Source organism: Phalangium opilio, unplaced genomic scaffold (assembly GCF_054372755.1).
Source record: "Phalangium opilio isolate 3A_F unplaced genomic scaffold, DU_Popi_V2 ptg000032l_1, whole genome shotgun sequence".
Taxonomy (NCBI): Eukaryota; Metazoa; Arthropoda; class Arachnida; order Opiliones; family Phalangiidae; genus Phalangium; species Phalangium opilio.
In genome coordinates, this window is record NW_028324159.1 from 6,207,160 (window position 1) to 6,279,248 (window position 72,089).

Below are 72,089 nucleotides of genomic sequence, written 5' to 3' on the forward strand. Positions count from 1 at the left end.
TGTGAGATTCTTTTCCAAATAAAGGCATCGATTCGGGTCTTCTGCTCCACTATCGCCGAGAAGGAAAAGTTCTTTGCGGCCTGGAACGGATCCGTAGAAACGATACCTTTCGGGAATAACAATACTCTTTAAGTCCGGTGGTGCATTCGGAGCCACGATGGTTGAATGTGGTGCTCGTTGAATACATTTTCTCGATGCTTCATAGCTAGGAATTCTGCCTTGAATTGCCTGACCGATTCCGGCGACAACGAAATTGTGTATCTGACTGGGCTTTTCCATCGTCTCTATGGCTCGTTTCTTCATCATCAACTTTAGCTTTGAGACTTCCACAGCAGCAGCGTCACTTCCATGCGTATGATGTCCCAGTCGACTTACGATAATATTATTTCCCTCAGTGTGAAGTCGAGCTTTACATCCGTATCCCCTCTTGCTGCATCGCCAACACTTAGTCCTTTGATCCTTGCTCAGCATATGAAACGTAAACATGTTTCCTTCGTCGACTAGCTTTTCTCCTCCTCTTAACAGATTGCTTTCCATAATATCAATGTACATAAATATTCGAGATTTCTCATTTTATACCATTTTATCAACGTTTTTTTCGATAATAGAAAAAATAATAAAATCTCCAGTAGATACATTTATAAACCTAGTACCGTCTTTAGGCCAAAAAACGACGTAAAAGTCATATTTTCTGACCTATTGACGGTACTCAGTCTATCGGTTCTCTAGTAAAAATAATACGCTACAACCAAAGAATATGAACTTTAGAACCGAGTGTGTTAGCTTACTAGATAACTGTTAATATGTAAATATTTTGAAAAAGGTGGCAGCTAATTAATAGGAAAATATTTTGGAAAAGGTGGCAGCTAATTAATAGGACAATATTTTGGAAAAGGTGGCAGCTAATTAATAGGACAATATTTTGGAAAAGGTGGCAGCTAATTAATAGGACAATATTTTGGAAAAGGTGGCAGCTAATTAATATGACAATATTTTGGAAAAGGTGGGAAATAATATTGGGACCATTGTTTGGAAAAGGTGGGAAATAATATTGGGACCATTGTTTTGGAAAAGGTGGCAACTAATTATTGGGACCATTGTTTTGGAAAAGGTGGCAACTAATTATTGGGACCATTGTTTTGGAAAAGGTGGCAACTAATTATTGGGACCATTGTTTTGGAAAAGGTGAGTAGTATAGGGCCCCACTTCGTACCACGATAGAGGTATAAATTAGGAGCGTGGGAACTAAAATTAGCATATTTCAATGGTTTGAACTGTTCGCCGCCGCCGCCGCCGCCGCGGTGAATCTTTGCGAGTTCCTTCCCCCCTGAGACTCACCCCGCGGGGTTCCCCGCGCGCGCCGCGAGTTCCTTCCCCCATTTTAACTCCGCGTGCGGCGCTAGTTTCGTAGTATTCAATTCCAGGAAAAATTCTATTGTTAAATTCTTACTATCTACGTAGGTGATTAATGCTTTTGGCATATATTCTATAGACCCATACTTATAGAGAGTATCATAGACTTATGGTGATAACTTATAGTGTTTTTATACAGTTGTATTGTTATAGTGAAATCAATTCTAAATAAAAGGAATAGGGTAATAGAATTTAAGCTTAGCAATAACAATGGAATCAAAATTAAGCCGAGTATATTACGATTCTGAAAACCCTCTTAGTTACGGAAGCGCAAATAAATTGAAACAAGGAGTAAAAAGTATTTCAAAGAAAAAAATTGAGACTTGGCTTCAGTCTCAACCTACATACACTATTCATAAACCAAGGAGAATAAACTTCCCTCGAAATCAAACTTATGCTACAACAGCTGATGAAGTATTTCAATGCGATCTAATTGATCTACGACGTATCAAAAAGCATAACAAAGGGTTTCAATACATTTTGACTATAATAGACGTATTCTCAAAATATGCCTGGAGTTTTCATTTAAAGAATAAAACTAGTAGAGAAGTTTTAAGTGCATTTCAGAAAGCGATCAAAGAGAGAAAGCCTTTGCGTATTAATGTTGACCAAGGCAGTTAATTTCTATCAAAATTGTTTAAAAATATTTGAAGAAAGAGGTATTCAACTCTATACAAGTGTTGGAAGGATAAAGTGCGGTGTTATTGAAAGATTTAACAGAACGTTAAAGGATAAAATATTCAAACTATTTACAAGAACCAAAAAATATAATTACACTGTAAGAAATAGTGGTGTAAGTCTACACCTTTTTAACTCTTTTTGATGGTGCTAAATTCAACACCATTTCCAGTGTTGGTTTACAAACCAAAGGGTGTTAAATCACACACTCTAAGAAAATGCATAACACTTTAAAGAGTGTCGCAGAACGCCTTTCAGAATGTCGCATAACGCCTTTCAGAATGTCGCGTAACGCCTTTCAGAATGTCGCGTAACACCTTTAAGAGTGTCGCGTAACACCTTTAAGACTGTCGCGTAACACCTTTAAGACTGTCGCGTAACACCATTCAGAGTGTCGCGTAACACCATTCAGAGTGTCGCGTAACACCTTTCAGAGTGTCGCGTAACACCTTTCAGAGTGTCGCGTAACGACTTTAAGAGTGTCCCGTAACGACTTTAAGAGTGTCCCGTAACGACTTTAAGAGGGTCGCGTTACGACTTTAAGAGTGTCGCGTAACACCATTCAGAGTGTCGCGTAACACCATTCAGAGTGTCGCGTAACACCATTCAGAGTGTCGCGTAACACCATTCAGAGTGTCGCGTAACACCATTCAGAGTGTCGCGTAACACCATTCAGTGTCGCATAACACCTTTTAGAGTGTCGCATAACACCTTTTAGAGTGTCGCATAACACCTTTTAGAGTGTCGCATAACACCTTTTAGAGTGTCGCATAACACCTTTCAGAGTGTCGCTTAACACCTTTCAGAGTGTCGCTTAACACCTTTCAGAGTGTCGCTTAACACCTTTCAGAGTGTCGCATAACACCTTTAAGACTTTCGCTTAACACCTCTCAGAGTGTTGCATAACACCTTTAAGAGTGTCGCATAACACCTTTAATAGTCTCACTTAACACCTCTCGGAGTGTTGCATAACACATTTAAAAGTGTCGCTTAACCAGGGTTGGCAAAAATCCGGATAATTTGAATAAAATCCAGACCAGTGGTTTTTATTGGATTAAACCGGATTTTATTGGATTTATCCGGATTTTTTAAAAACACGAGTTATTTTAGGTTTTTTTGAAGGCAAAGTACTTCTGTTTAGGTCTTATTTTAGTTTTGGGGCACTCCCCGACCCCTAGCCCCGATTCCAATATAGTCTGCTAGTTTAACTGATAAAATGTTTTCACGAAATGGATCCCTTACAAGGGGACTTTCCTTATAAATTCCGGGTTTGGCTTGGCAAAGGCTAGTGGGCGGGATTTATACATGCACGTATAAATGCCGGTTCACGGGTAGTTGAGCGGTTTTCAAAAGAGCGTTTTGGAATAAAGCGGTTCCCAAAACAGCGGTTTGCAAAACCGCGTGGAAGCAAAATCTCGGTTGCTGTTTCCGCGTTTCTCAATACAGCGCAATTTCCCAAAACAGCGGTTGCTGTTTCCGCCCAAACTGTGATTGATAGGGAGGGAAATCTCTATTATATTAAGTATACAGGGTGGCTTCGGTATTAGTGGCCAATAGCTTCTATGGGATAGTATTATTCCACTGAAAATAGTATGTTTCCTACCATATTGTGTTGCAGGATTGATAACGTGAATAATAGATATGTAATGCAATAGACTGCTGTAATCGAAATAATGTTAAACGTATTGCCCACAGTTTAAAGGGAGGGTGAAGTAGAAAATCAAGTGATTTTTTATCGATTTTTCTACTAATTATAAGACCAGTCTGCATAGTCAAACATCCAGGAAATACTTCCGAATGATTTTAAAATTCGAATTAGGTTCAGATTTTAAGGATAATTTTAAAGAAGGCCCTCCGGCCAATCGCGTAACGTCCTGCCTAACTGGACAGTAACCGGTAACATAACTATTAGTTTTATCATTCATAATAAATAATCTTTAGTTGTCGCTACATATATTTTTGCCTTGTCTCTGGTTGTATTTTAATTATTTATATGGCACAAAATTGATTTTTCCCCATTCGTAATTAAGCCGGATATTTTAGGTGGATTTTTTTAAGTGGATTAATCCGGATTAAACCAGGTGGTTTAAACCGGACTGGATAGGTAGTTGCCAACCCTGCGCTTAACACCTTTCAGAGTGTCGCATAATACATTTAAGAGTGTCGCTTAACACCCTTTAGAGTGGGAATTTTTTAGTAGGATAGTAGTAGTAAAAATACTATATTGACGGAGAAAATACTATGGATAGCTACATTTTGACCACTCATGAGGCATAATTGAAATATCGAATACTCGAATGGTTTTGCTGTTTAATTACTGTTTGAGCATTTGCTATTCCGCAGAATTATTAGCATTTAGTGATATATTCATAGCAAGGTTTCACCTTGAGAGAACTTATTCCCCTATAAGGAGGAAATTTCTCACGTTCAGAACTATAACCTTTTAAGTAAGGCTATTTCTGGGATGAAGTGTTTAACGTCTGCATGTAAATATGACCATTTGATCAACTTAAAATGCAGTGTAAAACTGCATGAAAAATCGGTAAACATTCCCGTATTAAACCTTCTGAAAAAAGGCAGAAAGTTTCCGATTTCTACAAGTGCAATGGAAATTTAATTGGTTTTTGAGGCCATAATATTCAGGCAGTAGATTTAGACGTTCTTGTTAAATTTAATAATCTCTTTTCACTAAGAGTTTTTCAAGCACAAGAAACGCGTTTAACCTAATTTCAACAACAACATTATTTACTAAAACAAAACCCTTTTTGTACTCTAATTTTTCTATAAATAAAACATGTCAGAAAAGCAAGTGCCCCACATGTTGGCCTGTCAACACTAGACTAGAGGTCTAAAAATGGTCTCTACATGGTTTAAACTTAAACATCATACCAGTAAAAGTTTAAGTTTAGGTGTATTATGGTTTATTTTTTACAGAGCAAACGTCTCTATCCCGTTTATCAGTCCCTTTAGAGATTCAGCGTTCATGGCGCTACTATTGATAATACTTCAATCCTAATTTTTTTAAGAATATAAATACTAGCGTTGTGGTTTTAAAACCTAGAACCATCAGAGACCATTTGATTATTGCCATAAGAGAAGCAAACACCGCAGGACAGGGCTGCCATCGGAGGTAGTTTCCCTCACACCAAGAAGCACCGTTAGAGGCAGTGGTAGTTGGCCAGCCTTCCACGTGTAATGACCGGGGTTCGTCTGGTGAATTTAGTCTATATTTATTCAAAACCAAGGAAATGAATATAAAAAAGTCATCAAAAGCTAAACTAAATATAGATGGCGCAACAAAGAAGGTTAATTTAATGTTAAGTGTACACGGCACCCACACTCTTCCTAAAAGGCCCAAAATGCAGGGCTTCCTTTGAATAAAAAAATTTAGAAAACCCTAATAATAACAAAATTTATTCTGATCTAAATTGCTTGCGTCTGCTGATATAAATTTGAAATTCAAACAAAACTTTCATTAAAAATCCATTAATATCTCAAGAATTTACTGTAAATTGTTTATTTACCCCGATTTAATTATCAGTTTATCCTTTTAAGCATCATTTTGCAATAATATCAAAGGATATGTTATTGATTATGGCTTATTTCACCTTGCTTTTATATTTAGATAAGCTAGAAAATCGTTAATCAAGGTATTCCCTTGCTACTCCGTCATTATCGGAGAGCGTCTTTTGACGCTGTTTCCTACTTTGGGAAGGGCGAACTAGGTGCGGGAGGTCGGTCAAATGGTACATCCCAAGGTTGGTTTCCATTGTAAATTCTGTTCAATGAGAGGGAAAAAACATGACCATCTGAAGAAATATTTTCATTATTGGTAACTCTTTAACGTTAATTAACCAGAAACCTAACCTTGTAACTTCGCCAATATTATTAATTCAGGCCTGAGCGCGCTCCTATTTCGAGAATTTTTTTGGGTACCTTTTAATTCGCCCAATGCCTACGCAAGGGGTGCGCTTTAGAACCTAAATTTCCCACGAAATTTGAAACCCAGTAAAACTTGGCGTGAATATTCATATAGTAGACGATGGTCATTCCCTTTTTAAAGGGATGAGGGATGAGATTAGATAATAGAACATCAAGAATTATTAGAATATTAGGGAATCGTTGTAACTTCTAAATATAAAATAAGGAATTTAAGAATGAAAAAACCTTTCTATTCGTTTAATTTTTCTAGTAAGTTTTATTTCATCTCATTAAGTGTGTCGCTTAACACTATTAAGAGTGTCGCTTAACACTATTAAGAGTGTCGCTTAACACTATTAAGAGTGTCGCTTAACACTATTAAGAGTGTCGCTTAACACTATTAAGAGTGTCGCTTAACACTATTAAGAGTGTCGCTTAACACTATTAAGAGTGTCGCTTAACACTATTAAGAGTGTCGCTTAACACTATTAAGAGTGTCGCTTAACACTATTAAGAGTGTCGCTTAACACTATTAAGAGTGTCGCTTAACACTTTTAAGAGTGTCGCTTAACACTCTTAAGAGTGTCGCTTAACACTATTAGCAGTGTCGCCTAACACTATTAGCAGTGTCGCCTAACACTATTTTGCGACTTATTTCTAAGAATTCCAAATGAGAAAGTTAACAGTAAGTTGTATTTCTCAAAGATATTTTTTTCTCGAGGGGTAAGACACTTATTATTACGCCTATTTTCCATGATTTTTAGTGAAACCCGCTGGCTAAATAAAAGAACTGTACCGAGGGATCCGACATATGGCGTTTTAGTTTACGGGATCAAAGGTTTACTGACTGACGGAATATTTTTCTATCCAAGTTTATCCCTAAAAAATAGCAAAAAAACCCCAGCTAAGGGTTTCACATCTGCTTGCCTACAAATCATTCTCTGTTCATGCCTAGATTTTTAACGGTTTGAAATGTTTTCTGCTCATATTTATAAGCCTTGAATTTTGAGTATTCCTAGTTTAATTAAGATTGAGTAAATTAAAGTGAGTTAGTGATAGTTCTTTGGAAAGGAAACCAACAGAAACGACAGCAACGGATTGGAACAAGTGTTTCATTTGCCAAGAAATTAGAAATGAGAAATTAACTTGCCCTTCAAATTTCAAAGAGAGATTCCGTTTCGCTAGCTACAAAATTATAGCAAAAAAACTGGCCGGGATTCCTAAAAATGGATGACAACAAAAGAGGGCTTTTTGAATTTTTTAGTAAGAAGTTATCCCAAACAACCTTTCGGGGAGTTGTTATAGCTACAAAAGCTCAAGACAATCTTAGTTCATCGAATTTAGTCACTTTCGAAGGACTTTATCCGTGTTCACACGAAGAAGCTGATTCCAGACTAATGTTGCACGCTTCTCATGGCGTTAACCAGGGACACAGAAAAATATTAATAAGAACTGTAGATACCGACGTTGTTGTCCTTAGCCTTAGATTTTTACATGCCATTAATTGCGAGAAGCTATTTGTCGCATTTGGAACTGGTAACTCTTTCCGCTACTTGAATGTGACGCAGATGGCTTGTAAGCTTGGCTACGACAAATGCCTGGCCTTGCCAACTTTTCACTCACCAACTGGATGTGATACGACATCCAGCTTTTTCAGTAAAGGGATACGAACTGCTTGGGCTACCTGGAATGCTTTCGGCGTGGTAACTCCCGCTTTAAAAGCTTTATCTACACCACTCACCGTGGAACTCGTTAAAGAATTGCTTCGCACCATAGAACGCTTTATTATTCTAATGTATGACCGATGCAGCTCAGATAAAGACGTAAACTCTGCCAGACTATCCCTTTTCACTCAGAAAAACCGGCAAAGGATGCCTTGCTGCAACACTTATTCAGAGTCGCTTATCAAGCTGGTCATGTTTGGGGTCAATCTCTGAAGAATAATCCCCATTTTCCAGATCCTGGTAATTTTGGATGGTGCAAGACTGAATCAACAACCATCTGGCAACCACTTTGGATGACTAAACCACCGGCCGGTGTGGCTTGTAGAGAAATTATTAAGTGTGGTTGTGTGAAAGGTTGCCGAGGACAGTGTCACTGCAAAAAAGCCCAACTACTATGCACAGCTCTCTGTAAATGTGGAGGGTTTAACAGTGACATTTAAAAATTAAAATTTCTAACGCGATTAAAATTGAACTTCAGTTTTTTTATCTTTCTTTGAAAATGAAAATCCAACTTGATAATGTTGAAAATAACTAGCTTAAATATTATTTAAGTAATCGGTTTTTTCGCCACCTAATATATTTCAAATGGTTATTGAGGGTTTTGAAAAAAAAAATATTGCTACATTTTTGTAAATTCATAAGCAAATACGCGACAAAAATACTTTATACAGTTTATACCTAACCCCCGAATGAATGAACGCACCTTCCTCGTCTCTCTTGAATCGGCTTCTTAGGGACCGTTCATTAGAGATTTTCGAAGGTCGGGCGTGTTAAAATGTTTGTCACACTTCTTACGTCACATTTTTTAATGCCTCCAATCTTTATTCGTTTTAGAATATCTTTATGCGCTTGTAAACCAATTTTCATGCTTTTAACCCAACCAGACTAAATTTGTTTTTAAAAAGGCACCCTCCCCCTCTCCCTTAATCATTGAGGTTAACAGCTGATGTAAAACGCGTCAAAGAGGGACTATCACGTGATTGTAAAGCGGTTCCTCACATCAGGTAATTGGTTGTGAGCCGCCCCGCACCGGCGTTTCCCCCAGTCCCCACATCAGAGTCTGAAGCCCCCGCTGGGTTTGATAGCACAAGCGATCGTACCAGTTGCAAAGGAGCTGTGATTGGCCCAATTGTATCACCTGCCGGATAAGGCTCAATAACACAGAAATAGGAAAATGCATTAACACTGTTTTCTCCGGGGGGCTGTGACGTCAATAACAACTTTCCCAAATAAAAATTCAATGGTCCGCTGACCTTTTTACAGACCCTTAAAACAGTAAAAGGTCAAAAAGAGAATGAAGAGTAGTAGCTTTATAACTTGAAAATTCTCTTAAATTCCTCTTAGTCCCTTATGCTCCCCTTTTCTCACTAATCATGAATCACTAAAAGTAAAATATAAACGGAGGAGTAAGTTTTGTTTCTCGCGAGATTTAGCCTAGGCCACGGAAAAACTTTAACATTTTTACAGTTGTTTCTTGCTGATGACAATAGCTCAGACATAACTATTATTAAATTTATCATATACCAACTTCAAAGCTGATGGTTATGGGTTTAGGCAAAGTAGTCTAATAATTTAACAAAACAACAAATAGTGCGGGCAGCGTCCCGCAGTCGCTCATCAATGGGTTGCTTAATTGTAACTTAAAGAAGCCAAAAAACATTAAATTTGACAAGCTCTGCATTGGAACTGCTACACGTAAAATGTTCTGAGATCCCATTCACAGCCAAGATTTGAATATAATTTAGTACAGTTCCTTTATATAATGTATACCTTCACTTGGCTATAATATTGGTAATATTATTATTATTATTACTATTATTATTATTACTATTATTATTATTATTATTATTATTATTATTATTATTATTATAATTATCTATTTTTTGCTGTGCTATAGCCAAGTGAGTATTTTTTTATATAAAGTGTATAAAATTTAAAAATATTTATTTGAAACTTGGTCGTACGTGGGATCTCTGAACCTTTATGGTGTAGCAGTTCCAAAGCAAAGCTTCGCATATTTTTGCACGTTAGTGTTTTTGTTAGGATCTCTCTTCTTTTCATAGGTATAGTTTTTAAAGTGATTTCAGTATTTTTAAATTTTTCCTTTATATATTAAATACTAATTAAACCCCAAATTTTAGGTTTCTACCTCTTTCTAGAAGTACCTCAGATTTTCAATGATCGGTCAGTGAAAATTTGACATGAGTTGGTTTTTAAAATATACATAGATAACTGTAGCAACCGAGCTGTGGCTCATTTCGTGGCTGATGACATCATTGGTGGTATTGAAACATGTATTGTAAGTCAAAGTAAATGGTGCGGTACAGTTTTTGGATGACTAGGTTTACAATATGATTAAAAACTTCTTTCCAATGGAATTATAGGTTAATGGCCAGTTTCTCTATGTAAAATTGAGATGCTATCCTTCAAACGCTCAAGCAGTTATCAAGTTGTAGTAGTTATGGATGAGTTGGATGGAAATATTTGAGGGGGTGGTTGTGAATGTGCTGTAGGGTAAGTAAACATTGTGCATGGATTGCACCAAAAACAAGAAAATTTCAATAAGCCTAAATTGCTCACTGGGGAAATTTCTAACAAACCTGACAATGATGGAGAACATTCCGTAGTTGATAATAGCATCAGTTATAACGAGTTTGACCCTCGACATCCTGATGATAGAACGCCAGACGAGCAAGCACGCTTGAAGTTAGCTGCGATGGCTCTGGCAGCCATTTTTCCCAAAAAAGAGCAACACATTTATGGTAATTTAACAATGATGCTCATGAAAGAGAAGAAACTACCACCGTTGCTAACATTACTTTACAGACCTCGTAAGGAATTTAAAAATTCGTGCCTATTTATGGAAGAAAAAATTTAATTTAATTCCTTCTTTTTCAATGTAGGTTCGGTTCCCATAGAAATTGACGACTCATCAATGTATTTGTTTGTGAAAAGCCAAACTCCATCGAGGGAAACAGTAGAGTACATTGAGAAGGCTACTATTAGTCAGTCTTCGAGTCAGCTGTGGAAAGATCTTAGAAGAGGAAGAATAACTTGTTCTATCTTTGGAAGTATTTTAGCCTGCAAATAAAAGAAGTTTCCAACGTCTCTAGTTGACAACGTTTTAAACCCATCTTAATTGGACAGGTTATAAAGTTTAGTTTAGAAATAAAAAAATCCCATTAAAATCAGTAATTTTTGATATTATTTTGAAGCTATACAAAATTGCCTCCAGCGATTTTAAGAGGGAGAAGATTAGAATCAGTGGCTCGGAAATGCTATGAAGATAAATTTCATGTTTTCATTGAAGCTAGTGGGCTGTCCTTAATGGAAGAGTATTCTTTCATCGGAGCTAGCGGTGACGGAATAGTTAGTGGCAGGAATGAAAAAATGATAGGAGTCCTGGAAATAAAATGCGCTAGTGCTATTAAAGGAACCGACATAACAAAGATGTCAATACAAGATATGGTGGATAATTTCCCAACTTTTTTTCTTAAATCAATGAATGGAGAAATTAAGCTGGATAAACAAGTTGGAAAAACCAAAATATTACCTCTCAAACTTATTTACCTAGATATGGAATTATTTCTCTTTTTTTGAAGTAAAAATTTACGAATTATTGAAGTAGTATTCCAAGCATTGCGAATATACAGTAAAGCAGACGAAATTTTACATCCAATAAGGATAAATCTTGGACACATGGAAATCAGTCAATGGGGAAAAGAACAGGAAATGAAGTGTATAATTTTGGAGAGATATAACCTTTATGTGTTTGTAAAGGCCCAATTGTCTACGCTTCAGCTGTTTACTTTATATACTCATAGCAACATTCACAACTGGTTTGCAAGTGTAAACACTATCGTCTTGTCTCACCTCAACAATATTCTTAAGTTGCCAACATGCGTGTTAAGGTTAAATAACACCAAAGCTGATTTGTGGCTAGACGCACTGAACGTCTTGCGCACTATAAAAAGAATGAAAACTCCGTAGCTAATACCCGTTTACCATTAACCCTTTCACTGGTCTAATTGCCACAATGGTCTTTTCTTCTTTTATAATATTTACACCTGATTATTTAAACGTGTATTTAACTTTCGGCTCACTCTGAACCGTTAATGTCTCTTCAATACAGACACGAAAATCAAAACTCTTAGCTTACTACACCTTGGGCCTCAGTTATTTACTCTTTAGTTCACAAGGCCTATTACGGATCATACTTGATTTAACCGACAGAGTGTAAGCCTTAGCGTTCTTCTTGATATAACTATATACAGATGTAGTATAGCTTAAGTAATATATAAACAGCCATTTAAAATAATAATATTAAAAAATTTCCTTGGAATATCAAAATGAAAATGAGCTTTCAAGTTACAAAACTACTAAAGGCATCGTAATTACGAAAAATACTTCCACATATTCACTTTATTTTATGGAAAAAGGGAATATTAAGGTTCTGGATGATTTCTTAACACATCAACGCAAGGCTAACTGCTAACGCGACGCACTAGTGTAACAATGGACGGACACAAACAGACAACAAGTTGGGAAACCAAAATAAACCTCTCCGAGTCGAGACGAATTTACTTTCCAAACACAGGTCCACCATGGACGAACTAATACTGAAGGACGGATGGCAGATGGAGAAAGTTGAAAAATACTTGTTGATTCGCCTTCTAGCAGCAGATAGTAGCAAACCGGATAGTGGGGGAATCAACGTTCTAACGAGGGAAGCAGCTAACGTCTTATTTTGTCTAGATGGTGCTAGCGTTTTCCGAGATTTGACTCCGCATTTTCATAACCCCCTCCATTTTGGAGCTGTAAGCTTTACATTGGTTTTTTTGTCGCTTAGTAATGGGCTGCCATTGGTTCTTCAGTATTACTTCGTCCATGGGTCCACCAGCCAATGAGAAAACCGGAAATACGTAGCTCAAATTGGCGGGATGTCGCGAAGGCCATTTGTAAAGGTTTAATCGTTTAACATTTCCTTGTGTATGCTCATAAGTCTAATGAGGACCTAATATCTATCACTTAAGTGTGTATTTAACTTTCGGCTCACTCTGAACCGTTAACACCTCTTGTAAGAGAACACGAAACAAGGTCAATTCTAGTTTAAATCTAGGGTATCTGGTTTCATAGGCCCAATCGCTTCAACACTTACAGAGAGACGAAGTATTAAAATCCATATTATGTAGTGAAATTAAAAGTTGCGTTTACACTATATATAAATGTAGTAAAGCTGAATTAAAAAGTAAACACCAAATTTGAAATGTTAATATCAAAAGATGTTCTTGGAATATTGAGATGAAACAGAGCTTTATAGCTACACAACTACTAAAAGAATCGTATTGCCGAACATTATTTAAAATATTTCCATTTAATATTCTGCAAAAAGGAAATGTTATCGTTTTGTAAGAGATCTTATCATCCTACTCGCTTTATATTAACTTTGATATGCGTGTAGTGTTTCGATTCAGATGCAATCTTCATTACTCGTTCAATATAAACTCTCACTTGTGTCACTTCAAAGAAATAAGTAGAAATAAGTTTATCTTAAATGATTAATTAAATGTAAATGATATTAATTATTTTAATCGCCAGTAAATAACTTTAAAAATAGTTAAATCGTTTAAAATAAAGTTGTTCCTATTATCTTTCGAATTTTTGCTAATATTGACGTTTAAAGTGAAGGGTATCCCTCTTGCCCGCTTTCTTCAAATTTTGGGGTATATATACGATTCGTTTCCATTATAATAATAGATAAAAACGCACTCGCGTGAACCGATGGTGGAAGCCATGCCATTGGGAGGCTAGACGTTTCTCGTAACCCTAGCCGATCGCCGCGTATATCTTGAAACCAAATGATGACGAAGGAAAAGAAGCCAGAATGTACTGACTGGCGTCCATGTGGAATGGACAGAGACCTGAAGATGGTGGTGCATAGAAGCTGGTGTCAATGTGGAATTGACGAAGAACAGAAGATGGTGGCTCATAGAAGCTGGTGTCAAGGTGAAATTGACGAAGAACAGGAGATGGTGGTGCTTGGAAACCAGCAAGTACAAACTAGTGTCCATGTGGAGTGGATGAAAACCAAAACTGGTGGTGTGGGAACTCAAGTAGAATAGCCAGCGGAGACAAACACAATTTTCCAAATTTCCGTGAACTGTCAATGCAGTCCGGAAATTGGGAACACGTTTGCTCCGATTTGTAATCTGCGAACGCGGTCACGTGGGGTCTGACAGACAGACAAACAGACAGACAGATAAGGCCGGTGTAATACCTGTCCGTGACGTCATCGTCACTCGGAGAGGTAAAAACATAGACTGCTTTTAAAATCTTTCCGTATTAATTTTGAGTTGAGAAACAAAATTATCTTAAATATTAAAATAAATATAATTAATATTAAATATTTTCTTCGTTAGTTGTTCGCCATATTGAGCGTTACATCGTTTTGATAAATAGCAATTAAATAATCTTGAGAGACTTGACTAATATTGGCGTTTAAAATGAAGTATACGCCGGTTGCTTCGCCCTACTCAAGTGGGTAGTATATAATGGTGTCGAACTACAGTTAAAAGCAAGAACAACCGCAATTGCGAAAACCTTTGGTGGACAACCCACCCTAGGGAGGCTAGACGTTTCTCGTAACCCTAGCCGATCGCAGCGAATGTCTTAAACCCAACGATGACGATGGAGTTAGAAGCCAAAGAGACAGATTAATGTCTATGTGGAATAGACGGAAGACCAGTAGATGGTGGTGTTTAGAAGCCAGTATGTACAGACTGGTGTCCAAGTGGGATGGACAAATACCAGAAGATAGTGGTGATTAGAAGCCAGTATGTACAGACTGGTGTCCAAGTGAGATTGACAAAGACCAGAAGATGGTGGTGATTAGAAGCCAGTATGTACAGACTGGTGTCCAAGTGGAATGGACGAAGACCAGAAGATGGTGGTGATTAGAAGCCAGTATGTACAGACTGGTTTCCATGTGGGATGGTCGAAGACCAAAAGATGGTGGTGATTAGAAACCAGTAAGTACAGACTGGTTTCCATGTGGGATGGTCGAAGACCAAAAGATGGTGGTGATTAGAAACCAGTAAGTACAGACTGATGTCCGTGTGGGATGGACAAAGACCAGAAGTTGGTGGTGTGAGAACTCAAGTGGATGAGCCATTTCCGTGACTGTGAATGCAGTTCGGAAATGGCGAACACGTTTGCTCCGATTTGGAAACTGCGAACGCGGTCACGTGGGTGATATCACTTAGCAGGGTCTCAAACACAGTTATAGGAATAAACGCCGTCATGAGTCTGGCGGAACAAACGAGCTTAACCGAGTCGTATGGCAAACCGCTGCTGTTAGATAGGATCGAAAGACAGCGGAAACACGAAAAATAGTTAAATAACTTAAAATTAAGTTTAATTACCGGTAACGGAGGACGTTAGAAGTCCATCTATGTCCATCGTCTTAATAATAAAATTGCTTACCCTCTATCAAATGTTTCTTAACTGTTTCATTATCTTTGAGACACAAATCCACATCAACAATATCCCAAAGAAACTGATTTATCCATTTCACAAACAAAAAAAGCTGGCCTTCATTTGTTTTCCCAATTTTAAAATCCACAAAGAGACCTTGTGCAGACATTTTTACATTATGTGCCCATTAAAGATTCTTTGATGGTGCTTCTCGGAAATAACGAAGTGCAAAAACTCCTAACGTATCCCAAGCCTACCTACAAAGATGATGGAAATCAAGTTCTCAGTGACAATTCTGACGGGAAATTATTTTGCCAAAAATATCTAGCTAATGAAGACAAATCGATCCAACTGCTAATTTTTCTGGATGCTTTTGAAAAGTTGAATCCTTTGAGATCAGTTAAGTCGAAGCATAAAATTTTAGGCGTGTATTTTACACTTTTTAAAAACCACCGGAGTACCGTTCTACGATAAACCATATTCAACTTGTAGCGCTGTGCAAAATGAAATACATCAAAGATCATGGGATTGATGCTTGCTTAAGAATGCTTATAAATGAACTAAAGAGGCTTGAGATCGAGGGGATCTATTTAAAAAATGGAATATTCCTAAAAGTACGGTTGCTCTGCTTACTGGGAGACAATCTTGGTCAACACGAAGTAGGTGGATTTCAAATGAATTTTTCGAAGGGATTTATTTGCCGATACGGTGTTGAAAAATCTGAGGAATTGTGCATCAACGACGCGTTTTAACGTAGAACCATCAAAATTTACGATGAAGCCGTAGCTGAACTTCGGAACAATCCGAATTTAAAGTCGTTTAATGGGATCAAAACAAATTATCCTTTTAACGAATTACCAACATTTCACATTTGTGCTCCAGCTATGGCACCCTGCCTTAATCATGACTTGTTTGAGGGGGTGGTCGCGTACGACATCTATCAGTTCTTAACTTATTTTATTGAAGAAAGGAAGTGGTTCACATGGAACAATTATAACTGGCTTGTGTCGCAGTTTTCATTTCAAGGAAATGACTCCGGTAACAAGCCATGTCAAATAAATCCCGGGAACCGAAAAGTTACTGGCGATGCTTCCCAAATCTGGTGTCTTCTGAGATTTTTCTCTGTTATCCTTGAAAACAAAATTCAAGACTTTTGTGATCCAGTATGGGAATTGTATATTCAACTAAAGCGCATTGTGGAAATGGTTACCAGTCCAAAGATTTCAAAGAATGGCGTAGCGGCATTAATGTTTATGTTAGCCGAGTACAAAAGACAACTATTAAAGTCTTTTACTAGCTATACCCTAAAGCCCAAACACCACTACCTAATTAACCATTACCCTGAATTAATTTTGCAATTTGGACCCCTTATAAGACTATGGACCTTAAGATTCGAAAGTAAACACAGTGTTTATAATAAAATGGCTTTGAACACGAAGAATTTTCTAAATATTACAAAGACATTAGCAGAAAAACATCAGTACCAACAAGCGTACTATTTGTCTGGCTCTCCATTTCCTATTGAAATTGAATATTCGAAGTCTTTTCCCTTTGAAGAAGAGAACTTCAACGAATATGTGAGAACACAAGCAAACGAGCTGGGATTTAAAACGGAGAATACTGTATGTACTGAAAAAGTTAATATTAAAGGAACCACCTACGAGCAAGGAAAATTTTTAGTTTATGAAACGTCTGACGATCATATGCTTTTGGGCAAGATAATAACCAACTTTGTTAAAAATGGAACTGAACCATACCATTTGATATCTCTGCATAAAACCAACTATTTGTCATGTCTACATGCTTATGAGCTTTACGATATATGCACAAACAAAATTGCCAGCAATAAAAGCTTGGTCGACTACTACCCTCTCTCCGGTTACTATATTTCGGGGAAGGTACTCGCGACCCTCAAACATGATGTCTTCTACCGATGATAACACGCTATACTTTCTGAACTATTGTCGATTTTAAAATTAAAGTACCTAAATGTTTAATGTAATTTTGTGGAACTTTTTAAAATTTATGATAACTAAAAGTCCAATAGAAATAATTGGAATTTCATTAAAAATTAATGGATTCAACTAAAGACCCTATCAAGTAAAAACTATCGGGAAAATTAAATGAAACAGAAAGATAATTGCATAACAAACCATTTCTAAAACCTAAAACAACTACCGGAAGTAATAAACCGAACTTTGAATTGATTACGAAAATTTAACAGCTTATTTGCTGCAAATTAATATTTCAATTAGTGAAGGTTTCCCGAGGGTGTACTAAAACCTACTAAATCTCGATATTAGCTGATAAGAAAAATTTGAAATGTAATAAATTGTCAACATATTTCTTAACTATGGATGTTTATTTTGATTGGTTCGTTCTTTAAATTCAATGAGATTATCAAGCATTTTTCTTCTACCCTAAACAAACTTCCCAAAGCCTTTTTTAATTCCAGTAAAAGTGATATTTTTCTGAAATTTTAATACGTAAAAATGTTTCACTTCCTATAGACTAATGAATCAAACTGTTCTTCAAATGTTGGGGAAAATGACGTCACTGACGCATTGATGCAAACTATTTCCGATTATTGCGAATCATTGTCCTCGGAAATAGTTTCCAACATAATTTTGGAATTAAAAGAAATTGGCGTTGACGCTGTAAATGACTTGGAGTTCGTAATCGAAGATGACTTGAAGAAAAAAGAAACACTGAAGCCAGTACATATCAGGAAACTTCTGCAACTGGTGGATTCAATTAAAAAAAGTGCGTTCTAAAATTGTTGGGTTGGGTTTTACATGATTTCAATGCAATTTATGAGTCATTCATATATATTGTAATGATTAATTTGATTTAGAGAAAAAATTAGATTTGAATCTTTCGGGTTCTTCGGGATCCGACCAATATATAGATCAGCAAAATACGAGCTCCTCTGCAGGTATTGGAAATGTATCTATTTCATAGGTAGTCGAAATTTTAACTAAAGATATTGAAAACATGATACCTGATATTTATTCCTTTACAGAATGACCACTGTATTCCGACAGAGGGTAATAAATGGCTCGATATGTATACCATTTTGGATGACGTTTTCCCAAAAAATGTACAAAATACCTTGGCGAAAGGGAAAAAGCTTAATGAATCAACGAAACACGTTATCATAAGGAGTCTATTCACAGATATACTTAAGAAGTGTGAGCGTCCAAGCAGGAGCGATATGCGCCATGTAGCGAAACTTTTTGTTGCAAAATACCCAAACGCGATTGATGATAAAATTGATGGGAAGCGTTGTGGAAATGGCTATGAAACCTTTCTAACGCAAATATTTTATAAATTGGACAACATGTCCAGACGATCAGAAAATTTAATGCCAGCTGTCAAGAGGAGAAGCAGCGACAAAATCTCCTGGCCAAAAAGACCTCGCGAAACCGATCCGTCAAATCCTAATTTTGAGCCGGAAATTAATGACGTACAAACTAAAAGTTAAGAGGTGTTATTAGATGAGATGAAGACTGAATATTTGAACATAAATCCGGACTACAATCTCGTCAAAGAAAAAATGAAAATGAGGGTTTCGCTGCAAAGATCACATATCAACAAAAACATGACTGTTGGGGAACTAAAAGTGAATTGGCCCTTTCTTTTTGAAGCCGTTGGGCTGATCATTCACTTGAATGCGCTCTTAGTGGTCAATATTAACGATCGGTTCATTGCATTTTTTCAAGAAAAATGCAATCAGATTTTAAATTACTTTGCCAAAAGCACCAAAAACAAGGTAAATACCATCATCACTGAGCTGAAAGACCATAACTTGGAAGACAAAAATCAAGTTAGAGTAGCAGCAATTGTTCATCTTTTAATGGATTATTTTAAAGAAGATCCAAAGAATATATTTCCTGTTTTTGAGGTAAATAATAGTAAAATAATGGTCGCTTTTTTAAAAAAAGGAAAGTTTTGATTTTGCATCCAACTAAGAAATAAAAAATAATTAGCGAATGTTGCTTACAATTAGTTTTATCAGCGAGTCTAAAGAAAGGTCGAGGGGCAGGTCACTCCCATTATTAATATTTCACTCTTGTTCAGTTAAATCAGATTTAATCATGATTCAATCGTGATAATGAATTAAACTCATTAAACATCGATTAAATTGATTAAAGGTGGAATACATAAACGTCAGACGAAACGCAATTTAGTACAGGCAAAGGCAGGGCGTTGTGTGCACAACGCCCTACCTTTGCCTGTACGAAATTATGTTGCGTCCGACGTTTATGAATTCCACCTTTAAATCACGACCTAATAAGTCAATCGGATTTAATCCTCCTTATCATGATTAACTAGATACAATGAAGAATAATTACATTTATTAAACCGTGATTAATTCTTGATAAAGCTAACATTTATTAAACAGCGATTAATTCTTGATAAAGCTATCCTTAGGTTCGAAAGGAAAACGTAAAATTCAGATTTAATGGGACGAAAAATATAAAAACCAATTTTCCAATTTTTTCAGGCCGGAACTCTTAACAGCGATATAGAGAAGAAGTTACCCTCTAACCCATGTTTCATAAGCATAGGTATTTAATTCAAAATTGTATTATCTATATATTGTTTTTATTAATGTCATCTCTTTCACAGGAGGAACTTTGGGAAAAAGCTAATCACTATATGCTATCTGTAAACCGTATTATTGTGAATGATCACATCGCCCCTGAAGATTTATGCACAGGACTTGCATGTTTCTTTGGCTTGTACTATGTGTTAAACATACAATACCCAAGCTCTTCAGCGATTACTTTGGAGTTTTTTCAAAGGTATGTTTTATCGTAGCGTGGCTTTTTGGCTTATATGCTCTTGACCATAGATAAACTAATTTGTTTACTATAATCTGCACTCAGTCATTTGGTTAAGCTCTATTGTCAAGATTCTAATTTCAGAAAACTGAGCAAAATAGTACTTATATTCTGTTTCTTTATAGATGCACTAGCTGTTACCCGCGGCGTCGCTCGCGTGTAATAAGAACTACCATCAAAATGATACAAAGAATGTGTAGATTTTACTGATGACTAATATTTTTGTAGCATCCTAGGAGCGAAGGCACTCGGCGTTGCCCGTCAGCCCGTCGGGACATTTTTTATTACTTTTCACGCGGACATTATCCCATAAAGAAGGGTTTTTTTAGTTTTTGGCCGCCATTTAAAAAGATGGCAACAAATCGAACCCAAAAGAGCATTTAGTCTGTCTATAGGTTAAAGGAAACCCGTGTACTAAATATCTGTGAAATCGGTTGAAACGCGCGGACTTTGTTGCATAGAGAAGAGTTTTTACATTTCTGGGCGCCATTTTTTAAGATGGCGGCGGATTGCAAAAATCTTTCTTAGTACGCGCCTACTTCTTATGAGTAACGTTCCTGCAAATTTTCAGCCTTCTAGGGCAAGCGGTTTGGGCTGGGCGTTGATTATCTGTCAGTCTGTCAGTCAGTCAGTCAGTCAGTCAGTCAGTCAGGACTTTGATTTATATAGATATAGATTGCAAAAATAAACCCAGAAAATCCAAAGGACAAAGTCAACGTTAAAATAATATTTTTGATTAATAAAATGTCCGAATACGACTAGATGTAAACAAATGCTTTCAGTACGATATTTCAACTTGAAGTGACATTATAAAAGTTCCACAATGTTTTGGTTTTAAAGTAGTTTGGAAGTTTTTCTTTATTAAATCTTTTATGATACAGTAATTCAGTTCTTTCTTGGTACAAACCACCCAACGACCCTTACCGATTTATTTTCCTACAAAATTATCAGTATTTATTACACGATGAAATCGTTTAGACGACGAAAGTGCTGTATTTAGAAATAAATATTCATGCAATATTTCAGAATTTTTTTCTTTAGAAAACTTGTTCTGCAATATTTATTAAAGAAACATTTAGTAGATTATACAGATTATTAGGTTTAGAGGCTCACTTGAATTTGTAGTAAGTACGGAATGCAATATTTCATGGTTACCGATTCATCTGTTATTCCTACTTAAATATATTATAAATATTACATAATTCAATACTATTGGGGATGCAGTTTGTCTGTTGTTAGCACGGAGTATTTCTGTAAGTATGACAGAGTTCAAGAATTTATGGTTACCGATCCTCCTGTTTTCTCTACTGATATATTATGTAATTATTATTTAAGAGAATGTTTTTGCGGCTGCAGTTTGACTGTTATTTACACATATTTCAGTAATTATGACAGAATTTAATAATTTATGGTTACCGAACCGCATGTTTTACTTACTGAAATTCTTTGTAAAAAGTACGTAAATTAATAATTGCGGGTCTACAGTTTGCATGTTTTGTTCACAGAATACTTCTGCTCTTATTACAGAATTCCATACTTTACTGTTACCGAAATGCCCGTTATAATTACTAAAAGATTTGTAAATATAACATAATTAAACGTTTTCTGGGATGCAGTATGTCTGTTAATTCCACAGAATATTTCTGTTATTATGACAGAAATCAATATTTTACGGTTACCGATCCGCCTGTTTTCTCTACTGAAGTATTATGTAAATATTACATATTTAAATGCCTTTGGTGGCTGCAGTTTGCCTGTTATTCCAACAGAGGCTTTCTGTTATTTTTACTGGAGTAAATATCTTCCAGTTTACCGCTTGTCTGTTGAAAACACGGTTTCTCCTCAAAATGTTAATCTCAGACTTACTTGTAAATAACACTGAATATTTATGGACTCTTAAGTTGCCAGACATTTTCTGTAATTTTCACAGGCTATTTTTCTCTCAGTGTGGCCTCGTAAGCACCACCATCTTCTGTTCTTCGTCAATCCCACATTGACACCAGCTTCTAAGCACCACCATCTTCTGTTCTTCGTCAATCCCACATTGACACCAGCTTCTATGCACCACCATCTTCAGGTCTTTGTCCAATCCGGCTTCTTCCCCATCGTTATCGTTTGGTTTTAAGATATACGCGGCGATCGCCTAGGGTTACGAGAAACGTCTAGCCTCCCAATGGCAGGGCTTCCACCATCGGTTCACGCGAATGCTTTTTTATCTATTATTATAATGGAAACGAATCGTATATATACCCCACAATTTCAAGAAAGCGGGCAAGAGGGGTACCCTTCACTTTAAACGTCAATATTAGCAAAGTTTCGAAAGATAATAGGAACAACTTTATTTTAAACGATTGAACTATTTTTAAAGTTATTTACTGGCGATTAAAATAATTAATATCATTTATATTTAATTAATTGTTTAAGATAAACTTATTTCTATGTAATGACACAAGTGAGAGTTTATATAGAACGAGTAATGAAGATTGCATCCGAATCGAAACACTACACGCACATCAAAGTTAATATAAAGCGAGTAGGATGATAAGATCTCTTACAAAACGATAACATTTCCTTTTTGCAGAATATTAAATGGAAATATTTTAAATATTTTTCGGCATTACGATTCTTTAAGTAGTTGTGTAGCTATAAAGCTCTGTTTCATCTTAATATTCCAAGATCATCTTTTAATATTAACATTTGAAATTTGGTGTTTACTTTTTAATTCAGCTTTACTACATTTATATATATATAGTGTAATCGCCTTTTTTATATTCATTAGATAATATGGGTGTTAATTCTTTATCTATGCACAAGTGTTGAAACGATTGGGTCTGTGAAATAAGATACCCTAGATTTAAACTAGAAATGACCTTGTTTCGCCTCCTCTTATAGGAGGTGTTAACGGTTCAGATTGAGCCGAAAGTTAAATACACCCTTCAGTGATAAATTTTAGGTCCTCATTAGAATTATTGAGGATACAAAGGAAATTGTTAAACGCTTAAGCCTTTGCTAAAGACCTTGGCAATATTTCGCCAATTTGAACTATGTATTTCCGGTTTTTCTCATTGGCTGGTGGACTTGTGTTTAGAAAGTAAATTCGGCTCGGAGAGGTTTATTTTTTTCCCTACTTGTTTCTACTTGTTTAAAAAACAGTTTAAAACAACAAATCGTGTTTCAAACAATAAAAATCACAACTTTTTTTTAACTAAATTTCTGCCAACACTGTTATGCATGGAGTAATAACAAGGTAAGGGAAGTAAATAATGATGTTTAAGGCGTGCCAATATGGTGCTTACTGAATTTCAAGACGTGAAAATGGCGTACCTAACTCTTTCAAGACGTGCAAAATGTCATTATAGACATCCGAAATGTCGTGTCTATTAAAGTTCAAGATGTGCCTAATGTCGTTCAAAAAGTGCTAAATATCGTCCCTAATGAAGTCGACATCCTTTACACTGCTCATTGTAATGATGAAATTCCCAAGGACTTCCATGGAGTATTCAGTGACAATGAATACCAACCAGCTACTGTACATGCAGAAAATCAAACACAAACAAGTCCGTGACCAATAAGTACCATTTTCCTTGAAGGTAGAAAAGATCCATCGCAACAACCTTCCAAGGTCTGTCTGGAAAGTCAGTCGGACAAAGAGGCTCATGATGATTGTTTGCTTCTTTAATACAGTTTGGATAGGTCTTTACTTTCTCCTCGATTTGTTTTGAAATGCCAGGCCACCAAACGGATGCTATGGCTCTCTCTCTCTACATTTGCTGATGCCTTGATGTCCGTGATGAATTCGCTCAAGAATATCTCTTTGTAATGTGTCTGGAATAATGATTCTAGATCCTTTCATGAGGAGGCCTTGCTGTAACGTTATCTCTTCTCGGAATGGATAATACATCACCACGTTCTGCGGGATTTTCTTCTTTTGCGGCCACCCATCGGTTGTGTACTGGGAAAGTTGCTTGCAAGTGGTATCCTGTTTTTGTTTCTCCCATATCTCGGCCAATCTTACATCAGATGCGGGTATGCCCGACGTCACTAGTTGAACATGGGCAGCAACTTCGTCTTCTAGCTCGTATTCACCCACTTCTTGTAATGGACCTCTTGACAATGTATCGGCAACTAGTAGTTCTTTTCCCGGCACGTATTGAACGTCATAGTTGTATCGCATCATTCTTATTCGAAAACGTTGTAGACGAGGCGACAAATCATCTAACAATTTCGTCTGCATTATTGAAACCAGCGGTGTGTGATCGGTTTCTATAAGGACTTGGATTCCCAGGACGTAGTCTTTAAAACGGTCGCAAGCCCACGTCATAGCTAACGCTTCTTTTTCGATTTGTGCGTATTTTTGTTCTGCTGGGCTGAGTGTTTTGGACGCGTACGCAACTACCCGAAGTTCCTTGTTGGATTGCTCCTGTCTGATGACTGCACCGATTCCAAATGACGAAGCGTCTGCGGATATTACTGTTCTCTTGGATGGGTCAAACATGGCCAAAACTGGTCTGGTTGAAAGGATACGTTTGATTTCTTTAAAAGCTTCCTCTTGTGGATCCGACCATAACCATTGATTTTTCGTGCTAAGAAGAGCATTTAATGGTTGTATTACATCAGCCATCTTCGGAACGAATTTAGCCAAGTAGTTGGCCATCCCCAAGAATCTTCTTAGCTCAGTAACGTCGTGCGGCACCCTCATGTGTACGATCGCCTTGATTTTATCTTCATCGGGACTAAGTCCATACTCGTCTATCGTGTGTCCAACGAATTTCACTCGTGATACTGCGAATTTACACTTGACTGGATTCAACGTTATACCGGCCTCTTCCAAACGACGTAGAACCGCCCTGAGGTTGACATCATGTTCCTGTTTGGTTGAGCCGTGGATTAAGATATCGTCCTGCAGGTTAACTTGGCCAGGCGTTCCTTCGAGAATTGTATTTATTTGTCTTTGAAAATGTTCGGAGGCCGAACTTAATCCAAACGGTAGTCGATTGAAGTAGTACCGTCCAAACGGGGTAATGAATGTTGTGAGTAGAGCGGGCGGATTCTTTCTCCAGGGGTATTTGCCCGTACCCACTGTTGGCATCAAGTTTTGAAAATACCGTCGCGCTAGCTAGCTGTCCCAAAAGGTGATCGACGGCCGGCAACTGAAAACGTTCTCGGTTTGTAAAGTCGACGCAAATACGAAGATTTGGAGGCGTCTTCTGATTCCCCTTTTCTGATTTCTTGAGTACTATAACCATGGGAGCGCACCATTCTGTCGGTGCCTCTACTTGTGTGATTACGCCTTTCGAAACCATTTGATCAAGTTCCTTCTTAGTGCCTTCCATTAGAGCTATAGGGACTCTACGTGGAGTTGACAACGCAAAGGATCGAGCATCGGGTTCCAACCGGATCTTGTATGGATTTTTCATTTTTCCAAGTCCATTGAATAAGGAGGGAAATTCTTTGATAGGGTCTACTGGCGATTCTTGTATTGAATCTTGCGTCTCGATTGCAGCTATTTTCTTGACAATTCGAAGATCTTCACTCGCTGATAATCCCAAGAGTGGTACTTGTAAATCATGAATGACGTAAAGATAATCCTCTTTGTCAGTATTCTTATGACGCAGGTTGACTCAAAGTCTTCCTTCTGTAGTAAGTTTCGTTCTTCCAGGACCATATAGTCTTTTGTCTGATGGACTTTGGACGTGACTCAGTGATGACTTGTATAACGATAGAGGAATGACATTCACATCTGCTCCAGTGTCGACCTTGAATTGGATATTGATTTTATTTACTTCAACATCAACGGTCCATTTTCTTGTTAGAGTGTTTTCAAGAACATCCCCGTGGGCTGTACTGGTAGAGATCAGTGCTGAATTCTTGAAACAACTGAGTAAGTCCGTAGTCATCAGTTTCCTGGTCTTGGTGGTTTTGGGTTGATATTGATCCCAAAAATACTGGCTCTATATCTACTTCATGGATCTGTTGATTACGACACATCTTGGAGTAGTGTCCTATTCTGTCGCACCCATAGCATTTGGCGCTTTTGGCTGGACAACTGTTTCGGTCATGTGTTTGCGAGGCGCCACAACGGCCGCATCCCTTGCTGAATTTGTTTCCGCTATTAGAAGTTAGAGTTTTAGTATTGTTTCTCACCGGTGGAATGTGCTTGACTGGTTTAGGTTTTGACTGACGATGTTGAGGTCTTGGTTTGGCCTTCTGATAGCTTTGACTTTGTATGCGATCAACATTTTTAGATTGTGTTAAACCTTGAAGATCCATTTGTTCTCTCTGTCTATCTTCTAAACTTCGCACTCTCTGAACTGTTTGCTCGAGGGTTAAGTTTTCATCATAATGTAGTCTTTCTGATAGAGCCTTGTGACGGATGCCAACGACTATCCGATCCCGTAACAACTCATCCTTGAGATTGCCATAGTTGCAATGTTCCGCCAAGGAATACACTGCCGTGATAAATTCGTCTGCTGATTCTCCTTCTCGTTGGTATCGAGTGTTGAATTTGGCACGATCGTAAATTATGTTGCGGCGAATGATGAAATGGCTTTCAAATTTGGCGAGTACTGCTTTGAAATCTTTTGCCGTTGCCGCGGATAGTCCAAAGGAATCAAATATATCGTCTGCCTTGTCACCCATTAAATATATCAGAGCGTTAACCTGTTCTTCCTCGGTTTTAGCACTGAGGCCTGAGGCACGCCGAAATCGTTCAAAACGTCTCTTCCATACCGGCCATTCGCTTGGGCACGTGAAATTAAAGGCATCTGGTGGAGTGACTTGGAACGCGGAAGAGGTCTGCGCTGTAGGAATCGCCATTGGTAGCTGTTTGTGGTCCGCACTCCGAGAAAAACGTCCGAATTGCTGGAGGATTGTCTTTGCAAACCAATTATAGAACTAAGCCTTAGTCTATACGTTACAAACGCGAGCGAATTTTCGCTAATAAACGCGACTATAACGCGGTCATTTAACCCGAAGTAAAATTTTCCGACTATTTACCATCCCATTTCTGACAACAAGTTGTATTTTCTGTTCTTTACTGGAATAATCGGACAGCGATAAACTTAACTAGAGAGTGTGCAGCCAGTATGGAGTATTTCAAGATGGCGGCCACTCAAGGTCGAGGGGGCGGGTTTTCCCGTTCTCCTCACTTTACCTGCCAATATTTGATTGATTGATTATTTTTAAATCTTACGTAAGTCATTAAGCCTTTCTTTGATATACAACGCGTTAAGTTGTTTTCTAACGTAGAGTTCCAAAACTAATCTTTCGAGATCTTTAGTTTTGACTTTAAAGGTATGATAAGTTTCTTCCGTGTTTTCTAGGGGTTTTTCAGGCGTTTTTTATTCAGTCTTGATTTTTATATTTTTAGTGTACGTTTCTGGCTCATCAATGGTAAAGGGTATGTTTTTAGTAGGCCCACCTCTGATGAAATTACATTTAGAGAAATGTTTTAAATGTTCTTCGTAAGGGTTATCGGTCGGTTTCCAGGCTAGCAAAATCCCGTTGCATTCGAAACATTGTACTAGATCATCGGTATGTAACGAATAAAAATCCGCTCTACTTAAAGCTTTTTTATAGTTTTCATCTTGTGGCCAGGAGTAAAAAGAGTGATATCTTTGCAGCTCGGAGTTCATGATGCTGAATGAATATGAGGATAGGATTATCTGAGTTATATCCCCCTAAATTTACTACCCCGTTTTATACTTTCCCCTTCCTTAATATATGAAATAAAAGAAAACAGTATTAAAAAAAGGATGACGCATTTATTTTTTAAAAATACAAAAGAGATTACAAAGAGTATTTGTTAACAAAAGGATTAAGTTAATCTTTACGGGCGCGCTTCAACATGTTTGTAACAATGACGTCATTTTTCAACCGATCTCGTCCAAACTGCTTCATGAATGATTTGTGACTCTTTCTTTTTGTTCTTTGTATTAAATACATAATACAATATAGTCCGCATGTCGAACTTGACAAGTTTTGAAGTCTTCTTTTGTTAAAGGACCATTTTCTTGAATTTCTTTTAACAAATTCTTTAATCGAGGGGAGAAAGTTCCCTAAAGCCAGTGAGTCAAAATAATAACCCCTTCTGTTTCCATCAAAGTAACAGCATACCCAGTGGGACCCGTCTTTATAGTGATTGTCTAAATTTATTATAATAGATGAAGGAAACTTGTCAATTTTTTCGGGTAATAAATCACTTGGGTAAACACCTAGGAAATGTGGTGTGAATCGTAGAAAGCGTGTTATCTGATCGGCGTTCATTATTTGTTTAACAAACGATTGACACGTTTCTATTTTTATCTATTTGTAACAAAGCCTGGAATTCGGCTAATACGATACAACTAAGAGTAGTGGGTGTGGGTTTTTCAAATCCCAATTCTAATCTTAATTGTCCTTGCTTCGTGGGACTCCAATGATCTGAATGACTCGCGTAACCGTCAGGTGTTAAGTCTAAACAGAAAATGGCGTAACCCGAGGCAAAGTCGTCCATAGAGATATTGTTCCCCTTGTCATTGTAGTGGCAGTTTGACCCCGAAAAAAAAGTGTAATAGCTTCGGACAAATTGCTTTTTACTGTAGTTGGGTCTTAAGGCTCTGGATGGGTATTGTTCGGAATTGATGAATGCTGCTAGATGATTGACATTAAAATGTCCAAAGTCGAAAGGGTTACTATCCAATGTTCCATTGTAAGCAGTATGCTTTACAATAGCTACTGTAATCCTTGAGGGCAGGGTACCCAGGTAGATGTTTCCGATTGATGTGTTTAAGATATTAGGCGAGATTGTAAATATTTTAGTTTCCGTTCTAGTGTAACTATATTGGGCTGGTTTAATACTTAAGGCTTGTTCATGAGCAATTAGAATTTTAGGGGCTAATTGCAGCTTTAAGACGTATAATATGGCTTCCACGATGACGGGTTTATAACCAGTGCCTGCCGCGGGAAGTTTCCCCATAAGACAAAAATTAGGTTTGCTTCTGTGTAATTTTAATTTCATAGAAACGCCGTTTATCAGATATCGAGGGATTTTAAACATGTCTACGTAAAGGCTGGAATACATCTCAACTTCCTCGGATAATGCTGTAAGTTTCTGTCGTTTAACAAAACCCATATTTTCTGTAAGCGAATCCATACTTCCACTTGTATCTTTGTAAAACAAAGAAGCCCCCAAATGAGATTCTTTATTCGCCGGACCGTATGACGTCAGAGCCGAAAGCAAAGCCGTGTACGCGTAGTTACTAGCAGCGGGTGTTGTTGTGCAATCGCCCAGCTCCAAATCGACACGCTCAAATTGACTGTGTTGGAAATTATTTACGGGTCCAACCTCGTCAGTGGCTGTTAAAGCGGTTCCATCCTCATTTACAATTTTAGTTCTGGTGTACAGCATTGTTAAGGCTGTATCCACGTATTCGCTACCGCAAGACGTTACTTCAAATTCAATAGGTTGGTCACCTTTCAAGGAAGTCAAAGGTTGATACGGAACCCATTTGGAATTTTCGATGGCCGTTTGAAGGGGAGGGGTGGCGAAAATATCGAAACCAGTACTGCAAGCTTCGGCCATTTTTTAGGGAGAGAAAATATCGCGAACCGTTTTGAATGAAAGTTTACGTTTATCTGATTTAAATTTGTTTGTGTTGCTTTGTTTTATAGATTTCTTTCTCTTTGGTATTTTTTTCTTTTTAGCTAGACTTTTCTTTTTTTGGCACCCCATCTACCGCATTGTTGTTGTACATCATCCAGCGTTTCGGTGAACCTTCTTTTAGCGGAAGTTTTCAGATCCTTTCCAGCGGCGACATCGTTTATAATCTCTGAAGATGTGCCCAGAAGCTGTTTACCAAGAACTTTGCCCCTTTATTTAAGAAAGGTGATACGTATCTTCCGAAAGATTTCAAGAAGGACCCTATCCCTTGTCCATTTTGGCCGTGGCCGTGTTGTCCTTGTTTGCCGATGTAAAAACTCAGACCACCACCAAACATCGCTTGTTGAGTATAATAATCCGTGTAGACACATCTTTTGTTATCTAACGCGTTGGACTTGCGCATCTTAAATGAGCTTTACAGTGCAACAGTCCAAACTGAAATAAAGCCGGTTCACCCATGTGATCCTTTATATAAATGCCAACCTCGCTAATATAATGTTTTGACAAAGGGATGTAATGGGGTGAGACTAAAGTAAGGCACACGGTATCCCCGTGTTTCTTGTCTTCGATGGGTATAATACGTAAGAGGGGGGCGTGGATGTTACCGACAATTTCCCCTTCTACCAGGTCGCAATAAATATATAATTGAGATGGTACGTGGTAGATTAATCTGGCTGGTCTATCGCTCAAACCTTGTATATTGAGATGGTCTTTGTACCCCAAGATGTCGGCTAATGATTTGTGGGTCTTGAAGATAATTTTTGTATCACCAGAAGCATCGGTATTTAGTTTTACATGACCCGTCGTTTCATTAATATGAAATAAAGAAGCTGTTTTTTCGCATACTTTGGAAGTATTGATAGTTTCCACAACGTGGTTTAGTGATTTGTAATGACCAGCCGGTATATTATGCAGTTGATAGATTTCGTATCTGGTCAGTTTTGTATCTATCGTTCAACTTGGTATGTTAAGTCGCATGACTTGGGGTTTTTAGGTTTTTTAAAGTTGCCATCATCCAATGAATCTTCAGGTGTTTTTCTCTTATTGGTTTTGTATATTACATTGTAGAAGCTGTTTGTATACAGGGTGTATCTGTAGGAGCGGAAGTATTTGGGTTCCTGGGGCCAATATAAGACGAAACTGTTCTATGACATTTAGTCGTACGCCAAGCCATTTGGAAGTTACTTGAACCTAACACTTGCTAGTTTGCATAAATCACAGCATGTTGACTTCGTCTAAAACAGTAGGAATTAAGTTCAAGATATGATGATTATGCAAATTAGTGGTTGCCAGCTAAAAGAAAAAAAGCCTCATAGCCATAGAGTTTGTAGTAAATTTTTAAGGAGTAGAAAGTTGTACAGTTGGTGACTCATAAAGGAACATCAATGTAAAACAACATGTTACGATTTAGTGTGTTGAAACAACTGACCGATACTAACGGTAAACTGACAGCGATAAGTAGCGCAAACTATTAAGGAACACCGACATTTTGCTACATTCTTCAAACAATCGAAAGGTTGCATTTAGTTTAAAGATTAGGTTAATGTTGCAACTTATCGAAATCGGTATTCGTGAATAAATGTTAGTGGACGAATGTTTGGCTTGGGATGTTGGGCAACGCCTGTTAAAACTGAGCAGTAAAATGCATTATTTGCAAAATTTAACCCTTATAAAAATCAACAAATAATGATGAAACCTAAATGTTGAAAATGAAATAAACCCTTATAAAAATCAACAAATACTGATGAAACCTAAATGTTGAAAATGAATTAAAATTTTTTATGGTTCAAAGTGACCAGAAAAGGGAACATTCCTTTCTCCAAAAAATTGAGTGAGGGAGTAAAGGCATTTTTCTTGGTGCCTCACCCGTAACAAATTAGGTACGCTATGTTGAATAGCGTGCTTAGAAGTGGGCTTCATGAAACCTAGCATTCCGTCTCAAGGTCACACACTACTAACCTGTTCAAGAAAGGGTTGAAAGGCTCGTTATTGGCCTACACTGATTACGAGGTACCACCAAAAGTAATAGCAGAGAAAAAATTTTAAGAAGAAATTTTCGTTCTTAACCTCGGAGCCGAGCGGATGACCGCAAATAAAACTAAAGAAAATTCGAGAAAAAACCAAAAGTGGAGGGTTAACTTAAAACTAAGAAAAAACTTCGCAAATAAATTAATAAACGATTAAACCTTAGTAAATTTGCAGACCACCCTAAAACTTTAGACTTATGTTGTTTACTAACTGGTAGCAATCTGCCAGCGTTGAGAACGACAGGAGACATACGTGCAATGCGAGATGCAATGTAATGTACCCATAAGAAAATGTACATTCTTACTCCTTAGAATTATTCTATGAAAATTTCCATTAAAAACGGTAAAAAAGGTACTTCTTTTAAAGGTTCAAAGTGTTTTAAAGCATGTAAAAAATAATTTACTAATATAATGGAAAAAAGACGTCGCCGGATATGTAGTCTTGTACATTAACCAAAATGAACGCTTTAACAACCTTTCGATTGTTTGAAAAATGAAGCAAAATGTCGGTGTTCCTTTTTAGTTTCCGCTAGTTATCGCTGTCAGTTTCCCGTTAGTATCGGTCAGTTGTTTCAACAAACTAATCGTAACATGTTGTTTAACAATGATGTTTGTTATGAGTCACCAACTGTACAACTTTCTACTCCTTAAAAATTTCCGATAAACTCTATGGCTATGACGCTTTTTTTGTTTTAGCTGGCAACCACTAATTTGCAATAAGCATCCTATCTTGAACTTAATTCCTACTGTTTTAGACGAAGTCGACATGCTGTGATTTATGCAAACTAGGAAGGGCTAGGTTCAAGTAACTTGCAAATGGGTTGGCGTACGAAAAAATGTCATAGAACAGTTTCGCCTTATATTGGCCCCAGGAACCCAAATACTTCCGCTCCTACGTCCATTTCAGATACACCCTGTATATTATCTCTACTAACGAAATTTCCCACTGTCCTTGTAAATTAATAGGATCCGGTAGTTTAGTGATGTAGCTACCCATAGTGTTATTAGGGTAGATGTCCATACTAGCGTCGCTAGGTAGCGTTAAATAGAATTCAGAATTTCTCGACATTTTCGGCTGTTACCCGAGAGTTCTGTGATTTAGGTAAACCGATAAACGATACAAAATATTCTAATTTCCCTTAACGTTTACGTTTCTTGAGTATGGAGTCTATCTTTAACAGTTTGGGCTCCACTGTTCGAATGAGCTGATTCGAGTAAAACAACCCGCTTATATGCTTGTCGTCCAAATCTTTCAGACGATATAACACTGGTTTTCTGAAACTCAGAATAGAGGAAATGACAAATACTTCCGTCGAGAAATTAGGTTCATAACCTTTAGAAAATTCTGGTTTAAGCTTACTTATTCTTACAAAATCACCAACACGAAATTTGACATCTTTTTTAGTGGGCTTATTACTCAATTCAGGCTTGTAAATGTTTTTGTAGACTTCCAGAACGTTAGATGGGGAAACATTATCGGGTGCCATTTTTATTACGGAGTGATAAGAGGCATTGTAGCCTTTAACTATGTCTGGCAAATGATCTATATATCTATGAGAATTGAAATGAGTCAACATTTTGAATATTCGATGTTTTAAAGTTTTAATTAATCTTTCTACAAAAGGACAGTGGAATTTTTCTGACGTCATAGAACCGTATTTGATTTTATTTTTCTTTAGAAGTTTTTGCGTACTTGAATTAATAAATTATTTTCCTAAATCGGACCAGATGGCTTTAGGTTTGCTTTGTTCGATGATTATTTCGAGAGCTTTCGTAGCTTCGGCAGCGTGTTTTCTTTTCATGGGTACCACAAAAGCTTTTCGGGAAAAGCAATCAATGCCTACCATAAGGTATCTGTAGTTATCGTTGTACTTGGCGATTGACCCCAGATCAGCTACATGAACTTCGACTCTATCCGAGATGTTAAATACAGGGATTTTACGTCTTTTGAATTTATTTATAGCCGTTTTATGTAGTGTGTAAACGTCAGTGGCCTCTAGAATGGCTTTGACATCGTTTCTCGAAATATCAAGATGTTGAACCGCCCTGTACAAGGGTGCTAAACCCGTGAACCCTGACCTGTGTTTGCTGTTGAGATAAGTGTCCTTTAAGATTTCCTCTTTTTGGAGCTGCGATAGACCTCCCATACTGTACCCTTGGTATTGAAAGGTTGTTTCTTTAATATTAAGGGGCTGGCTTTATTGTCAAAGGTTAATCTCTTCTTCGCTCTTAAATACGACCGTGGTCGAAGCCTATTTTTTAAGGGTGCGGAGAGAGGCGATTTCTTGATTGATGAGGGCGGTGCTAAAAGAGGCTTTGATTTACTTTTAGGAGGTAGAAAGTTTTGAACAAAAGGTTCAAATTCTGTCCATCCCGTAGGGGGAATCCCCATAAGCGAACGAGTTACCCCGTGCTAGTTGAACTATATCAGAATCAGGGATCTTAAGGTCATTCACATAAAGAACCCCCGCATCATCCCAGCGTATGCTATGGGCGTTACTTGTCAAATGATCAAATATCTTTTTCGCTGCCCCCCTATATTTCAGTGGAAACATATTAATCCAGGTGTCGTGTTTATTCGATGGGCGGGGGGTTTCAAGATGCTCTGGTATCGTTTCAGGGCTTCCTCGTAAAAAACCCATTTGGTTCTTTCATCTAAAGTGGGATTTGAGATAATTAGGTTCATCTCTTTATCCAACTCTGATAACACTGCATTGTTTTTTGAAATATCATTGTTTGTTGTTATTAATTGACGGGGTGGTGGTGGTGGTGGTGGTGGTGGTGGTGGTGGGGGGTCAGGACTTTGTTCGTGTTGCTGTTGCTGTTGTTCCAAAGGCACTAAGGTCATTTTATTAGCGTAAACTAACTGTTTATTCATTTTGCAAATAATCCGCCTAAAAGGCTCGAAATTACAGGAAAAAGGACGCTAAAAAACCACTTCCGGTTTGTTTAGATAAAATTGCTCTTTTGTCTTTCCAATGAATATTTTTGCAAGCGATTTTTCGAATATTTTTCTTATGCTTACACAGTTTATTATAAACGTCTGGTTTCAAATTGACTGCGCCTTGTAAAGCGTTTTGACAACACTCGCTAATTGAATCAATAATTTCTCTATTAGAATTTTTAAGAATAGCTAATCTTTGCGGTTTTTTTAATTGCCCCAAAGCGGCTATTGAATTGATATTTTTAGCTGGTAAACTTTTTTTCTTTTTATTCAACGATGTTTTCTTGACCTTTCTTGGTGGTGACATCGTAAAGAATGATTGAATTTAGGAAATGTTGTTTAATTATATAGTTTTCTTCTTGGGAGTATAGATGACGATCTGTTCTCCCGGTAAAATATTTGTTCTAAACCTTAAATCGGAATGACATTTTTGGGTTAAATCGCAAAGCAAATACCCGTGCGGTTTTTCAGTCGCGTCCAAATAACATTCTACTATAAATTTAGAGTTGTTGGGTGCCAATTGTTTAGAAAGGGCCACTAATTGCATAAGATACTCTTACTGTTTTCATAAGAATCATGTAATGAGCGTTTAAGGAAGCTGTTCTCAAGTTTTTTTCAAATATATTTTGTAAAAGGGTAATTACGAATAATTTACTATGATGCGATTGTTTAGTAAATATTTCGGATAAAATATTATTTTTATTTTCTAACATAAGATCATCTAATACGATTAATGTTGTTTGAGTACCATCGTATATAGTAACGTCGGGTAAACCTTGACGCATAATTACACCCATTTCTTTTAATTCATCGTAACCATTCTGATATATACTATAATGCCAAACAACTAAATCAACTTTAGGTTGAAACATTTTATCCTTATTTTCTATTATTCTTTTACATAAAACTGTTTTACCTGATCCCGAAGGACCAAAAATAATTAAGTTTCCAGGTGTAGTGAATGGTATCATGTCTAATACTTGAATGAAACAAATTTGTAATTATCATTCATACTTAAACACGATTAATTAAAACGCGCGCACGTGGTTCGCGACCCCCACCCCCCTAAACGCGGTCGGACGCCCCCCCAAACGGCTCGCGGGGGGGGAAGATTATGTAAACGCCTTCCTCGAGTATAAAACTCTGGGTAGCGGCTTCCCTGCTGAATGCGTCACCCACGAGGATAAAGAAAACTACATCAAAAATTACAAAAGAGTCGAGGGGATCGATTTAGATATAGATAAAATTGAAAAGAATGAGGGGTTGAGATGCCTGAGTAAGCTAATGCTGAACTCTTTTTGGGGGAAGTTTGGACAAAACACGAGACACACCTCAACAGATATAATAAAAGACTCAAAAGCTCTATACGAGTTACTTCTTAACCCAGACAAAGAGGTAAAAAGTCTCTTGACTTTAAACGACAATACCATCTTAGTCAAATCCGAAGATATTGCAGAAAACGAGATAGCTCACAAGCATACAAACGTAGTTATAGCGTGTTATACTACGACTATGGTACGCCTTCATCTTTTAAAACATCTCGAGATGGTGGGAGACCTATGTTTTTATATGGATACGGACAGCCTTATCTACCTCTCGCCAGATGGCGCTCCTATATCCCTACAGGAGATTATCTTGGTGAGTTAAAGAATGAGTTAGAACCATACGGCAAAGACGCCTATATTTTTGAGTTTGGAAGCGCTGGTGCGAAAAATTATTCAATGAATATTTACGACCCCGCAACAGAAAAAATCACTAACATAATTAAAGTTAAAGGATTTTATTTAAATTCGTCTACTGAGAATCACGTGAATTTCGATATAATGAAGAAACTATTAGGTGTAAACAACGATGGTAAACCAGAAATTAACTCTGTACAAGTACCCATTGGTCCCCAAATACGTCGCCTGCCCAATCACACTCTCATTACAATAAATCAAACAAAAACATATCAAGCCGTCGTCGATAAAGTAAGAGTTTTCCCAGATTACACCACAACCCCTTACGGGTATCTTAAGTAAATTTGTAAAAGTAATTTGTATATATAATTTTTGTATTTTTAATTAATTGGAGGTTTTGTCTGCAGACATTTTTTGTGTATGTTTTCACTTTATATTATGGTCTTTATTCCTACAAAACCATCTTTTGTTATAAGCCTATACAATCAATCAAATATTGACAGATCGAAAAAAAGCGACTCCTCCCCCCTGAGTGGCCGCCATCTTGTACGGTATAATGGCTGCACCCTCTCTTTAACTATAGTTTATTTACATTTAACATAAAGGCGGTCTAGCAGACCTTACACGTACAACGGCTAAAATAGAACTCCCCGTAACGAGGATAGTCTGGAGCTTATATACAATCTTATAGCTAGTTCAATTCAGTTCAGTTCTTTTTAATACTAACACATTTCCTTTGGAACAGTTTCAGCCCATTTAGAAAACGAATTTTTCTCCTCTGGTTTTTTGACTTCTTCCGTTTCCTGCAATTGTTTTTTAAACTTTGCGTAAGCAGTAATAGGTCCCGCTCTCTTCATCTTCTTTTAATATCAAAACGGAGTCACACTCCCGGGCAACATGCCCCTCTCCGCCGAAAGTTGCACAAGTCAATAGAACCTCCTCACTCTGTTCGTTATCGTCTGTATTACTACTTGGATTTTCATGATACTCTCTGGGAATATAGCAATCAATGCCTGTATGTCCTTCCTGAGGGCATAGCTCGCATTTTTGTAGGCCAATTTTTGGATTTTGTAGGTTTTTCAAAACTTCTTATGACAGATCCTTATTTGTTGGATGGGCTCGGGAGTATGATTCTGGTTTGTTTGTCATTCCCTTCAGTGGTTCGAAATATAGAGGGTCATTCCTTCCTCCTTACGCCATCTAAAAATGTACAACTTAAATAGTTTCTCTTATAGGCTTGGATGATGAACTCTCAAGGGAAAACGGAGATTGGCTCTCGGGCAAAAGAGAAATGTTCCCCGGTTAGGTTAGCAATCTTATTTTTCTGGAGGTAAACTTGAACCTCGTATAGCGACAGTAATCTTTTATTGCCTGGAAGACGATAGTAAATATCTATTTCATTTCCTCCTGGCCTATCCGTTCCCCGTTTGTACACTTCTCTTCGAAGCCATCCCAATGGAAAAGGCTCTAAATAATCATCGGGTAAGGTAGCCCGATTTAATTGAGGAGTTCTAATGGACTCCGATAACGTGGCCGATGAACTTTCGGACTCACGGTTTGATTGAGAATGCGGCTGAGAATTATGCTTAGGGTGAATAATTTCTTATGAAAAAATAGAAGAATTCGATAGTTGTGTCTGGTTTTCCGCGACTGATTTTCCAGTATCAGACGGGGAAGCCTCCCCTAACGCAGAATACGGACTGTCACTAGAAGGACTAGTGAGCTGAAAAGCTCTCATATCGTGATAGGTACGAAGGAGGAGAGGAGTGTCTTCGAATAGGGCCATGCCCGGTTCACTATCAGAGTCAGTAGATTGACGAGGTACATCTGGAACATCAGGAATGATCTGTTGATCGGTATCAGGATCCTCCTGAGGAGTTGACGTTGAGGTAGTAGATGATGAGGTTGAGTAAGTGTCCGCACGTTGGTGTGGACAGGGAGTAAGGAACGTTAGAGGGAGTTTTGATCTAATGCTAAAAAAACCGTCATACAGTGGCAAATGGTAAAGAAAGTGGGGGGTAGGAATTTTTATCTCCGTTCCTCAATTTTTGCTAACGCGCAGGCGCGAGTGACGTCGTTTACTACCGCCAGCAGAGAGAATTTAAAAATTCTCTCTGCAGCCAGCGCCAGCTTCCGCTTCCATCGACTGTTGCCCCACTCACTCTGTTCGACTCGCCGTCGAGATAACCGGGAAGCCCGGAAGGCGAATTTGCGGTATCGTTCGGTAGGCGTTATAAAATATTCAACGTTTTAAAGCTCAAGTTTCGAAATTTTTTGAGACATTTACCAAGTCTTCAACTAAATATTATAACATTTTCTTTAAATTTCAACATAAATATAGCTCTGAGAAAAAAATTAGACACGAAAGCTACACTAAGCCTTGGTTAGATATCATCGGCTGAGGCCGAGCGGCGCATCTCGAGCCGCCAGCGGCCGGGCTTGCCGTAACGGCGAGAACAGAAAAATAGCTCGTTAAAAAACAGATGCACGACGGTTTTTAAATTTGACGCATGCGCGCGGACACCGCGTTGAGTCCCCGAGTCAGCGCCAGAGAGAGACGATTTTAGCCACGAATCTAACGAACGCGCCTATTCACTTTAATACTCCCTCTAACGTTCCTTACTCCCTGGTGTGGAGACTCACCTTCCGTTGTAGAATTTGGTTCCGGATCATCAGCAACTTCTGATTGTGAAGTGGGGACATTTGTCCAGTAGAGTTTTAAATGTTGCAGGTTAACTTTTCCCTCATTCTGGCCTGAGTTAGCATCTTCTAACTCATAGACTACTAGAGAATGTTTGGCAATTATCTTAATGGGACCTGCACATTTAGGACTGAGTTTTCTCATAATTTGACCTGTCGTACTTGACAAAGGATGACTTTCCATCCAAACTAATGTTCCAACCTCAAATTCTAGAGGGTCATGGTGGATGTCATAGTATTTCTTTTGATGAGCTTTGGCTAACTTGGATAGATTATTGCTAAATTCTAATTGTTCTTTAAGAACATCAGGGTCATCAGGGTCCGGAATGGGTTCTTCAATTTCTAAATCCCAAGGGAGACGTGGCTCCCGCCCTAAATTCAAAAAGAATGGGGATCTGCCCGTCGTTTCATGGGGTGCAGAATTTATAGCAAATTGAAGGTCTAGGGATTCATCCCATCTGTCATGGTGATTCCCTACATAGAGTGATATAAGTTCGTCTATTACACGATTAACTCGTTCGGTGGGATTTCCCTTAGGCGTGTAGGGGTTGTAAACTTGGGATTTATCTTAAAGCTCTGCAAGTATGCAGCCAAATAAATTGTACCCCTCTATCACTAAGAATAGCTTTAGGAGCTCCCCACCTGGTAATAATAGACTTAAAGGCTTGAACACAAGATTTGGCCGTGATAGTCTTGAGTGGAATCATTTCCACGAACTTCATCATATAATCGACGAAGACTATTAAATACTTATAATGGTGTCTACTTAGAGGGAAAGGACCAATTATGTCGACACTTATTTGGTCCCAAGGACTGGTTATTTCGGATTTTTTCTATTACTAGCCTTAAACTGTTGGCATAACGTACATCCTTAACGTAATCCTGGACATCTTTTACTATAGTAGGCCACCAATATCTAAATAACAAAGTAACTGGGATACGTTTTAATTTACCTTATATTTTAGTTCATTTTCCGAAAACAGCTGAATTATGGCTTGAACAAAAACATCCATATTTTTAATAAGTGATTCATATGTGGCGGTTCCAAGGGTAATCCTCAACTCAAATAAAAACAGAAAACGAATTCAAAAATCAAATGATACTCATTTAAAAAGTTTTAATATTTAATTTCTTTAACTACTAAAACAGCTGTATACTGTTTATATTTCTTTGTAAAATATAGTATTTTATAATGGAAATTCATTTAAAATCTGGATGTAAAAAACTTTAGCAATCAGCATTTTATAGGAAATTTTCAAATCAATTGAAATTTCAAATACCTTTTGCACCCTCCAAGATATGCTATTGCATCTCAGCTTTGTATATAATAATGATAAAATTATTCAAATTTTTTAAACAGTAATTGAGATTGAAACTTTCCACTTATGGACTCTCAAATCACGAATATGTTTTGAAAAAAACGATCAAAATCCAATTCTTTTAGCTTTGAGAAAGTAGATCGGTTTGGATATGATTCTCGAAGCAAGGCTTCCATGGTTCCCCAATCAATTTGCTTATTTTTCCACTCTTTTTTCAACTTCTGTACCATTTCTTCATATACCTCGTCCTTTAATATTGGACCTTTAAAGTTGTCCCTTGAAAAACTATTCCAGAATGTTTTTAATAAAACCGAACTTTTTTTCCTCAGTTTTGCTGTTTTATTTACCTATGAATTTTGATCTTCGCTCTGGCGTTAGATCTTGAAGCCGTACTTTTGGAGCCACTTGTTGAGATTTCAGCTTTCTTTCTCCTCGAAAAAGCAATAGGGCGACTGTACAATTCAGTCGGGATGAGGTCGGGGCTAAGAAAAATAGTTCGACATCCCTCACTTCTAGCTATGACCTTATGGGGTTTTGAGGACCAGCTTTTTCATCTCTGGGACCCCAAGCAAAATTCATATAGGACGGGAGACCCAATTCTCGCTTGGAATCTTTGACAGTGAATTACCTCGAGGGAACCTTCTTTCAATCCTAGAGTCGCATCGAGCCACTTTCCAGCTGACGCATGCCGTTCAAGGTCCTCCAGGGTAGCCCCAAAAACTCTAATTTTATTCGCCTTTTCCTGTTTATGATTCAATCCATGAACGATTCTCTTCACCACACTTGACATCAATCCTTGTTCCACCGGCAGTGTATGCTCTTTTTCCTGCACCTGGAGAGTTTCTTGTAACTTCTGGATGGCAGGGTTGGTTTTGGTCCATTCTTCTTGGGCCTGAGTGAAACTCTCTTTAAGCTCATTTAAAGATTGTAATTTAGCTTGAATTGATTCGTCCACCGCTTCTCGACAATATTGCTGTGGGTCAGACTTAATAGCCGACAGCTTCGAAGACAGTTCCTCAGTGATATCTTCTTTTAAATTTGCAAGGAGGGCAAATTGTGTCCCCATATCATCCCTAATTTCGGCACTGAACTTAAACAATTTGGTATCAATCAGTTGCGAGAGGGAATCAAGCAACCAAGAATTAGCTGATTTTTCCGGAGTTCTGTGGGACGCACTAAGGGACACTCGTCCCGTATTAACCTTGGAACTCACAGTTTTAAATTGTTCCTTTAAGTTTGATGCAGGTTTACTTTACATTGTGAAATTGTTCAATTTCTTGTTCAACTTTGAGCCCAACTCGGTAACAGATGTCGCCATGGAGCCGTACTAAACACTTCAAGCAGAGAGAGGCAGAGACGCGAGAAGAGCGCTATCGACTTGCCTCGCGGTGAACCGTATAAAAAACCAAGGACCGAAAAAAAACTCACACCCGCGCTCTTTGCTTTAATTAGTTCGATATATGACACGCTTTTACTTGGAGGAAGCATAGACTTCTCCCGCGGGTATCGGTAGTAGCCCTAATCCCCTCTTTGGTTTTGCCGGTTCAAGTCAACACTTCAGCAACTCTAATAGAATAGGTTAATTAATCAACTTTGTGATCACATTTCAACCGTGAAATTATTAACACACAAGTTACTCTATTTAAATTCTTTAAAGGTCAAAAGGGATGCGATGTTGATCATTTTGTACCCTGAATTCAAATACTTAATTATTGAAACTCCTCTTTCAATGGCCAGCTTTTCAAAACCTGAGGAGAAAACTTTAGTCAAAATCTTCCTTCCGATTTTGGGTAACTGTGGGAATCCTTACTCCTGGTCTCTAGTAGTGCACAAAATGTTATTATTTTGTTGGGATTCTTTGATGCTGATTAGCCGTTCCCTCAAATATACGTCCAAGGTGTTTGTTGACTATTACGTGTTTACATCAGAAATGGTTCCCAGATCTTCATACAAAGAACAGCCAGCTTCTTCATTTTCTTCGTCTTGAACCATATCGGCCAAGAGATTAACAATCATGCTTTTCGCTTCAGACTCTGTTATGGTATGGAAATTTTGATATTCATCCTGCCACACTGAGGAACTGTAGCCTACTGTAAATCTACCATTTTCATCATTTATTACCGGCTGAATAGAGACGAAATAAATTCATGCTAACATTTAAAAATTGTTGTTTCTGTCGAGGATCAAGAATGGCCGCTATCACAAACCTACTTTCTCTCACTAAGTTTGAGAACCTTCCTTCTAAAGTTTTTAGCAAGTTCGCAAAGAAGACTGACCTCAACTTTCTTATTTTGTTGATTAAAGCCATCAACAATCCAATGAAACAGTCACTTTTTGACGCTTAACAAATCAACTGTTTCCCGGAAAGCTTTGCCTATCTCGTTTATTTACCTCATTTTTTCAAAATTATCTTCTTCTGGTAGGGGAATTTTATTCTGCGCTATCATTAGAACGGAATTTAAACCCTCCATTACATCTTCATTCGGGAAAATCATAAATGTTCATAAAATTTTGGTCCATCGTAAATCAAGGGCAGTAGTGTTTAGGTTAAAGAAATGAAAATAGCCCGAAGAAACATATTCGTAAATCGCCACGTTTCGGGGTTATTGGTCCTCCAAAGACGATCCCCAATATTTTACTCTGTTTCTATCGGAATTAAGAGTTTAGAAAAGCTGAGGCTCATAAATATATAATATAATATCTCATAGGAAAGAAAGAAGTTTTCCTTAACTGCGACTGAAACTGCAAACAAGTTGGTCAGAGTCTAATTCGTTTTCAACTTCGGGTTGTCTTTGTTTGATAGCCCATAACTCCGAAACACGACATTTTAGGACAATGGTTCATTTGAATTTTACTCAATTTGATTTAAAGATACTATAAAATTTTCCAAGGTTAATATATACACATATTTATTTATTTTTTAAAATGAATTTCTGTTAAATGTCTCGCTTTAACTAGCGAGTTAATGGCATTAAAGACGGAGGACGCTAAAAAAATTAAGTTCCATCAATTTCACTTCATCAGGAGCATTTCCATTGAACTTTTTGCCCCATTTTTCTGAGGTTCGAAATAATTCAACCCATGTTTCGACTTTTTCTAAAAGTGAAACGACATCCTCTGAAGATGACATTGTCACATAAGGTTTTGAAAACCTCTGATGGTAAGCAAGGTGTGACATTCCAGTCATGTTGGTATTCGTGGTTGTGAGAACCACCCAAAAATAAGGTTTCGATGTGTCTGGGCATCTATTAATTACAGTTTTAAAGTTTTATGGTAGCGAGATAAATAGAGATAGCATTAACACAATCCATTAATAAGTGCCGTGTTTAGCAGAGTTGTTATCAAGACATGGCTAAGGTTTATGTAGGTTAAAGCTACTTAATGCATCAAAGGAATCGAAATCAAAAACTGCCAAGACCTATTAAAAAATAACAAATTAACCCACTAGTTTTATCGGTTAATTTCATCTTTGATAAAATTGTTATTTGAGTAGTACTTGTTTGGATTCTATTTGAACATTTTGCAGTTCTATCAAAATGACTTCTGATATTTCATCTGCGTATACAAAACGGGCTCTGGCAGTTTTTATAGACCATTTCTTGTCAAGGGTGTGGCAAATAGTTTCAGCGATTTTTCCCCAACGCAAAACTGTTACCTGAATATCATCATCCTTTTTGAAACTAGTCTATAAATGATGTACACCTAATTAAGTTTTAAATTCGGTACGGCTTGCACATTTCAAAAGTTACACACCATTTTCGGTGTTAAATCTTCCACAATCTCGTGTAACAAATTTTCCAACTTTAAAGCTCTTGGCACCCGTACCTGCGGCCCACCCCTCGCGATGACATCCACAAAGCCTGCACCTTCCACTACACTAAATGGTGCGCTGTCGATGGCCAACATTCTTACCAGCGCCATTTCAAATTCTTTTCGTCCTTTTGGACTGGAACTTAATTTGGCCACCTTCTTTAATGGAAGAATTATGTCCAGGTTGAGCCTCTTGCGCTCTTGTTCTCTTAGCACACACTTGCTGTACGAGGACTATTTGAAAATGAAGTTCGAAAAATTCGCAGTGAATCTATAAATATGACTTAAGCTCACCTTGAGGTGTCGCTCCAAATTGGCCGCAGAACTCTGCTGAGTTTTGCTTATTTTACATTGGACAACAATTGTTTTGTTTGAACTCCAGTGGTCCTGAATTCATGACCCAAGTAAATAAAATGATCTTGAATGTTACGAATACCGACTCCTTCCCTATTAAATTTCTTGCCAAATGAATCATTGATTTTCTCATTGAACTTCGAGGCTTGGTCTTCTTGAGAAGTACCGGACGAAGTTGCCAAAGAACTATCAAGCCGGAGCGACTCGGTTGAGTAGTCGAAAGACATATCTGTGAAATATTTAAGAATTATTTGATTGATTCTAATCTATAAACTCTTAATGTGTCTATGCACAAATCCAAACTCACCGACTTGGAAGTATGTAAAATATAATTTGTTGAAACTTTCAATAAATATTACAAATATTTTTCAACTGTATTTTAGGCTCGAACAAATTCTAGGAGAGCGGTAACTCTCTTAGATAAGACTTCATACTGACTTTAATGTATAAGGATGGTTTTTTGATTGGATATAACTTTTTTGTATTGTATTAACTGTTTTGAAAAAATTCCACAGAACTACAATTCGGACCCTCAATATGAAGTTAAAATTTCAAAAAGGTTCATTTAATAGTTTATTTTATAAAAAATAAAGTTGCTAAGGGTGGTTTTCATTTCCATAAAACTTTTACGATATTTTGATGAAAAACATAAAATTTTCCCATAGAAATAACATGGGAAAATATTTTACAAATAACCATTTTGTGGCAGCCGTAATGCAATAACTATTCGGTTGTTTGACTTGAAAACGGTTTTAAACGAAAGCCTGTTATTTAGATTTTGTGCTTTCCAATTTTCATTAATTAGATTTAAGTTAAAGTATGTTTAATTTCACATCTTCAAAACCATTCCAATATGCGATATTTTACCATGGATAAGAGTCAGTTTATGATGTTAGCACGGTTAAGGCTATTTGGTCCAATTTTTCGTAGTGGTAAAAAACAAGAGAACCTAAGCTTGTAATAGCTAACAAGTTAAGTTGGAAAAGGACCCCACACATATATATTAAGTTACCAACTGCCTTAGAGACAGTAACAACAAAGGTGATTTAACAAGATTACCTACGACTGGTAATTAAGCTAGATTACCGACGACAGGTAATTAAGCTAGATTACCGACGACAGGTTAATTAAGCTAGATTACCTACGACTGGTAATTAAGCTAGATTAGCGACGACTGGTAATTAAGCTAGATTAGCGACGACTGGTAATTGAGCTAAATTACCGACGATTGGTAATTAAGCTAGATTACCGACGACTGGTAATTAAGCTAGATTACCTACGACTGGTAATTAAGGTAGATTGGCGACGACTGGTAATTAAGCTAGATTACCGACGACTGGTAATTAAGCTAGATTAGCGACGACTGATAATTTAGCTACATTACCGACGACTCATAATTAAGCTAGATTAGCGACGACTGATAATTTAGCTACATTACCGACGACTCATAATTAAGCTAGATTAGCGACGACTGGTAATTAAGCTAGATTAGCGACGACTGGTAATTAAGCTAGATTAGCGACGACTGGTAATTTAGCTAAATTACCGACGATTGGTAATTAAGCTAGATTACCGACGACTGGTAATTAAGCTAGATTACCTACGACTGGTAATTAAGCTAGATTGGCGACGACTGGTAATTAAGCTAGATTACCGACGACTGGTAATTAAGCTAGATTAGCGACGACTGATAATTTAGCTACATTACCGACGACTGGTAATTAAGCTAGATTAGCGACGACTGGTAATTAAGCTAGATTACCTACGACTGGTAATTAAGCTAGATTGGCGACGACTGGTAATTAAGCTAGATTACCGACGACTGGTAATTAAGCTAGATTAGCGACGACTGGTAATTTAGCTACATTACCGACGACTGGTAATTAAGCTAGATTAGCGACGACTGGTAATTAAGCTAGATTACCGACGACTGGTAATTAAGCTAGATTACCGACGACTGGTAATTTAGCTAGATTACCGACGACTGGTAATTAAGCTAGATTACCGACGACTGGTAATTAAGCTAGATTACCGACGACTGGTAATTAAGCTAGATTACCGACGACTGGTAATTAAGCTAGATTACCGACGATTGGTAATTAAGCTAGATTACGGACGACTGGTAATTAAGCTAGATTACCTACGACTGGTAATTAAGATAGATTAGCGACGACTGGTAATTTAGCTACATTACCGACGACTGGTAATTAAGCTAGATTAGCGACGACTGGTAACTAAGCTAGATTACCGACGACTGGTAATTAAGCTAGATTACCGACGACTGGTAATTTAGCTAGATTACCGACGACTGGTAATTAAGCTAGATTACCGACGACTGTTAATTAACCTAGATTACCGACGACTGGTAATTAAGCTAGATTACCGACGGCTGGTAATTAAGCTATATTAAAGACGGCTGGTAATTAAGCTAAATTACCGACGACTGGTAATTTAGCTAGATTACCGACGACTGGTAATTAAGCTAGATTACCGACGGCTGGTTATTAGGCTATATTAAAGACGGCTGGTAATTAAGCTAGATTACCGACGGCTGGTAATTAAGCTAGATTAGCGACGACTGGTAATTAAGCTAGATTAGCGACGACTGGTAATTTAGCTAAATTACCGACGATTGGTAATTAAGCTAGATTACCGACGACTGGTAAATAAGCTAGATTACCTACGACTGGTAATTAAGCTAGATTGGCGACGACTGGTAATGAAGCTAGATTACCGACGACTGGTAATTAAGCTAGATTAGCGACGACTGGTAATTTAGATACATTACTGACGACTGGTAATTAAACTAGATTAGCGACGACTGGTAATTAAGCTAGATTACCGACGACTGGTAATTAAGCTAGATTACTGACGACTGGTAATTTAGCTAGATTACTGACGACTGGTAATTAAGCTAGATTACCGACGACTGGTAATTAAGCTAGATTACCGACGGCTGGTAATTAAGCTATATTAAAGACGGCTGTTAATTAAGCTACATTACCGACGACTGGTAATTTAGCTAGATTACCGACGACTAGTAATTAAGCTAGATTACCGACGGCTGGTTATTAGGCTATATTAAAGACGGCTGGTAATTAAGCCAGATTACCGACGGCTGGTAATTCAGCTAGATTACCGACGACTGGTAATTAAGCTAGATTACCGACGACTGGTAATTAAGCTAGATTACCGACGACTGGTAATTAAGCTAAATTACCGACGATTGGTAATTAAGCTAGATTACCGACGACTGGTAATTTAGCTAGATTACCGACGACTGGTAATTAAGCTAGATTACCGACGACTGGTAATTAAGCTAGATTACCGACGACTGGTAATTAAGCTAGATTACCGACGGCTGGTAATTAAGCTATATTAAAGACGGCTGGTAATTAAGCTACATAACCGACGACTGGTAATTTAGCTAGATTACCGACGACTAGTAATTAAGCTAGATTACCGACGGCTGGTTATTAGGCTATATTAAAGACGGCTGGTAATTAAGCTAGATTACCGACGGCTGGTAATTCAGCTGGATTACCGACGACTGGTAATTAAGCTAGATTACCGACGACTGGTAATTAAGCTAGATTACCGACGACTGGTAATTAAGCTAGATTACCGACGACTGGTAATTAAGCTAAATTACCGACGATTGGTAATTAAGCTAGATTACCGACGACTGGTAATTAAGCTAGATTACCTACGACTGGTAATTAAGCTAGATTGGCGACGACTGGTAATTAAGCTAGATTACCGACGACTGGTAATTAAGCTAGATTTTAAAAACGGCTGGTAGTTAAGCTAGATTACCGAAGACTGGTAATTAAGCTAGATTACCGACGATTGGTAATTAAGCTAGATTACCGACGACTGGTAATTAAGCTAGATTACCGACGACTGGTAATTAAGCTAGATTAGCGACGACTGGTAATTTAGCTACATTACCGACGACTGGTAATTAAGCTAGATTAGCGACGACTGGTAACTAAGCTAGATTACCGACGACTGGTAATTCAGCTAGATTACCGACGACTGGTAATTAAGCTAGATTACCGACGACTGGTAATTAAGATAGACTACCGACGACTGGTAATTAAGCTAGATTACCGACGACTGGTAATTAAGCTAGATTACCTACGACTGGTAATTAAGCTAGATTACCTACGACTGGTAATTAGCTAGATTACCGACGACTGGTAATTAAGCTAGATTACCGACGACTGGTAATTAAGCTAGATTACCGACGACTGGTAATTAAGCTAGATTACCGACGACTGGTAATTAAGCTAGATTACCGACGACTGGTAATTAAGCTAGATTTTAAAAACGGCTGGTAGTTAAGCTAGATTACCGACGATTGGTAATTAAGCTAGATTACCGACGACTGGTAATTAAGCTAGATTACCAACGACTGGTAATTCAGCTAGTTTACCGACGACTGGCAATTAAGCTAGATTACCGACGACTGGTAATTAAGCTAGATTACCGACGACTGGTAATTGAGCTAGATTACCGACGACTGGTAATTCAGCTAGTTTACCGACGACTGGCAATTAAGCTAGATTACCGACGACTGGTAATTAAGCTAGATTACCGACGACTGGTAATTAAGCTAGATTACCGAAGACTGGTAATTAAGCTAGATTACCGACGACTGGTAATTAAGCTAGATTACCTACGACTGGTAATTAAGCTAGATTACCGACGACTGGTAATTAAGCTAGATTACCGACGGCTGGTAATTAAGCTATATTAAAGACGGCTGGTAATTAAGCTACATTACCGACGACTGGTAATTTAGCTAGATTACCGACGACTAGTAATTAAGCTAGATTACCGACGGCTGGTTATTAGGCTATATTGAAGACGGCTGGTAATTAAGCTAGATTACCGACGGCTGGTAATTCAGCTAGATTACCGACGACTGTTAATTAAGCTAGATTACCGACGACTGGTAATTAAGCTAGATTACCGACGACTGGTAATTAAGCTAGATTACCGACGACTGGTAATTAAGCTAAATTACCGACGATTGGTAATTAAGCTAGATTACCGACGACTGGTAATTAAGCTAGATTACCGACGGCTGGTAATTAAGCTAGATTACCGAAGACTGGTAATTAAGCTAGATTACCGACGACTGGTAATTAAGCTAGATTGGCGACGACTGGTAATTAAGCTAGATTACCGACGACTGGTAATTAAGCTAGATTACCGACGACTGGTAATTAAGCTAGATTTTAAAAACGGCTGGTAGTTAAGCTAGATTACCGACGATTGGTAATTAAGCTAGATTACCGACGACTGGTAATTAAGCTAGATTACCAACGACTGGTAATTCAGCTAGTTTACCGACGACTGGCAATTAAGCTAGATTACCGACGACTGGTAATTAAGCTAGATTACCGACGACTGGTAATTAAGCTAGATTACCGACGATTGGTAATTAAGCTAGATTACCGACGACTGGTAATTAAGCTAGATTACCAACGACTGGTAATTCAGCTAGTTTACCGACGACTGGCAATTAAGCTAGATTACCGACGACTGGTAATTAAGCTAGATTACCGACGACTGGTAATTAAGCTAGATTACCGACGACTGGTAATTGAGCTAGATTACCGACGACTGGTAATTCAGCTAGTTTACCGACGACTGGCAATTAAGCTAGATTACCGACGACTGGTAATTAAGCTAGATTACCGACGACTGGTAATTAAGCTAGATTACCGAAGACTGGTAATTAAGCTAGATTACCGACGACTGGTAATTAAGCTAGATTACCTACGACTGGTAATTAAGCTAGATTACCGACGACTGGTAATTAAGCTAGATTACCGACGGCTGGTAATTAAGCTATATTAAAGACGGCTGGTAATTAAGCTACATTACCGACGACTGGTAATTTAGCTAGATTACCGACGACTAGTAATTAAGCTAGATTACCGACGGCTGGTTATTAGGCTATATTGAAGACGGCTGGTAATTAAGCTAGATTACCGACGGCTGGTAATTCAGCTAGATTACCGACGACTGGTAATTAAGCTAGATTACCGACGACTGGTAATTAAGCTAGATTACCGACGACTGGTAATTAAGCTAGATTACCGACGACTGGTAATTAAGCTAAATTACCGACGATTGGTAATTAAGCTAGATTACCGACGACTGGTAATTAAGCTAGATTACCGACGGCTGGTAATTAAGCTAGATTACCGAAGACTGGTAATTAAGCTAGATTACCGACGACTGGTAATTAAGCTAGATTGGCGACGACTGGTAATTAAGCTAGATTACCGACGACTGGTAATTAAGCTAGATTAGCGACGACTGGTAATTTAGCTACATTACCGACGACTGGTAATTAAGCTAGATTAGCGACGACTGGTAATTAAGCTAGATTACCGAAGACTGGTAATTAAGCTAGATTACCGACGGCTGGTAATTAAGCTAGATTACCGAAGACTGGTAATTAAGCTAGATTACCGACGACTGGTAGTTCAGCTAGTTTACCGACGACTGGTAATTAAGCTAGATTACCGACGACTGGTAATTAAGCTAGATTACCGACGGCTGGTAATTAAGCTAGATTACCGAAGACTGGTAATTAAGCTAGATTACCGACGACTGGTAATTAAGCTAGATTACCGACGACTGGTAATTAAGCTAGATTACCTACGACTGGTAATTAAGCTAGATTACCGACGACTGGTAATTAAGCTAGATTACCGACGACTGGTAATTAAGCTAGATTACCGACGACTGGTAATTAAGCTAGATTACCGACGACTGGTAATTAAGCTAGATTTTAAAGACGGCTGGTAATTAAGCTAGATTACCGAAGACTGGTAATTAAGCTAGATTACCGACGACTGGTAATTAAGCTAGATTACCGACGGCTGGTAATTCAGCTAGATTACCGACGACTGGTAATTAAGCTAGATTACCGACGACTGGTAATTAAGCTAGACTACCGACGACTGGTAATTAAGCTAGATTACCGACGACTGGTAATTAAGCTAGATTACCGACGACTGGTAATTAAGCTAGATTACCGACGACTGGTAATTAAGCTAGATTACCGACGACTGGTAATTAAGCTAGATTTTAAGGACGGCTGGTAATTGAGCTAGATTACCGACGACTGGTAATTAAGCTAGATTACCGACGACTGGTAATTAAGCTAGATTTTAAAAACGGCTGGTAGTTAAGCTAGATTACCGAAGACTGGTAATTAAGCTAGATTACCGACGATTGGTAATTAAGCTAGATTACCGACGACTGGTAATTAAGCTAGATTACCGACGACTGGTAATTCAGCTAGTTTACCGACGACTGGCAATTAAGCTAGATTACCGACGACTGGTAATTAAGCTAGATTACCGACGACTGGTAATTAAGCTAGATTACCGACGACTGGTAATTATGCTAGATTACTGACGACTGGTAAATAAGCTAGATTACCGACCACTGGTAATTAAGCTAGATTACCTACGACTGGTAATTAAGCTAGATTACCGACGACTGGTAATTAAGCTAGATTTTAAAAACGGCTGGTAGTTAAGCTAGATTACCGAAGACTGGTAATTAAGCTAGATTACCGACGATTGGTAATTAAGCTAGATTACCGACGACTGGTAATTAAGCTAGATTACCGACGACTGGTAATTCAGCTAGTTTACCGACGAATGGCAATTAAGCTAGATTACCGACGACTGGTAATTAAGCTAGATTACCGACGACTGGTAATTAAGCTAGATTACCGACGACTGGTAATTATGCTAGATTACTGACGACTGGTAAATAAGCTAGATTACCGACGACTGGTAATTAAGCTAGATTACCTACGACTGGTAATTAAGCTAGATTACCGACGACTGGTAATTAAGCTAGATTACCGACGACTGGTAATTAAGCTAGATTACCGACGACTGGTAATTAAGCTAGATTACCGACGACTGGTAATTAAGCTAGATTTTAAAGACGGCTGGTAATTAAGCTAGATTACCGAAGACTGGTAATTAAGCTAGATTACCGACGACTGGTAATTAAGCTAGATTACCGACGACTGGTAATTAAGCTAGATTACCTACGACTGGTAATTAAGCTAGATTGGCGACGACTGGTAATTAAGCTAGATTACCGACGACTGGTAATTAAGCTAGATTTTAAGGACGGCTGGTAATTGAGCTAGATTACCGACGACTGGTAATTAAGCTAGATTACCGACGACTGGTAATTAAGCTAGATTTTAAAAACGGCTGGTAGTTAAGCTAGATTACCGAAGACTGGTAATTAAGCTCGATTACCGACGATTGGTAATTAAGCTAGATTACCGACGACTGGTAATTAAGCTAGATTACCGACGACTGGTAATTCAGCTAGTTTACCGACGACTGGCAATTAAGCTAGATTACCGACGACTGGTAATTAAGCTAGATTACCGACGACTGGTAATTAAGCTAGATTACCGACGACTGGTAATTAAGCTAGATTTTAAAAACGGCTGGTAGTTAAGCTAGATTACCGAAGACTGGTAATTAAGCTAGATTACCGACGATTGGTAATTAAGCTAGATTACCGACGACTGGTAATTAAGCTAGATTACCAACGACTGGTAATTCAGCTAGTTTACCGACGACTGGCAATTAAGCTAGATTACCGACGACTGGTAATTAAGCTAGATTACCGACGACTGGTAATTAAGCTAGATTACCGACGACTGGTAATTGAGCTAGATTACCGACGACTGGTAATTCAGCTAGTTTACCGACGACTGGCAATTAAGCTAGATTACCGACGACTGGTAATTAAGCTAGATTACCGACGACTGGTAATTAAGCTAGATTACCGAAGACTGGTAATTAAGCTAGATTACCGACGACTGGTAATTAAGCTAGATTACCTACGACTGGTAATTAAGCTAGATTACCGACGACTGGTAATTAAGCTAGATTACCGACGGCTGGTAATTAAGCTATATTAAAGACGGCTGGTAATTAAGCTACATTACCGACGACTGGTAATTTAGCTAGATTACCGACGACTAGTAATTAAGCTAGATTACCGACGGCTGGTTATTAGGCTATATTAAAGACGGCTGGTAATTAAGCTAGATTACCGACGGCTGGTAATTCAGCTAGATTACCGACGACTGGTAATTAAGCTAGATTACCGACGACTGGTAATTAAGCTAGATTACCGACGACTGGTAATTAAGCTAGATTACCGACGACTGGTAATTAAGCTAAATTACCGACGATTGGTAATTAAGCTAGATTACCGACGACTGGTAATTAAGCTAGATTACCGACGGCTGGTAATTAAGCTAGATTACCGAAGACTGGTAATTAAGCTAGATTACCGACGACTGGTAATTAAGCTAGATTGGCGACGACTGGTAATTAAGCTAGATTACCGACGACTGGTAATTAAGCTAGATTAGCGACGACTGGTAATTTAGCTACATTACCGACGACTGGTAATTAAGCTAGATTAGCGACGACTGGTAATTAAGGTAGATTACCGAAACTGGTAATTAAGCTAGATTACCGACGGCTGGTAATTAAGCTAGATTACCGAAGACTGGTAATTAAGCTAGATTACCGACGACTGGTAGTTCAGCTAGTTTACCGACGACTGGCAATTAAGCTAGATTACCGACGACTGGTAATTAAGCTAGATTACCGACGACTGGTAATTAAGCTAGATTACCGACGGCTGGTAATTAAGCTAGATTACCGAAGACTGGTAATTAAGCTAGATTACCGACGACTGGTAATTAAGCTAGATTACCGACGACTGGTAATTAAGCTAGATTACCTACGACTGGTAATTAAGCTAGATTACCGACGACTGGTAATTAAGCTAGATTACCGACGACTGGTAATTAAGCTAGATTACCGACGACTGGTAATTAAGCTAGATTACCGACGACTGGTAATTAAGCTAGATTTTAAAGACGGCTGGTAATTAAGCTAGATTACCGAAGACTGGTAATTAAGCTAGATTACCGACGACTGGTAATTAAGCTAGATTACCGACGGCTGGTAATTCAGCTAGATTACCGACGACTGGTAATTAAGCTAGATTACCGACGACTGGTAATTAAGCTAGACTACCGACGACTGGTAATTAAGCTAGATTACCGACGACTGGTAATTAAGCTAGATTACCGACGACTGGTAATTAAGCTAGATTACCGACGACTGGTAATTAAGCTAGATTACCGACGACTGGTAATTAAGCTAGATTTTAAGGACGGCTGGTAATTGAGCTAGATTACCGACGACTGGTAATTAAGCTAGATTACCGACGACTGGTAATTAAGCTAGATTTTAAAAACGGCTGGTAGTTAAGCTAGATTACCGAAGACTGGTAATTAAGCTAGATTACCGACGATTGGTAATTAAGCTAGATTACCGACGACTGGTAATTAAGCTAGATTACCGACGACTGGTAATTCAGCTAGTTTACCGACGACTGGCAATTAAGCTAGATTACCGACGACTGGTAATTAAGCTAGATTACCGACGACTGGTAATTAAGCTAGATTACCGACGACTGGTAATTATGCTAGATTACTGACGACTGGTAAATAAGCTAGATTACCGACGACTGGTAATTAAGCTAGATTACCTACGACTGGTAATTAAGCTAGATTACCGACGACTGGTAATTAAGCTAGATTTTAAAAACGGCTGGTAGTTAAGCTAGATTACCGAAGACTGGTAATTAAGCTAGATTACCGACGATTGGTAATTAAGCTAGATTACCGACGACTGGTAATTAAGCTAGATTACCGACGACTGGTAATTCAGCTAGTTTACCGACGAATGGCAATTAAACTAGATTACCGACGACTGGTAATTAAGCTAGATTACCGACGACTGGTAATTAAGCTAGATTACCGACGACTGGTAATTATGCTAGATTACTGACGACTGGTAAATAAGCTAGATTACCGACGACTGGTAATTAAGCTAGATTACCTACGACTGGTAATTAAGCTAGATTACCGACGACTGGTAATTAAGCTAGATTACCGACGACTGGTAATTAAGCTAGATTACCGACGACTGGTAATTAAGCTAGATTACCGACGACTGGTAATTAAGCTAGATTTTAAAGACGGCTGGTAATTAAGCTAGATTACCGAAGACTGGTAATTAAGCTAGATTACCGACGACTGGTAATTAAGCTAGATTACCGACGACTGGTAATTAAGCTAGATTACCTACGACTGGTAATTAAGCTAGATTGGCGACGACTGGTAATTAAGCTAGATTACCGACGACTGGTAATTAAGCTAGATTTTAAGGACGGCTGGTAATTGAGCTAGATTACCGACGACTGGTAATTAAGCTAGATTACCGACGACTGGTAATTAAGCTAGATTTTAAAAACGGCTGGTAGTTAAGCTAGATTACCGAAGACTGGTAATTAAGCTAGATTACCGACGATTGGTAATTAAGCTAGATTACCGACGACTGGTAATTAAGCTAGATTACCGACGACTGGTAATTCAGCTAGTTTACCGACGACTGGCAATTAAGCTAGATTACCGACGACTGGTAATTAAGCTAGATTACCGACGACTGGTAATTAAGCTAGATTACCGACGACTGGTAATTCAGCTAGTTTACCGACGACTGGCAATTAAGCTAGATTACCGACGACTGGTAATTAAGCTAGATTACCGACGACTGGTAATTAAGCTAGATTACCGACGACTGGTAATTATGCTAGATTACTGACGACTGGTAAATAAGCTAGATTACCGAAGACTGGTAATTAAGCTAGATTACCGACGATTGGTAATTAAGCTAGATTACCGACGACTGGTAATTAAGCTAGATTACCGACGACTGGTAATTCAGCTAGTTTACCGACGAATGGCAATTAAGCTAGATTACCGACGACTGGTAATTAAGCTAGATTACCGACGACTGGTAGTTAAGCTAGATTACCGACGACTGGTAATTATGCTAGATTACTGACGACTGGTAAATAAGCTAGATTACCGACGACTGGTAATAAAGCTAGATTACATACGACTGGTAATTAAGCTAGATTACCGACGACTGGTAATTAAGCTAGATTACCGACGACTGGTAATTAAGCTAGATTACCGACGACTGGTAATTAAGCTAGATTACCGACGACTGGTAATTAAGCTAGATTTTAAAGACGGCTGGTAATTAAGCTAGATTACCGAAGACTGGTAATTAAGCTAGATTACCGACGACTGGTAATTAAGCTAGATTACCGACGACTGGTAATTAAGCTAGATTACCGACGACTGGTAATTAAGCTAGATTACCTACGACTGGTAATTAAGCTAGATTACCTACGACTGGTAATTAGCTAGATTACCGACGACTGGTAATTAAGCTAGATTACCGACGACTGGTAATTAAGCTAGATTACCGACGACTGGTAATTAAGCTAGATTACCGACGACTGGTAATTAAGCTAGATTACCGACGACTGGTAATTAAGCTAGATTTTAAAAACGGCTGGTAGTTAAGCTAGATTACCGAAGACTGGTAATTAAGCTAGATTACCGACGATTGGTAATTAAGCTAGATTACCGACGACTGGTAATTAAGCTAGATTACCAACGACTGGTAATTCAGCTAGTTTACCGACGACTGGCAATTAAGCTAGATTACCGACGACTGGTTATTAAGCTAGATTACCGACGACTGGTAATTAAGCTAGATTACCGACGACTGGTAATTGAGCTAGATTACCGACGACTGGTAATTCAGCTAGTTTACCGACGACTGGCAATTAAGCTAGATTACCGACGACTGGTAATTAAGCTAGATTACCGACGACTGGTAATTAAGCTAGATTACCGACGGCTGGTAATTAAGCTAGATTACCGAAGACTGGTAATTAAGCTAGATTACCGACGACTGGTAATTAAGCTAGATTACCTACGACTGGTAATTAAGCTAGATTACCGACGACTGGTAATTAAGCTAGATTACCGACGGCTGGTAATTAAGCTATATTAAAGACGGCTGGTAATTAAGCTACATTACCGACGACTGGTAATTTAGCTAGATTACCGACGACTAGTAATTAAGCTAGATTACCGACGACTGGCAATTAAGCTAGATTACCGACGACTGGTAATTAAGCTAGATTACCGACGACTGGTAATTAAGCTAGATTACCGACGACTGGTAATTCAGCTAGTTTACCGACGACTGGCAATTAAGCTAGATTACCGACGACTGGTAATTAAGCTAGATTACCGACGACTGGTAATTAAGCTAGATTACCGACGACTGGTAATTATGCTAGATTACTGACGACTGGTAAATAAGCTAGATTACCGAAGACTGGTAATTAAGCTAGATTACCGACGATTGGTAATTAAGCTAGATTACCGACGACTGGTAATTAAGCTAGATTACCGACGACTGGTAATTCAGCTAGTTTACCGACGAATGGCAATTAAGCTAGATTACCGACGACTGGTAATTAAGCTAGATTACCGACGACTGGTAGTTAAGCTAGATTACCGACGACTGGTAATTATGCTAGATTACTGACGACTGGTAAATAAGCTAGATTACCGACGACTGGTAATAAAGCTAGATTACCTACGACTGGTAATTAAGCTAGATTACCGACGACTGGTAATTAAGCTAGATTACCGACGACTGGTAATTAAGCTAGATTACCGACGACTGGTAATTAAGCTAGATTTTAAAGACGGCTGGTAATTAAGCTAGATTACCGAAGACTGGTAATTAAGCTAGATTACCGACGACTGGTAATTAAGCTAGATTACTGACGACTGGTAATTAAGCTAGATTACCTACGACTGGTAATTAAGCTAGATTACCTACGACTGGTAATTAAGCTAGATTACCGACGACTGGTAATTAAGCTAGATTACCGACGACTGGTAATTAAGCTAGATTACCGACGACTGGTAATTCAGCTAGTTTACCGACGACTGGCAATTAAGCTAGATTACTGACGACTGGTAATTAAGCTAGATTACCGACGACTGGTAATTAAGCTAGATTACCGACGACTGGTAATTATGCTAGATTACTGACGACTGGTAAATAAGCTAGATTACCGACGACTGGTAATTAAGCTAGATTACCTACGACTGGTAATTAAGCTAGATTACCGACGACTGGTAATTAAGCTAGATTACCGACGACTGGTAATTAAGCTAGAATACCGACGCCTGGTAATTAAGCTAGATTACCTACGACTGGTAATTAAGCTAGATTACCGACGACTGGTAATTAAGCTAGATTACCGACGACTGGTAATTAAGCTAGATTACCGACGACTGGTAATTAAGCTAGATTACCGACGACTGGTAATTAAGCTAGATTTTAAAGACGGCTGGTAATTAAGCTAGATTACCGAAGACTGGTAATTAAGCTAGATTACCGACGACTGGTAATTAAGCTAGATTACCGACGACTGGTAATTAAGCTAGATTACCTACGACTGGTAATTAAGCTAGATTACCGACGACTGGTAATTAAGCTAGATTACCGACGACTGGTAATTAAGCTAGATTACCGACGACTGGTAATTAAGCTAGATTACCGACGACTGGTAATTGAGCTAGATTACCGACGACTGGTAATTCAGCTAGTTTACCGACGACTGGCAATTAAGCTAGATTACCGACGACTGGTAATTAAGCTAGATTACCGACGACTGGTAATTAAGCTAGATTACCGACGGCTGGTAATTAAGCTAGATTACCGAAGACTGGTAATTAAGCTAGATTACCGACGACTGGTAATTAAGCAAGATTACCTACGACTGGTAATTAAGCTAGATTACCGACGACTGGTAATTAAGCTAGATTACCGACGGCTGGTAATTAAGCTATATTAAAGACGGCTGGTAATTAAGCTACATTACCGACGACTGGTAATTTAGCTAGATTACCGACGACTAGTAATTAAGCTAGATTACCGACGACTGGCAATTAAGCTAGATTACCGACGACTGGTAATTAAGCTAGATTACCGACGACTGGTAATTAAGCTAGATTACCGACGACTGGTAATTCAGCTAGTTTACCGACGACTGGCAATTAAGCTAGATTACCGACGACTGGTAATTAAGCTAGATTACCGACGACTGGTAATTAAGCTAGATTACCGACGGCTGGTAATTAAGCTAGATTACCGAAGACTGGTAATTAAGCTAGATTACCGACGACTGGTAATTAAGCTAGATTACCTACGACTGGTAATTAAGCTAGATTACCGACGACTGGTAATTAAGCTAGATTACCGACGGCTGGTAATTAAGCTATATTAAAGACGGCTGGTAATTAAGCTACATTACCGACGACTGGTAATTTAGCTAGATTACCGACGACTAGTAATTAAGCTAGATTACCGACGACTGGCAATTAAGCTAGATTACCGACGACTGGTAATTAAGCTAGATTACCGACGACTGGTAATTAAGCTAGATTACCGACGACTGGTAATTCAGCTAGTTTACCGACGACTGGCAATTAAGCTAGATTACCGACGACTGGTAATTAAGCTAGATTACCGACGACTGGTAATTAAGCTAGATTACCGACGACTGGTAATTATGCTAGATTACTGACGACTGGTAAATAAGCTAGATTACCGAAGACTGGTAATTAAGCTAGATTACCGACGATTGGTAATTAAGCTAGATTACCGACGACTGGTAATTAAGCTAGATTACCGACGACTGGTAATTCAGCTAGTTTACCGACGAATGGCAATTAAGCTAGATTACCGACGACTGGTAATTAAGCTAGATTACCGACGACTGGTAGTTAAGCTAGATTACCGACGACTGGTAATTATGCTAGATTACTGACGACTGGTAAATAAGCTAGATTACCGACGACTGGTAATAAAGCTAGATTACCTACGACTGGTAATTAAGCTAGATTACCGACGACTGGTAATTAAGCTAGATTACCGACGACTGGTAATTAAGCTAGATTACCGACGACTGGTAATTAAGCTAGATTTTAAAGACGGCTGGTAATTAAGCTAGATTACCGAAGACTGGTAATTAAGCTAGATTACCGACGACTGGTAATTAAGCTAGATTACTGACGACTGGTAATTAAGCTAGATTACCTACGACTGGTAATTAAGCTAGATTACCTACGACTGGTAATTAAGCTAGATTACCGACGACTGGTAATTAAGCTAGATTACCGACGACTGGTAATTAAGCTAGATTACCGACGACTGGTAATTCAGCTAGTTTACCGACGACTGGCAATTAAGCTAGATTACTGACGACTGGTAATTAAGCTAGATTACCGACGACTGGTAATTAAGCTAGATTACCGACGACTGGTAATTATGCTAGATTACTGACGACTGGTAAATAAGCTAGATTACCGACGACTGGTAATTAAGCTAGATTACCTACGACTGGTAATTAAGCTAGATTACCGACGACTGGTAATTAAGCTAGATTACCGACGACTGGTAATTAAGCTAGAATACCGACGCCTGGTAATTAAGCTAGATTACCTACGACTGGTAATTAAGCTAGATTACCGACGACTGGTAATTAAGCTAGATTACCGACGACTGGTAATTAAGCTAGATTACCGACGACTGGTAATTAAGCTAGATTACCGACGACTGGTAATTAAGCTAGATTTTAAAGACGGCTGGTAATTAAGCTAGATTACCGAAGACTGGTAATTAAGCTAGATTACCGACGACTGGTAATTAAGCTAGATTACCGACGACTGGTAATTAAGCTAGATTACCTACGACTGGTAATTAAGCTAGATTACCGACGACTGGTAATTAAGCTAGATTACCGACGACTGGTAATTAAGCTAGATTACCGACGACTGGTAATTAAGCTAGATTACCGACGACTGGTAATTGAGCTAGATTACCGACGACTGGTAATTCAGCTAGTTTACCGACGACTGGCAATTAAGCTAGATTACCGACGACTGGTAATTAAGCTAGATTACCGACGACTGGTAATTAAGCTAGATTACCGACGGCTGGTAATTAAGCTAGATTACCGAAGACTGGTAATTAAGCTAGATTACCGACGACTGGTAATTAAGCTAGATTACCTACGACTGGTAATTAAGCTAGATTACCGACGACTGGTAATTAAGCTAGATTACCGACGGCTGGTAATTAAGCTATATTAAAGACGGCTGGTAATTAAGCTACATTACCGACGACTGGTAATTTAGCTAGATTACCGACGACTAGTAATTAAGCTAGATTACCGACGACTGGCAATTAAGCTAGATTACCGACGACTGGTAATTAAGCTAGATTACCGACGACTGGTAATTAAGCTAGATTACCGACGACTGGTAATTCAGCTAGTTTACCGACGACTGGCAATTAAGCTAGATTACCGACGACTGGTAATTAAGCTAGATTACCGACGACTGGTAATTAAGCTAGATTACCGACGACTGGTAATTATGCTAGATTACTGACGACTGGTAAATAAGCTAGATTACCGAAGACTGGTAATTAAGCTAGATTACCGACGATTGGTAATTAAGCTAGATTACCGACGACTGGTAATTAAGCTAGATTACCGACGACTGGTAATTCAGCTAGTTTACCGACGAATGGCAATTAAGCTAGATTACCGACGACTGGTAATTAAGCTAGATTACCGACGACTGGTAGTTAAGCTAGATTACCGACGACTGGTAATTATGCTAGATTACTGACGACTGGTAAATAAGCTAGATTACCGACGACTGGTAATAAAGCTAGATTACCTACGACTGGTAATTAAGCTAGATTACCGACGACTGGTAATTAAGCTAGATTACCGACGACTGGTAATTAAGCTAGATTACCGACGACTGGTAATTAAGCTAGATTTTAAAGACGGCTGGTAATTAAGCTAGATTACCGAAGACTGGTAATTAAGCTAGATTACCGACGACTGGTAATTAAGCTAGATTACCGACGACTGGTAATTATGCTAGATTACTGACGACTGGTAAATAAGCTAGATTACCGACGACTGGTAATTAAGCTAGATTACCTACGACTGGTAATTAAGCTAGATTACCGACGACTGGTAATTAAGCTAGATTACCGACGACTGGTAATTAAGCTAGAATACCGACGCCTGGTAATTAAGCTAGATTACCTACGACTGGTAATTAAGCTAGATTACCGACGACTGGTAATTAAGCTAGATTACCGACGACTGGTAATTAAGCTAGATTACCGACGACTGGTAATTAAGCTAGATTACCGACGACTGGTAATTAAGCTAGATTTTAAAGACGGCTGGTAATTAAGCTAGATTACCGAAGACTGGTAATTAAGCTAGATTACCGACGACTGGTAATTAAGCTAGATTACCGACGACTGGTAATTAAGCTAGATTACCTACGACTGGTAATTAAGCTAGATTACCGACGACTGGTAATTAAGCTAGATTACCGACGACTGGTAATTAAGCTAGATTACCGACGACTGGTAATTAAGCTAGATTACCGACGACTGGTAATTAAGCTAGATTTTAAAGACGGCTGGTAATTAAGCTAGATTACCGAAGACTGGTAATTAAGCTAGATTACCGACGACTGGTAATTAAGCTAGATTACCGACGACTGGTAATTAAGCTAGATTACCGACGACTGGTAATTAAGTTAGATTACCGACGACTGGTAATTAAGATAGATTACCGACGGCTGGTAATTAAGCTAGATTACCGACGACTGGTAATTAAGCTAGATTACCGACGACTGGTAATTAAGCTAGATTACCGACGACTGGCAATTAAGCTAGATTACCGACGACTGGTAATTAGGCTTGATTACCGACGACTGGTAATTAAGCTAGATTACCGACGACTGGTAATTAAGCTAGATTACCGACGACTGGTAATTAAGCTACATTACCGACGACTGGTAATTAAGCTAGATTACCGACGACTGGTAATTAAGCTAGATTACTGACGACTAGTAATTAAGCTAGATTACCGACGACTGGTAATTAAGCTAGATTACTGACGACTGGTAATTAAGCTAGATTACCGACGACTGGTAATTAAGCCAGAGTACCGACGACTGGTAATTAAGCCAGAGTACCGAAGACTGGTAATTGAACTTGATAAGTATATGACATGTGTTGGTGCTCAGGTATACGGAATCTTTTTGTGGTATAACTATGTACAGCTTCCTCTGTATTTGCATGTGAAAATGACGGTAAAGCAATTTGAGTTTGACCGGACGTTCATTGTCAAGTCAAGCAGTCAGGAATGACAGTTTTATAATAGATGGTTGGTTAGTTCAAACGAGTTAACTAATATATGCACAATGCCCTAATACTTTTACTCTCCTAAGGTTTCTGAACAATTTGAATTAATATTAAGACTGAAGTGACAGATATTAATAAAAACTGTCATTGTAGACAAAGACGGGAAAGTGTAAAAGATAAGTGTAGAAAATGAATTGCCTGAAGTAACAGATATTAAAATTTTCACTTTTGAAGATATGATCATAAAACATCGATTATTTGAAAAATTTCTTATCTTAGTTTTTTCACTAAATTTTCATTAAACTCAAAATATTTTTCTACATTATTTACACAAGTATTTTGCTCTAAATAGTAGTCCAGAAAAAATGGTATCTTCAAGTTTTTTGAGGGATACTGGCATGATACTAGGTTACAAATTACAAAGGCCGTTCTACTGTGATGTAGTTATTAATGTTCAAAAGATATTTTGGGAGCTATACATCACGTTAATTTTGATATTTTTAAAACTTTCAAATTAACGACTACGATTTTTCAAGATTTCACACAGTTTTTTGTTCAACCATTTTCTGACTATTTAATTCTCCTTATGGGACCGAATACTCAAGACTAATTGTAAATTTTTGATATAAAATAAAATGTTCACGCGTACTACTTTTAAAACGATGCTCATGTTTCATGACAAAATATTTTGACTAATTTTGGTGAAAAAAACTAAGATAAGAATTTTTTCAAATAATCGATGTTTTATGATCATGTCTTCAAAAGTGAAAATTTTAATATCTGTTACTTCAGTTAATTCATTTTCTACACTTATCTTTTACACTTTCCCGTCTTTGTCTACAATGACAGTTTTTATTAATTGAAATAAGATTCGCTTTTGAAACTTCGCGAGACACGGGCATTAAATAACGAGAAAAAGTCCATACCGGTCTCTTCCGCGCGAGATTCAAAATATCGTATGACTCAATAAAATTTAGAACCCCATTTGTCAGACCAATCATCATCTTGAAATATTTCGACTTCATGCAAAGATTTTTGAAATTTCTCGTTTAATGGACATCGTATTCACGACAGCTCATACTTCCAATATTGTTATATTAATAGCCCTTAATTGCTGTCTTTTTGGATATGAATTTGAGTTAGGAAAAACTCGAGAACAGGAAAGTTTTCATGAAACAATATTTATTGAAATAATTTCCCTTCAACAGACTCAACACTCACAAAAAAATGACCGCAGTATTGTATACATTTTACCAGTAAAACCTATCTATATTCACACCTAGCAGGCTTATTTCTGGTAATTTAAAAAAAACGTTTAACAGACGCGTTGTGAAACCACAATCCCCCTTTAAAATTATTCAACGAAACCACATTCCCATTACATTTTACTCTCCCTTTAAAATACTGAAAAAACCAATACGCATACTAGTTAGACTTAGGCGACGCGGAAAAAAGAAAAGAACAACACTTATGTCAGATTTGTTTTTACCTCTCCGAGTGACGTATGTCACGGAGAGGTTCTAATTTCGACGTGTCTGTGTGTCTGTCCGTTGTTACACCCACGTGACCGCGTTCGCAGTTTGCAAATCGGGCAAACGTGTATTCAATTTCAAGACCGCATTTACAGTCCCGGAAATTGTATTCCACTTACAGGCTATTACTCCATTGCCTGTCTAACAACTATGTTCATTTGTCCACCCCACATGGACACCAGTCTGAACTTAATGGCTTCTAAACACCACCATCTTCTAGTCTTTCGCCCATTCCACATGGACACCAGTCTGTACTTACTGGCTTCTAAACACCACCATCTTCTAGTCTTTCGCCCATTCCACATGGACACCAGTCTGTGCTTACTGGCTACTAAACACCACCACCTTCTCGTCTTTGTCCATTCCACATAAACACCAGTCTGTACTTACTGGCTTCTAAACACCACCACCTTCCCGTCTTTGTCCATTCCACATGGACACCAATCTGTACACCTAGCTTCTAACACCACCATCTTCTTGGTCTTTGTTTTTGTCCATCCCACATGGACACCAGTCTATACACCTGGCTTCTAACACCACCATCATCCTTAAGGTTAAGACATACGCGGCGATCGGCTAGGGTTACGAGAAACGTCTAGCCTTCCAATGGAGGGGTCTTCCTCCAAGGTTCACGCAATTGCGATGTTCTTATCTACAGCTGCCATTCGAATCCCTTATATACTACCTATTTGAGTAAGGCGAAACAACAGTCATATCCTTCAATTCAAACGTCAATAATAGTCAAGTCTCTCAAGTTTGTTTAATTATTCTTTTTTAAAACGATGTAACGCTCAATAAAGCGAACAACGAACGAAGAAAATATTAAATATTAATTATTTTTATTTTAATATTTAAGATAATCTCTTTTTCAATTCAAAATTAATACGGAAAGAGTTAAAAAGCAGTCTATTTTTTGTCTGTGTGTGTCTGTCCGTTGTCACACTAGTGCACCAAGTTAGCAGTTCGCTTTGTTTTGATGTGTAAAGAAATCCTACAGAACCTTAATATTCACTTTTTCCATAATATAAAGTGAATATGTGGAAATGTTTTTCGTAATTACAATGCATTTAGTACTTTTGTAGCTTTAAAAGCTCTGTTTCATTTTGATATTAAAAGGATGTTTTTTAATATTATTATTTGAAATGGATGTTTATATATTCCTTAAGCTATACTACATCTGTTTATAGGATAATCCTTTCTAAAGTGATTAAAAGAAGAACGCCACTTTATTGGTCAAATGAACTTTTATTTGTCAATAGGCTTAGTGAAACAAAAAGTAAACGCTTGGGTTTGGATTTCGTTTCTGTAATGCAGAGACATTAACGGTTCAGAGTGAGCCGAAAGTTAAATACACTTTTAAATAGTTAGGCTTAGATTTTGTAAACATGGTGGAAATCAGGGCCACGTTCATCAGAGCTCAGCGCTATTCGCAGTGTCCTACAGAACGGGATTTTGTTTTTGAATTGTGACATTACGGTGCTCAGCACTGAGCCAGCGCGGTCTTCAAAGAAAATAGTCGGGTTTTTGGATAACGCGACGTAAAACGCGTAGTTCTCAGCTTGGCCAAAAAAACATGGAGGAGTTAATACAAATAGCTCTTGCTGATTTTGATGGTACTCTAGCTATTTAATTGGCGTGAAACCAGTTGATCACGCGAGAATTTTAAGAGACATGTTATTTTCTAATTTTAATTATAAAAGTTGTTGTTATCCATCTCTATAAATATGTTATCACACAATTTTTGTTAAGCCTTGGTACCTTGCACGCTTTATTGCGCTAGCGTCACTTTTAAAACACCGATGACCGGAGAAAAGCTTTGACGACAGAGCTCACCGGTAAACGTTTTCCAAAATCCGCTGTCTTTTTTGGTGAGCTCTGCTGAACGCAGCCCAGTCCAGTGAAAGGTCTGATCGTAATCGGATTATAGCTTCGTGTTTTCATGCTTTTTATGGTGCGCATTTACTTCCAGTGTGTGTAGCCACAAATTAGCTTTGGTGTTATGTAACGTTAACAGTCATGTTGACAAACTAGGAAAATCGTTGAGGTGAAACGAGAGGATAGTGTTTACATGGCAACCCTGTTGTGAATATAGCTTTGAACATTGAGGGCATACAGTTGAGGAGTAGAAAATTGGGCCTTTACAAACACGTAAAGGTAATATCCCTCCAAAATTTCATCTCTTCATTTCCCGTTTTTCCCCCATCGGATGATTTTAATGTGTACAAGTATATCCTTATTGGATGTAAAATGTCGTCTGATTTACAGTATATTTGCTATGCTTTGTATACTGCTTTAATATTTCATAAATTATAACTTCAGTATTTGTTCATAAAAAAATAAACATATCTATATTTGGGTAAATAAGTTTGTAAGTAGTTCTCTTGACTCGGAGAGGAAATATTTTGGTTTTCCCAACTTGTAATTAACAAAAATCTTGCGTATCGAGATAAAACAACGGTTCACTACCTGGGCTATAATTTCTTCTGATAGAATTTTGAGTTTCGTCTTGGTATGACTCAAAGTCTAACATAGGCTGGCTATCTTCGGTGTAACTATTTGTAAACATTTGGGTTTCGTCCGGCTCCGTATCCTCTAAGTCTAAGCTAGAACCTTGTGTCAAGGGAATTGTTAATTGCATTCTCTTTCCTTTCGCGACTTAGCCGTTAACGTTTCAAAAAAGAAACTAGACCTACTAGAAAAAATTTCTTTACATTTGGATACTATTTGTCTTGGGTTATTGGAAACGTTCTCTATAACCGAAGGAGCGTCCACGGTCTGAGTTTCGTATCCACACTAAATAAAATAAGACTTAATTTCTCGTCTTTCCTTGAACATGTTGAGTTTAAAAATAACAATATTTTATGCATTAAAAACCCTCTTTTAATTGCAACATTTCTTCCTTCATATTTGCTATAGTTATTTCGTATTCTATGAGAATGAAGTGCATTTATAGGTAATGTTTCACTGAAAGCAGAACTATATAATATTACTCCCTTTTACTAGAAGTTAGAACCTACGACAAACAACTTTATTTTGTTTTTCCTCAGGTTCCATCTTTTCAGCCATTATGGCGTTGACCTTTCGCTTTAGTCGCAAAACCAAATCTCCATGAGCTTAGGAATAGTAAGAAATAGTTTCGAGTGCAAAGTTGTGCTTTAGCTAATCCCCACCAATGAACAAATTATCTAATGCACCTTCAGCTTCTCTCTTTTGCGCATTTTCGAACTTGTCTAAAAGAATTGCCAATTCAGTTTCTAAATGAGTTAAGCATTAAAGAAATAATTCCTCACTATGTACCTGAGCAATTTACAATCGTTCTTATCTCGAATCATCAGGTGATACAAATTACATTTGATGACATGATACTTACTTTTACGGTTGATTTCGAAAGCCAGCCATTTTTTAATTCATCGCCTTCACTCATTCTTTTGCTCTAAAGTTTCTAAGGTTTATTTTGTTTCAGAACAAGTTTAAGTAATTATTATTCACTACGAAGCCTAATTCGTTTCCGAATCTAATTTGAATTGATTACCACACGAGAATATAATAAATTTCTAACGGTTTAAGTCAGTTAGCAAGTACGCTTTAAATACGCGTGAAAACCAAATTGCAGTAAGCACGCGGATTAAAAACTTTTAGATGTGTAGGATTTTCCTCGCGAAATTATATTTAAAATTTTAATTCAATAATAACGGAATTTGAGATAAGGTTACAAAAGCTAAAACAATATAAAGAAAGTTCTAACATAATTTAATTTATATAAGTGTATTACGATGTTAACGTTACTCATATTATATCAAAGGCACCGACCCGCAAGCTTTGCTGGGGTTATTCAACAGTAAAAAAATCTCAAATTTGATTTTAAATGGCTATAATTATGGATGCGGGTTTTAGAACTCATTTCAATAACGGAAACTATGGTCTCTGCAATATTCAAGAACACTTTGAATACATTGGACATCAACTTTCAGATGATGGTTTGAGAGGAAATGAAGTTCGAGCAAAGTGAATTGCTTGCGGAATTGTAATCGCAAGCACTCATTCTTCCGCCTGCAATTTGGAACGTCACGCTAAGGTGTAATTATGATCAACTTATAGCGTTTTATTTATTTTTTGTTGATTGATTCGTGGTTAATAATACTGTTTTAAGTGAAATTTAATTAGACAGTCCATTGCGCTTCTTTCAACTTTAAAACGAGCAACAGGCGTTCCATGTGGGAAACAGTGGAGGTGAAAAACAGAAAGAAGGTGAAATTGTGGCCTCTAAGATCTGTGTAAAACGAAGCGCATCGCAAAAGCCTTGTATATTAATAAAAAATGTCTTCGTGGACAAAGACTAGGAAAAGTAAATGATAAGAGATCAAAATGGAATGACCGAAGTAACAGGTATTAATTTTTTGCAGTTTAAAGACATGATTATAAAACATCAGTTATTTTAAAAAAAATACTTATCTTCGTTTTTTTCACCAAAATTACATTTGGATCGTTTTCGAAAGAGAGATTATTCATTCTATATGTCCTTTTTGGTATTAACAGTTTTCAAATGAAAAATATCAGAATAAATATTCGAGTATGGATATGGGTTATTTTTAATAGTTTCTCTTTTCGAACTTAGAGAAAAGTTTTTTAATACGACTAAATGCAACCAAAGGATGAAATTTTATCTTTCATCATGATTGGCATTTTAAACGTCGCTTTAGGGCGCTTTGGTTTTGCGATTGCATTTATACGACCACGTTTCGATTGGTCCCCATTTTTTGGGTAGACGATTTAAAATGTTTTATACATCAATCATTAAAATATGGATAAAAGATATTAACAAAAAACCTTGGGTATATTATTGAGTGCGTGAGAACTGTTTTAAAAGTTGTGATTGAATTAGTTTGGTATGACTTCAGTAGTAGGGACTATACAGATACGCATGGATCCAAGATGGCCGCCACCCCAAGATGGCCGCCATCCACCCAACTCCAACCAAACTTCCAACCCTAGATTGGTTTCAAACCAAGGTTTTGAGACAAGTCCGGACTGGCCAGAGCTCTTACAGGCTATTTTCAAACCCCATGACGTCATCTTCTTAACTCAAACCAAAACTTAAACTATATTCATCGCTGGCCTGCTAGTAATGGGCTCGATTTCGTAAAGAGTTAATGAAACGTTAACTATGAACCCGTAAACAAAAAAGAAAATGCGGCACAGCATATTGGGAGGGTTCCAATAGTAAATGATATTTAAATAGCTAGTACAATAAGCCTATAATTATAAGTCTGAAAAGAAAATACAGATTTACAAATAAAAATTTTTAATAACATAAAGTATATACAATAACTAGCAAAAAGACATGTATAATAATAACAAAGATATTTACAAAAGAACCCACCCCCATTAAAAAATGACTAGACACCAGTCGAGCCAAACCCCCCACTCCCACGAAGCGTTGGGGTTAGATTCTAGAAACAATATATAAAACGTGTTACACGCTGAATCCTAAATTAAAACTAAAGTTATTTACCGCTGCTTCCAACGGCCTTAACAATAGCACCGGTGTAACTATTAATTGGGCAACTCTATCGCCACGCCGGACAGTGTAGGGGGTTTCCCCTACGTTGGCTATGACCACTTTCAGGGGGCCCCGATAGTCGGCGTCTATTGTTATTCTTTAGAAATATTATACTGTTGGGCATTATAAAATAGGTAATAAACATACCTATAGTCCCTTCGGCGACAAACAGCCCTTGGACCGTTAAGCTACTACGGCCAACAATGCGACCGTAGCTGTTCGCCGGTAGCATAACGGCTAACCCGGTCGACCAGATTTTGACACCATGCGGTTCAATCACGGTATCTACTGGACAATACAAGTCCAGTCCGGCCGAGTGGGGAGTGGCACGACGAGGAGTAAGCGCTGCCGGATGAATTTTGACAAACGACAGGGCGGGTAATCGAGGAGCGGTAGAGAAAGACATCTTGGTTGGGATTGTTTTTTAAGTAACAGAAGTTAAACAACTGATAACTTTCACCTTGAAACACGGGGCTTATATAGTAAATTATGGAGGTTAATTCTAATAGTGTCTAGCTTTCAAGATTGTTAAGAAACTATTTTTTTCGATAATAAGGAAAAAGTTAATTAGGTATATATTCATAGAATGAGAAATCTCTCCAAGGTCTAGGTTTATTTTTCTATATGCAAAACTTGTCTAGTCACGATTTAAATAATTAAAATAAGATCGTGTGATATTAAAAATTTATGCGCGAAGGTTAAGAAGGAGTTACCTTGACAGAAGGCCGAGGGGGGCAGGTTTTTTTATGGGTCTGCAAAGTTTGTTTGAGCCTGTCCGGGGGTGATTTGAATAATATATTTTGAATAATATGTATAAGATTTCCTTATAGGCAAAATTTTTTGATGAAGGTTAAAAGTAATTATTTTGGAAGGAAGTAAAATTATTTTTAACATGATTTAAATATGAATAAACGTATATTAATATTAAACTATAGAGGTGTTTTTTATATGCGTATCTACGCTAATATGCTTCATAATCTCCAGTATCAACTCGTCAATAAAAAATGCATTTAAGGTTAAATTAACAAATCGCTTGTTGATACACTTAATAAAAGTAAAATAAGGTGGTTTTATAAAAAAAAAAACCATATCTGGGCCTGTATTCTAAAAAAATGGCCCTGAGATTTTGGTATAAAAGCTGGAGCATCGGCATTGTATTTTCACAATCTAACTTGCTGC

General features: G+C 37.8%; 2 protein-coding genes across 2 annotated transcripts in view; both read right to left on the reverse strand.

Annotated features, from left to right (window-relative positions):
* Positions 1-510, reverse strand: part of LOC149685498 (uncharacterized) — a 1,469-nt gene extending 959 nt beyond the window's left edge. Inside the window, exon 1 of the mRNA XM_089871132.1 lies at positions 1-510. This exon is cut by the window's left edge and continues 959 nt beyond it. Coding sequence (XP_089727258.1) covers positions 1-28 — 28 coding nt within the window. The 5' untranslated portion in view covers positions 29-510.
* Positions 511-23,801: 23,291 nt separating this feature from the next.
* On the reverse strand, positions 23,802-33,870 carry LOC149685499 (uncharacterized). The gene is made up of 5 exons (XM_089871037.1): positions 33,568-33,870; positions 30,180-30,443; positions 26,003-26,878; positions 25,162-25,659; positions 23,802-25,106 (listed from the first exon to the last, which is right to left on the reverse strand). Exons 1-5 carry the CDS (start codon positions 33,868-33,870, stop codon positions 23,802-23,804), a joined length of 3,246 nt encoding a protein of 1,081 aa, XP_089727163.1.
* Positions 33,871-72,089: the final 38,219 nt, after the last annotated feature.

Bases quoted from the DNA above. Each gene is read 5' to 3' on its own strand.
- LOC149685499 (XM_089871037.1), bottom strand. From the start codon at position 33,870: ATGGGAGGTCTATCGCAGCTCCAAAAAGAGGAAATCTTAAAGGACACT. The intron at 30,444-33,567 runs GTAGGCATTGAT...ATTATCTTCAAG, and splicing joins ATAACTACAGATACCTTATG to ACCCACAAATCATTAGCCGA. The intron at 25,660-26,002 runs GTATTTTTGGGA...CTGCGTCATAAG, and splicing joins ATGAAGTAGATATAGAGCCA to AATACTGACAAAGAGGATTA.